General features: G+C 43.0%; 1 protein-coding gene and 3 long non-coding RNA genes across 4 annotated transcripts; 1 reads left to right on the top strand and 3 right to left on the bottom strand.

Annotated features, from left to right (window-relative positions):
- Window positions 1-11,881: 11,881 nt before the first annotated feature.
- On the bottom strand, window positions 11,882-13,884 carry LOC142959802 (uncharacterized). The gene is made up of 5 exons (XM_076101269.1): window positions 13,763-13,884; window positions 13,380-13,670; window positions 12,737-13,066; window positions 12,133-12,215; window positions 11,882-12,033 (listed from the first exon to the last, which is right to left on the bottom strand). The coding sequence occupies exons 1-5, from the start codon at window positions 13,878-13,880 to the stop codon at window positions 11,911-11,913; spliced, it is 945 nt and encodes a 314-aa protein (XP_075957384.1). The 5' UTR covers window positions 13,881-13,884; the 3' UTR covers window positions 11,882-11,910.
- A 113-nt stretch (window positions 13,885-13,997) lies between these two features.
- LOC142960134 (uncharacterized) lies at window positions 13,998-15,117 on the bottom strand. Its single transcript, XR_012956285.1, has 3 exons — window positions 15,014-15,117; window positions 14,637-14,921; window positions 13,998-14,086 (listed from the first exon to the last, which is right to left on the bottom strand). It is a non-coding gene; the product is annotated as an uncharacterized LOC142960134 (long non-coding RNA).
- A 57-nt stretch (window positions 15,118-15,174) lies between these two features.
- Window positions 15,175-18,508, bottom strand: LOC142960025 (uncharacterized). The gene is made up of 3 exons (XR_012956274.1): window positions 18,388-18,508; window positions 18,014-18,295; window positions 15,175-15,328 (listed from the first exon to the last, which is right to left on the bottom strand). It is a non-coding gene; the product is annotated as an uncharacterized LOC142960025 (long non-coding RNA).
- Window positions 18,509-20,056: 1,548 nt separating this feature from the next.
- LOC142959842 (uncharacterized) lies at window positions 20,057-22,029 on the top strand. Its single transcript, XR_012956256.1, has 3 exons — window positions 20,057-20,163; window positions 21,123-21,197; window positions 21,903-22,029. It is a non-coding gene; the product is annotated as an uncharacterized LOC142959842 (long non-coding RNA).
- The last annotated feature ends 40,138 nt before the right edge of the window (window positions 22,030-62,167 follow it).

Below are 62,167 nucleotides of genomic sequence, written 5' to 3'. Positions count from 1 at the left end.
TGACGATACGTTGTGCGGACTCATTTGAAACTTATTTGTCAAAAACAAAATACTTTTCCCTAAAAGCATGATTCTCAATGCTTCATTGGATGGGATCCTATTTTAGGCGTCTGCAGAAGTCCGTGCAATAGCTGCTGTTACGGCCGATGTGAGAATACTTTCTGGTTGGTGATTCATCTTGTGAACCACTTTCACAACTCTGTTCCTGATGGTCATCTGAGATAAACAAGACCTGCGCAGAGAGACAAGTGAGCAGTGGGGATTCATGGACGTACAGGAAACAAGTAGGAGAGACGGATCCAGGGGAGCGAGGGAGGCCTTCGCACAGCTGCAGGGATGGGGGAGGGTGGGAATGTTATCTTCACAGGGTCAAAAGATCGGGAGAGAGGTTTTAACTCACTTCCTGTTTCTGCTGCTGGGATGACAAAACTGCTCTCCCTGCCCTCTGGAATTCACATCCATCCCTCCCACTCTCATTCCTTCGTCCCCTGTCCTGTCTTCAGCTCTTTTTTTTCTGCGTCCCCATTCAGATACTTTCATGTAAATCATAATATGTGGAGTCAGAAGAGGAAATGGCATCAACGTTTTTGTGTTTTTGTTCAAAACCAGCATGAGCTGACACTCAAGTGTTTCTGTCTATTTGTTTTTTTGTTGACCCAGAAGGTTGGCGTCTGGTCAGAGACGCAGCTGTGTTCAACGGCTAAAATAAACCATTTGGTTCAAAAATGTTCCCACTCACTTTATAAAAGGGCGTATTTGAGACTCCTTTCTTTGGTCAAGTGAGAGAAATACTAAGATGTGGTGTGGTTTGTTCAGAAACAGATCCCAAACAAAACAACTCCCAAAAATACAAATGTTTCTGTGTAGGAGGAGACAGATGTTGACATGAAACGTCATACCTGAAAAGCAAACTGTTGATGTACTACATTAAACTTAAAGCTACTGCAAGGAGCTTTCATTGGTGTTGATTCTGTCGTCCCCTGTGGACTAAAGTGGTAGTGTCTCTGAGCACCAGAGTCCCTTTAGAAAACCTCTCATTCTACTGCAGCACGGTCTGACAGTCTGCCCCTCTCAGTCCTGGTTCTGGTTCTCCCGTGAAGCTTTGACTTCACTCGTCAGAACCGATCTTGAAAAGACTGTATGCATGTCACTAGCGGAATTTGACCCTTGTTGCAGGAGATTTCATTCATTTCACTGCACGAAAAATGTGGCGTAACTTTTTCCTAAGTTTCGGATACATTGCGTGATTGTATAATTCACAGTCTCAAGCGCATTGTGCAGAGACGAACCGAAAACCCAAGGCTGCATGGAAGAAATGCTGCGACAAAATGATAGGAGACATGATTCTTTAAAACAGGATTTTCTATTATTTTCTAACTTGGTTTGGTTTTTTGAAGACCAGAAGTGAACTCAAATCAAGGTTTCTCTTAACGTCATGAGACTGTTAGAGTATACGAGCAGACAACCTGATGTAGGTCATGACCAGGAGTTTTACATCACACACACACACACACACACACACACACACACACACACACACACGAACCCTTCATCACGTCATCGATACACACACACACACACACACACACCCTTTCTGTGATTTTTCAATGGACTCTGTGCATCCTGGAGAGAATGCAGAGAGGAAGTGATTGAATAATTCAGCATATTTCCTGAACAGTAATGGCCTGCTGCTGCTGCTGATGGTGGAGGTGGTGGTGGTGGTGGTGTGGTATTCAGCGATGGGGTTAAGTGCTGTGTGTACTCAGCCAGCCATGCAACAAACCAACCAGCCATTCATCCATCCGGGCCTCAGTTTATTTACAGCCACAAAGCATTAAAACTGGGAAATTAGATATCGCAGAAATATCACTAAATGTGCCGGAGACTTTAAGAACGCTGCACTAAAATATGAAAATAATATGTTGACAATGTTTACTGAGGTCATAAATCAAGAGAGAAGTAGAGTCATTTCCTCATAGACTTCTATACAACCAGAGGAGTCGCCCCCTGGTGGACACTAGAGAGAATGCAGCTTTAACACTTGAAGCTTCGACTTCACTTCAGACGGGTTTCTCCTCAGACTGTTAGCCCTGCCATGTTGAGAGCAGATGGAAGCAATAAATATACTCAGGATTTCCCGTTTAGCACCTTTAAGGAGAGCAACGCGCTGCAACGCTAGCTGGCTAAAGTGGACAAAAAAACAGAAGGATCAGATTTTGTTTAATTTTCCTTATTTTAGCCGATAGGGATTCATTCAAATGGAGAATCTTTATTGCTGGTCAGACTCTTTGAGAGCTCCCCGCAGTGAACAGAGCCATTTCTGTCACAAGAAGTGTAAAACCATTTTGCTATAAATAGGCAAATCTTTGATTTAAGTATCTTTGACTAAAATGCAATCAATGTTGAAAGAACTGATCCGAGAACAAGCGACTTGGAGGTAAAATCCCAGAAAGAACATCCTTCATTTTGCCTCCATATTGTGTCACAGGGCACGGCTCTGGGTGTATTATATTTAGCTGTTTGGTCCAGGAAGCAGGATGAGAAAGGGGGGTCAGTTGTTGGATATTAGCGAGCCTTGTGGGACAAACCGGGGTTCAAACTTTCCCACAGTCTGAGCTGGAAAACGCTGGACGGAGGCCCTGACAGCTGGGTGACGGACTGCCCACTGCCTCCACAGGAAGGAAAGGTCACAGTGCAAACGCACACACAAACACACCGCTTGTCTGAATAAAAACCTGAGAGATCATTTCATCGCCCACATTTATTCTAAAACACATGTTTCAGCTCGTCGGCCGCACCAAAGTCATGTTTCTCTGTTAGATCCGTTTTAAATAGAAAAACAATGAGAACTCTACCTGCTGAGCAACAACACAGAAGACACACTCAGTTAGAGGCTAGCTGGGGAACAAAGTGGAACATTTATCAGCCAAAGAGACAGATATGTCCCTCGGGAGGTGGTGGAGACCAAAAACAGAGCAAAAAGTGAGATTATTGGACTTACGTTCATCAAAGTGGCCATGAACACATTTCTAGAGTAATGATGTGGGCTGCAAATAGATTGTTTGTTAAGATACCAGCGTATCCTCATACAACGGTTCGTATGATGTCTTACAAAACGTTACCCCTCCAGTAACACAAGTCAATGTCTGCTTTTCACACACGTTCTCCATCAAAATAAACTTACGTCTTCCCAAGAAAATCTGTTTGTTTTAGGCAACAAAACTACTTAGTTGGGTTTATTGTGAAATTCTTGGTTATGTTTGGAAAAAGATCGTCGTTTGGGTTCAAATAACTATTTCACTTTGGAGAACGAACTTTAGTCAACTGGCTGAAAGACCTCTGTTTGTTTGACCCATCCACCTCCTCTTGTTTTGTCTCGTTCTTCCTCGTTCATGATTACGATGAATAACATATGAATTGATTTTCTGGGGGGATATCTACGAATCACAGCACATTATTTAAGGTATCGCTACATCTGAACATTCACCACCACATAACCCAAGTAACCAAAAAGAGTTTTATTATATCGACTGTTGGTTCGTACATCGTATAATAACTTGAATAAAATAGCTGAACTATAACTTTCAGATTAATATCAATCAAATGTAATATTCATGACTGAATAAGCGTGTTATTCGGGGGGAATAAACATTCTTAGCGCCTGTGTCTATAAAGCGTTCACCGTATTCTTTCAATCGTTCCTGATGAGGAGAGTGAATTTTCTGAGCGCTCCGCTTTTATTCAATGCAAAACGACCACAAAACAAATAGAAATAGATGCAAAATAGCAACAAAAAGAAACAATATTTCTATAAAGAGACACAGAATGACTAAAGTAGATACAAAACAATCACAGGGAGGCAAAGTGACTACAAAGAGAAACATGATCACAAGGAGTTTCTAAAAAACTACATAGAAATGTAAAAGGACTACAAATAGATGCTAAAGGACGACAGAGAGACCAGATCGTCACGACGGACACGGATTTCTGAAATCCTTTTTTTTTTAAATATAGGCCTAGTTTGTTTTTAATAAGAGAAAAACCTTCACAATCATTGCCTCTCATGTGTTTTGGGTTCTTTTTCAGGACTGATTTGGAGGTAAAATCAATAAATTCTTCACAGTTCTTCAGTCCACGAGGAAGCCTGCGAGTTGTCTCAGTATCTAAAGATGGAGACTGGAAACACACAAACGTCCTCCTCTTCCCACAGTGTTGTGTTCAGGGAGCAGAGAGAGTGTGGGAGATATTTTCACGGCAACACACACACACACTCACACACACACACACACACACACACACACACACACACACACACACACACACACGGTTTAAAATAGTTATAGTGAAGACATGAGTGGAGTCTTTTAGTCTCATATTATGAGCTCATTGCTTCATGTTTCAGTCAGTGGAGGAGATAAATGACCTGCTGACGTGTACGTTCATCTTTCAGGTGAACCCTGAGCGCCTCATCTCCAGGTGAGCGTCCATGTGGAGGTTAAGATCAGTTTGGTGCTGCTCCACATTCCTGCTGAATTCATCAGCTCCAGTGGCTGAAAGAAGAGTTTTCTGTGGGGTTGTAGCTCCATCTGGTGGTCGCATTGAGACATGACGGGTAAATGTTTGACATGCTCTAAATGAGATTCACACTTCACTTCTGTTCAACGTAATGAAGTCAGCAGAACAAAACTCGCAAAGACATTTATTTTTGTGAGAAACACTTTCTCAGATATGTTTAACTCAACGAACTGTCACTGAAAAAGGACTTATTTTTTCAGCACCATAAGAAGACTGATGGCTTTCCTCTTATAACATCCTGCTGATGTTTAATATCTCTCCCACAGGAGACACGACTGGACTCAAACACACAACAAAGCTGACACACCAACTACTGCACCAGATTCATCTGCATGTGTGTTATTCAAACACAGGTCCTGTGTTGGTCTCTTCTTACCATTGAGGAGTCATGATTGTGTGATTGTCCTAACGAGTGTGTCTGTAGTCATGATTGTGTGTTTGTCTTAACGAGTGTGTCTGTAGTCATGATTGTGTGTTTGTCCTAACGAGTGTGTCTGTAGTCATGATTGTGTGTTTGTCTTAACGAGTGTGTCTGTAGTCATGATTGTGTGTTCGTCCTAACGAGTGTGTCTGTAGTCATGATTGTGTGTTGGTCTTAACGAGTGTGTCTGTAGTGTCTGTAGTCATGATTGTGTGTTTGTCTTAACGAGTGTGTCTGCAGTCATGATTGTGTGTTTGTCCTAACGAGTGTGTCTGTAGTCATAATTGTGTGTTTGTCCTAACGAATGTGTCTGTAGTCATGATTGTGTGTTTGTCTTAACGAGTGTGTCTGTAGTCATGATTGTGTGTTTGTCCAAACGAGTTTGTCTGTAGTCATGATTGTGTGTTTGTCCTAACGAGTGTGTCTGTAGTCATGATTGTGTGTTGGTCTTAACGAGTGTGTCTGTAGTGTCTGTAGTCATGATTGTGTGTTTGTCTTAATGAGTGTGTCTGCAGTCATGATTGTGTGTTTGTCCTAACGAGTGTGTCTGTAGTCATAATTGTGTGTTGGTCTTAACGAGTGTGTCTGTAGTGTCTGTAGTCATGATTGTGTGTTTGTCTTAACGGGTGTGTCTGTAGTCATGATTGTGTGTTTGTCCTAACGAGTGTGTCTGTAGTCTAGAGTCAGGTGAGTAGAGAGGCAGTGAGATGGAGAGCGAAGCAGCACAATCTAACATTACACACTACAAGCTGCATCAGACGAACAGACAAACATACGAGTGTTGACGTGTGTGTGTATGTGTGTATGTGTGTGTGTGTATGTGTATGTGTGTATATGTGTGTATGTGTGTATGGTTGTTTGAGTCTCTCTGTAGTTGCATTATGTCTCTTTGTAGTCATTTTGTTATAATGAGTCCTTCATGAAGCTGCAGGATGTGTTCAGCTCTGAACCCATTGGTCCGTCTGACTGTCAATCAACAGATCAATATCTCTGTGAGCACATCCAGCACCTTCCTGTGTGTTGCTCTGGTGATCTTACATCATGTGTCGTCAGTTTGTTTCTCCTTCACTGAATAGTTTCTGGTGATTTATTACTTCTGGTGATTTAGTGAACTCCTGATTCAAACCGACTCTGTTGTTGCTCTTTATCAAGTTTCTCCTGAGAGAGATGGAAGAAGTACTCACATCTTTTACTGCAGTAAAAGTACTAATACCACAGTGTAGAAGTACTCTGTTACAGTTAAAGTACTAATACTGTGAGTACTACCAGCAGTGTTTGCAGAGGATTTCTCAGGATATCATGGTTCAGCATCTCTCACCTCCTGCTGTATTCTCAGTCTTTGAACCGGTCCTGGTCTCCACTCCTCAATGTCTCTTCCTTTAGAAACCTGAGCTGTCTGAGTTTAGCTGTGAACCAGTTTGTTGTTGATGTTACTCACCCTGGTGCATGATGGGACACTGCTGTCTTCACAGAAGCTGATGTATGATGTCACAGCTGCTACTTTACACAGTTCTTTGTGATGTTGCTCAAAGGTCAGTTTCACCCCAAAAAGAGGAGAAAATGGTGGTGAACAAGAGATGAGTGAAAGACGTGGAGAAGCTGAGTCACCTCCACCAGACATCATCTCTGGAGGACTTCCACATCTTCATCCTGTGCTCTGAACACAGGAACGTGGTTTTCACATTCATGGAACGTTGATCAGGTAATAAATACTTTATAATAGATTCTGTAACCTCTTATAACAAAGTGACTGAATTAGAGAAGTGTTACCATGATTCTGTTAATGTAGGCTGAGCCTTACAGTCGAGCATTGTAATGAAAATGAGGACCGTGAACAAGTAACATCTGCAGGAACATCTGTCTACACGGTCGTGTTCCCCAAGTCAAAGAACATTAAATGCATATAAAGCCAGTTAAAACAGAGCCTACATACAGGAAGTGTAAAACTATTTTATAATAAACATAATACAATGAAGGTGGGATTTTAACAAGTACAAATGACAAAGTTTCAACATAAATAAGGAAGGAAGCGTATTTAATTTAGAACAAGAAAACTATCATTTAAATAATGTCTTCATATTCAGAGTACGTGGATGAAGTGATGAGGCTCGTACTTGAGGAGGCGTTTGAGGACCCGACTCCATCTGTTGAGGAGTTGAAGACGAGGACCTGTGGTCCCAGTGAGAGACCCTCAGAGGAGGAAGTGTTGGCGCCACGTGTCCCGCTTCAGTCCAGGAGCAGCCTGAAGACCACAACAGGACGGGATGACGACCCTCATGTCCTCAAGAGAAGCAGCTGAGGAAGGATCTCCTGCATGGAGAGGAGCTCACACCATTACCATCGCAGACCAAATATGTTCTATGTACAGTGTGACAGCACTTACTCATGTTTATGTTTTATGATATTATTATTGACATAATTGAACATTTACATGAAATATTGTTTGTTAATAAAGTAAATAATGAGTCAGGAGGCAACATCACTGCAGAGGACAAATATGAATCCAGGAAGCAACAATTCTACTTCAAATAAGATGATGAGATCATGTTGTTGATGATAAACATAATAATGGTAAAATGCAGCTCCATTTTAGCAGAAAGGTCACAGTTAGGAAGACATTTGATGTACTAGTGTTGTTACTGTTTACAACACAAAGCTGTACTCTCTAAATCTGTGTACTGTACATAACATGACCAAAGTCACTAACAACAGTCTTTAGGTTGAACAGGGAACATGTGTTCGTACATCACTTTGGTAGTATTTCTCTGCTGAGGCAGCGTGAGTGTAACTCTGAGCTGCTGTTACTCAGATGAAGAGGAGGACTCGTGTTCTTCACCACAGCTTCTGAACTGCGGTTGTGTGAAACTGATTCTATCTGATTTCACAAGAAGCTGCTGACTGATTGCAGATTATACTGTTTCCATGACAGGCTGAGCTGTTCCTGTCAGATGAATGCTGTCAGTGTCGTCTTCTTATTTCTGATAGATGTGTTTTACTTCAGCTACTGTCGTTAAACAATGTCTGTAAGTGAATGAAATGAGAAGTAGACAGAAGAGGAGTTCAACAACATAACCTCATACAAGTTAACACCACCAACAAAACAGGAGGATTAAATGTGGACTCTTAAAGCCAGTTCTATTAGTTACAGTGTACCGGGCCCCAGGTCAGAGTTCTTATCAAGTCTGGTCCTTAAACAGATGAAGTCATGATTGTAGGGGACTTTAATATTCATGTGGATGTTGATACTGATGCCTTAGTGCTGCGTTTATCTCATTAGTAGATTGGCTTCTGTCAGAGTGTACATGAATTAAAATAGAACATTTAATAGTCCTTCCACAGAACCCTCTTTAATCGGACCATTATCTAATAACTTTTACATTTCTACTACCGGAGTGTACAACATTAGGCAACAGTTTCTACACTAGATGTCTATCTGATGGTGCTGTAGCTAAATTTAAAGAAGCAATTCCATCTGTATTTAATTCAATATCATGTCTCAATATGACAAAGTAGCTGTAATTAAACCTCAAATTTGTGATTTTGGTCTATATAAAATAAATGTAATTAAAAATGTAATAGAATGAACCAGTTGGTGAAGTATGCGGTCATGAACGTCTCACGGTTTCAGCAGCAGAGCTTAACTCTCTAAACGTTCTCCATTCATTCTCTATGGTAGTTCTCAGCACTACGGGTGTAATACATATTGTGGCCACAAACAGGATTTTGGCGGCGCTGTTACTCACTAAAAGAGACCTCGTTTTTACCTCTTTGTTTTACTCTCTTCAAAAATAGGAAATTACATTAAAAATAGTGAAAAATACAACAAAAATGAAATACATATTACTCTGTTACAGTTACAGTCGTCCGTTCCACGTCCAGAAATGATCCGACTGGACCCGAGTTCAACAACCCTTCAAGTACTTTGTTAAAGTAGTACTAGTACTACATGTATCTGTGCAGTACAAGTATGTGCGTTTAGTTCTACGTGTGTATTCTTATTTTATTCACATTGTTTGATTAGTTCGGATATTTAGCACAAAAGTAATCAAAATACTTAAAAACAGGAATAAGCAAAGTTCTTATGAAATAAGCAAAACACAATTATTAATTAGAATAATCTTTAGTTGTAAAAATAAGCAAAATCTTTAATTACATAATATTGTAAATTCATGAAGTACAAAATAAGTAAAATCTGAATGAAAAAGTAAATTTCGTTAATTACAAAATCAAGTGAAAGGCTCATGATTTAAGCAAAATACTTTGTTACATTTCTTTTTTTAATTCCTTAAAATTAAGTAAATTTACGAACAAAAAATTGTTAAATTCTTATGAAATGAGCAAAATCCTGAACTATGAAAACATGTAAATACCTTGATTGCAACATTAATGAAGTACAACAACAATAATAATAAAATCCTTAATTATAGCATTCTTATGAAATATCAAAAATCCTTCATTACACAATGAACTACAATGATTAAGAACAACAATGAGCAAAATAGTAAAAACTTCTGAATCTGAAATAAATGAGTTTTTAGGGGCTGATCCCAGTGGGACGTTGTTCATATTTGTGTTATGTCCTGGTGGACTTACTGCCCCAACTACTGCTACCTCTACTTCTACCCCGATTGTCTAAAACCGGGAGTATTTATACTCTAGAAACACCGGGGGAAGGTTTCAACCCCCCTGGTGCCTTCCTCCTGAGGCATGACATGCGCATGGTAACCCCCCTTAAATGTAGACATTCATTGATGGATCGTTATCTAACACAACGACCTCTACTGGTCCTCAGGACGTAGGTCACACCGTGCTCACTGGTTTAAGAATACTCAGACATGTGTTCCTCATCGCATGGGTTCAACAGGTTACAGGGATACATGATAATACATCAACAACGAAAGATACACAACATAATACAGCGTTTTGGCCCAGCATAAGATTAATAACAGAGTATTCTCATATATACGTACTCTTTTGCATAACTTGCGCCCAGGTCCTTAAGGAACCCTTGTCCGTAAGGGGCAAGGAATGCGGACGCGGTCCACTACCTTTTACGAGGTGAACGTCAAAAGGCCAAAGGTGACCTTAACAGAAGCCTAAAAGGTAGAAAATAAAAAGTTCAAAATGAAACGTGTGTGTGTATGAATGCGCCACCGCGCTCGGCCAGGGTTACTGCAGACGTCAGCCGGCGCCTATGAGAAAGTCAAACATAATCCATGAAGCACACCATCCTGATCAGTCACTCGGAAAGTACCTACGTACCGAACCACTTGATAACCTGGAAAGCCCTACAAGTGTGTGTGTGTGTGTGTGTGTGTGTGTGTGTCGTAACCGCACGTCCGTGCAGCCGCTCCATCTTACGAGAGGTACAGAGCCCTATGCCTCTCTAAGTTACATTTTTGTGTTTCTGTATTTTTGATTCATTGTTCTGCTGAGCAGCAATACGGTGCCTCCAGCACCTAATAACCAGCCAGGCCGTCTAGAAGGAATCCACAATTTCCCAAACACTCCAACCCATCTAACAAGCTGAATCCTTAATTACAAAACTAAGCAAAATGCAAATGATTGAAGTAAAACCCTCTAATTATGAAAAACAAGCTAAATCCTTAATTATAGCATTCTTATGAAATATCAAAAATCCTTCATTACACAATGAACTACAATGATTAAGAACAACAACGAGCAAAATAGGAAAAACTTCTGAATCTGAAATAAATGAGTTTTTAGGGGCTGATCCCAGCGGGACGTTGTTCATATTTGTATTGTTCTGATTATCTTTTAGATAAATGTTGCTCACGACAATAAAGAGTCACGTGAACCACAAGGAGGCTAAAGTGAAGTCATGAAGCTCATTCTATGTTTTAAAGGACAAACAGCAACAGATTGTGAACATTGAGTATCGTTGTGCAGAATGTAGAAGATAGAAGTCAATGGTTCATGTTTATTCTAATATCTCACACTAACATTGTTCCTGATAGTCTGGTGTCTGCTTGGACTCTGGTAAACCTGCTCTCAAGTCTACTTTAAATGAAACGTTATATCTGTGAGGTGTTTTTAAAGATTCACGTCTTCAGCAGGAACCAATGGGCTTGGAGCTGAGAGCCACAGACAGGAAGTCAGAAGGTGTGGAGAGACCAACACATTGTTGAGAGTAAGACAGACAGGCTACAATAATGTGAGATCATATTCAGCCTTCTGGTTTAAGGGAACATGCGTCTTGTAGGAAATTTGGGGTTTAGAAGTGTGTTTTAAGAAATTATAATAGAAGTGTTTAATGATTCATAATTAAGAAATCATAATTAGAAGTATGTTGGAATACATAATTAGAAGATTCATAATTAGAAGTGTTTTAGAATTTGTAGTTAGAAGTGTATCTTAGTAGAATTTGTAGCACCTTTATATTTGTTTGTGAAACTTGTGAAGGTTTTTGCCAAAAGTTGCAAATCCTAATCGTTATATAGAATGTTTACCAAAGAAGTGTTAAGCCATAAAATACAGTCATTGAATGTATTAAACTGTGAAGAATAGCCAAGGGAAAGTCAGACTTCTAGACAGACATTTGCAGGTTGTGCCCGCGCGAGGGTTTTCGGAAGCCTGACGCCAGGAGGAGGCAACCGAAATTAGCCAATAGGAATTAAGATGGCCAAAAGGGGGGGGATTTCAAACTGTAAGAGGAAGTGCTGGAAAGGTATTCACTCTCTTCTTACTCGGCTCTCAGCGTGGAAGCATCTGTGTTTTCAGGCTGAGTCGCGAGTGAATAGCTTTTCACACATTGTTGAGAGTAAGACAGACAGGCTACAATAATGTGAGATCATATTCAGCCTTCTGGTTTAAGGGAACATGCGTCTCAAAGGGAGCTGGTGGTGGTTGTGTGGTAGAAACCATCTGGATGTGAGATGAGCTGCTTGGAGGAGCTACTCTGCTCCCTGAGCTCCTTCTTCTTCTTCTTCTTCTTCTTCTTCAGCTGCAGGAACACCCAGCTTATACTGATCCAGCTCAGTGTTCTTCTGTCTCCACGGCATCTGCCCCCTGTTGGCCTGCAGAGACATGACAGCACAGTCCTGTCTTCAGTTCACTAAACACAGAGCGAGAGCTTCATCTCATGGCTGGTCTAAACAGCAGACGTGTGTCCGTACCTTACAGTAGAAGTAAAGGGCAACGTTCAGCAACAGCAGAGCCAGCGGCAGGACGATGGCTTTGATGATCAGAGGAGTTGGATCTGAACAAACACATGGACAGTCATCACATCACACGACATCATGAGTCCAACAGCTCCCACTGACCCTGAAATCTACAATCACTGACACACATCAACACGTTAACGACTGTCTCAGTGTTTGGTGTCCAGGATGACCCTGGTTCTCTGAGTGAGGTATCGGAGCACACCGCCCTTCTTGCTTCTGATTGGTGGAGGAACTACACTTGAAAATGGAGAGTTGGGGGCTAAGAGGTGTTATGACTGATGTGGTGACAGTGGAGCTTTGTGATTGGTCACGTCAGAAGCTGCTTCAGTTCTCAGAGAACCAGAGTCATCCTGGTACCCAAACCTGCTCTGTCCTCCAGTAGGTTGTTAGCTGTTTATAGACTGTGTTGAGGTTTGGTTGCTATATGACATGTGTCACACAATGACAGGAGTCAGAGTCATTCCAGAAACAACAACATGGACTCTGTGGTCAGCTGATCATCTTCAGTCAGTTTGGACCAATCATCTTCAAACCTGCATGTGAACAGTCAGCTTACCTAAGACAGTGATGGAGAGCAGACGGCTCTCAGAGGAGAAGTTATGATTAAAAACATGGAGGTGATAAACACAGCTGTAGCTTCCTTGGTGGGCGGGCTCTGCAGCAGGAAACAGGAAGTGGGCAGAGTGATTGACAGCCGGCTGGGTGTAGTTGTGTGCTGAGTTGGAGGAGGTGAAGGTGAGCTGGAAGGAGCCTCCTGGGTACTGTGGCTGGATGGAGCAGCTGATGGTGAAGGTGGAGCGCCTGAGCACCGGAGCCCCCTGCTGCTGGGCCTCGGAGACCCCGTACATTGAGGAGGACACAGTGATGATTGGCTGAAGCAGCAGGTCTGTAACCACAGAGAGATGATGAAAGTTCATGTTTACCCTCCGTTGAACAAGATGGACCCTGAATAAGGACGTGATGTCACAGGTCAGACAGACAGACAGGTGTGTCCTCCAGGTGGAGCTCAGCAGTCTCTGGAGGTTTGAAGCTTCCAGAAACCAGCCCACCTCTCTACACTTCAGGATGTCGTTGTCCTGGTTAACTTTACAGTTCAGTCCAATAGAAACCCACTGACTGTCACTGTGACAGAGGAAGGAACATGCTGTAGACATTACTGTCAGAGATGATGTCATAGATGATGTCACTGATGGGCTTACCTGAGCAGATGAGATCCATGATGGAGGAAGAGGAAGCTGATGTTAAACACTCTCTCAGAGCAGATCCAGAGTGAACACAGTCAGAGTCGATCCACCACATAGATCTCCCTGAGGAATCCTCTCTCTGTCTGTTAGAAACAGCAGAGCCACAGTCCAGCTCTCTACAGGCAACAGCTGCAGCTGCTGTCTTCAGGGTCCAGTCATAGTAAACTGCTGGTCTCCAGTCTCCTTCATGTTTCACCTCCAGTGTTCCTGCACAGCGACTGGGTCCTCCCACCAACCTGACAGGTTCTGAACACAAACAAGAGAGTCGTCAGTAAAGAACAAAGTGAGTTTCAGTAGAACAGAGATGAACCAGATCAAAGCTGCAGCTCCTCTTCTACCTGAGCAGGTGAGTCCAACAGCTTTGCCAGGTGAGCAGGTGTTTCTATCTGAGCCTGAGCTTCTACAGTCCAGGAGAGCAGACTCACGGCCTCCACACTGGAACTCTTTGGTCCACATTGGAGCCTCCACTTCTCCATAGAGCGCCCCCTGGAGGACCGAAGGAGCCCCACAGCCAAGCTCCCTACAGACCACCTCTGCATCCTGCTGGTCAAAGTCATCTTCACACACTGAGGACCCCCACTGGTTAGACTGGTCAGACTGGTTAGACTTCACCTCCAGTCTGCCTGAGCACAGACTCGTCCCATTCACCAGCCTGACAGAGTCTGGAGAGATGATAGAAGAGAGAGAGACAGAGAGAGAGAGAGAGAGAGAAAAGACATCAGACACTAAATAACATTCTTTGAAGATCTGTGACCCAGAATATAAATGTGTTGATAAAATGATCCCTAACATCTCAAAGAGATGGGGCTGGACTCTCTCCTTCAGGAGGGTCCAGGGTGAAGGACGGTGTGGAGGTACTGACGAGCCCCCGGCTGAGCTGAGCTGCTCTAAGTTGTGTCCAGTAAGTCATTGGTGCCTGTTATGGTGGAAACCAAAGAAGCTGCAGGTGGAAACCAGTGAATAAGAAAGCTGTGGAGCTGAAGGAGGAGTCCTTTCAGGCTGGTTGGTGGTCGGCCCAGAGGAGTCCTGGAGCAGCAGACATGGAGGTTCCATATATAAAGATATCTTGGTGCATTCAGCACCTGGTTTACTGAGGCAGCAGCTCATCAGACAAGTCTGCTGCCATTCTAGCTGCTGCATGTGTGTGTGTGTGTCCACCTGATACACTACTGTCAGAGATGATGTCACTGATGATGTCACTGATGGGCTTACCTGAGCAGGTGAGATCCACGATGGAGGAAGAGGAACCTGATGTTAAACACTCTCTCAGAGCAGATCCAGAGTGAACACAGTGAGGGTAGATCCTCCACATAGATCTCCCTGAGGAATCCTCTCTCTCTCTGTTAGAAACAGCAGAGCCACAGTCCAGATCTCTACAGACAACAGCTGCTGTCTTCAGGGTCCAGCCAAAGTAATCTACTGGTCTCCAGTCTGCTTCATGTTTCACCTCCAGTGTTCCTGCACAGCGACTGGCTCCTCCCACCAACCTGACAGGTTCTGAACAGAAACAAGAGAGTCGTCAGTAAAGAACAAAGTGAGTTTCAGTAGAACAGAGATGAACCAGATCAAAGCTGCAGCTCCTCTTCTACCTGAGCAGGTGAGTCCAACAGCTTTGCCAGGTGAGCAGGTGTTTCTATCTGAGCCTGAGCTTCTACAGTCCAGGAGAGCAGACTCACGGCCTCCACACTGGAACTCTTTTGTCCACATTGGAGCCTCCACTTCTCCATAGAGCGCCCCCTGGAGGACTGAAGGAGCCCCACAGCCAAGCTCCCTACAGACCACCTCTGCATCCTGCTGGTCAAAGTCATCTTCACACACTGAGGACCCCCACTGGTTAGACTGGTCAGACTTCACCTCCAGTCTGCCTGAGCACAGACTCGTCCCATTCACCAGCCTGACAGAGTCTGGAGAGATGATAGAAGAAGAGAGAGAGAGAGAGAGAGAGAGAGAGAGAGAGAGAGAGAGAGAGAGAGAAAGACATCAGACACTAAATAACATTCTTTGAAGATCTGTGACCCAGAATATAAATGTGTTGATAAAATGATCCCTAACATCTCAAAGAGATGGGGCTGGACTCTCTCCTTCAGGAGGGTCCAGGCTGAAGGACGGTGTGGAGGTACTGACGAGCCCCCGGCTGAGCTGAGCTGCTCTAAGTTGTGTCCAGTAGGTCATTGGTGCCTGTTATGGTGGAAACCAAAGAAGCTGCAGGTGGAAACCAGTGAATAAGAAAGCTGTGGAGCTGAAGGAGGAGTCCTTTCAGGCTGGTTGGTGGTCGGCCCAGAGGAGTCCTGGAGCAGCAGACATGGAGGTTCCATATATAAAGATATCTTGGTGCATTCAGCACCTGGTTTACTGAGGCAGCAGCTCATCAGACAAGTCTGCTGCCATTCTAGCTGCTGCATGTGTGTGTGTGTGTCCACCTGATACACTGCTGTCAGAGATGATGTCACTGATGATGTCACTGATGGGCTTACCTGAGCAGGTGAGATCCACGATGGAGGAAGAGGAAACTGATGATACACAATCCTTCAGAGCAGATCCAGAGTGAACACAGTGAGAGTTGATCATCCACACAGATCTCATTGAGGACTCCTCTCTCCGTCTGATAGAAACAGCAGAGCCACAGTCCAGATCTCTACAGGCAACAGCTGCTGTCTTCAGGGTCCAGCCATAGTAAACTACTGGTCTCCAGTCTGCTTCATGTTTCACCTCCAGTGTTCCTGCACAGCGACTGACTCCTCCCACCAACCTGACAGCTTCTGAACAGAAACAAGAGAGTCGTCAGTAAAGACATTAATTTAATTAATAAATATAAACTAACACTTGACTGCTGGTTCTGCTTCACTGGTTCTTTGTTTCTCTTTTCTTTCTCTATTCACCTGTTGATGTGTGATTTCCTTCAGCCTGGAGTCCTGGAGAAATAGACACATATTTGTTGTTTTAAGTGAATATAATATAAATGTATTTGCAGTTTTCACCAAAACCTTATTGTGATGTTGTTACATTTACATTCAGACAGTTGAACCTGCATTAAAAAACAAGACTGTGTTTAGACGTCTCCATCTGTTTCAGCCAATCACAGAAGAGGAGATTAAAGGGTCATATTTCTTTGTGACAGTACGACAAACAAGACATTTATTATTTCTTAAATTGAAATGCTTATTAACAAGAGCTTCCCTCAGAAGGCAGAGCATCCTGAGGGGAGGGGCTAAAAACAGAAAAGTCCAAAGTTAAGAAGACATAATAACAACATGTTATATTGATTATTATCAGGCAGCAAAAAGGGTTTAAATGGTTCAGCCAATCAGAGGCAGCGAGTCATGACGGTCTCTCAGTACTCAGTGATGAATACATTGTGTTTCCTGTGAGTCCTTCACAATAAAAGCCCCATAGTGATTGTCTTGTTGAGGTGTGTTATTGTGGAGCAGCAGTAAATGCTGAGTCAGCATTAGCAGTAGCTTAATGCTGCTCTGGTCCGTCTGTAGGAGAGTGAACAGGAAACAGTGAGGCTGGTATCAGACTACAAACTGCCTCACTGATCACATGCTGCATCGTTTCCTGTCTGTTAGTCATGAGTCTGAATCTATGGAGGACTCCACCTCCACCACTATCAACACTGCACACAGAGATCATTATGGATATACATTGACTGCATGAATATTAATGTACAACAAATATAATCAATGACTTATGATTTGATTAAATGTTGGATTTTAACTTGAATGTGTTCGTTGAGGAAACATCATCACGTTTAATAAACTAAGAGGAAACTGTTGATGTGTTGTTATTGTAACATGGAGGCTGGTACAGTTCATGCAGTCAATAATGAATCACTTTAATTATTATTATTCACGAAGAATCATTTATTTATTCTGAAACTTTTCTATTAGATCGCAACAATACGACCTCACTCCATTGTCTTCATGTTCTGTGTGTGTGTGTGTGTGTGTGTGTGTGTGTGTGCGTGTGTATGTATGTGTGTGTGTGTGTGTGTATGTATATGTGTGTGTGTGTGTGTGTGTGTGTGTGTGTGTGTGTGTGTGTGTATATGTATATGTGTGTGTGTGTGTGTGTGTGTATATGTATATGTGTGTGTGTGTGTGTGTGTGTGTGTGTGTGTATATGTATATGTGTGTGTGTGTGTGTGTGTGTGTGTGTGTGTGTGTGTATGTATATGTGTGTGTGTGTGTGTGTGTGTGTGTGTGTGTATATGTATATGTGTGTGTGTGTGTGTGTGTGTGTGTGTGTGCGTGTGTATGTATGTGTGTGTGTGTGTGTGTATATGTATATGTGTGTGTGTGTGTGTGTGTGTGTGTGTGTGTGTGTGTGTGTGTGTATGTGTATGTGTATGTGTGTGTGTGTGTGTGTGTGTGTGTGTGTGTCCTCCAGGTGGAGCTCAGCAGTCTCTGGAGGTTTGAAGCTTCCAGAAACCAGCCCACCTCTCTACACTTCAGGATGTCGTTGTCCTGGATAACTTCACAGTTCAGTCCAATAGAAACCCACTGACTGTCACTGTGACAGAGGAAGGAACATGCTGGAAACACTGCTGTCAGAGATGATGTCATAGATGATGTCACTGATGGGCTTACCTGAGCAGGTGAGATCCACGATGGAGGAAGAGGAACCTGATGTTAAACACTCTCTCAGAGCAGATCCAGAGTGAACACAGTCAGAGTCGATCCACCACATAGATCTCCCTGAGGAATCCTCTCTCCATCTGTTAGAAACAACAGAGCCACAGTCCAGATCTCTACAGACAACAGCTGCTGTCTTCAGGGTCCAGCCAGAGTAATATACTGGTCTCCAGTCTCCTCGTTTCACCTCCAGTGTTCCTGCACAGCGACTGGCTCCTCCCACCAACCTGACAGGTTCTGAACAGAAACAAGAGAGTCGTCAGTAAAGAACAAAGTGAGTTTCAGTAGAACAGAGATGAACCAGATCAAAGCTGCAGCTCCTCTTCTACCTGAGCAGGTGAGTCCAACAGCTTTGCTAGGTGAGCAGGTGTTTCTATCTGAGCCTGAGCTTCTACAGTCCAGGAGAGCAGACTCACGGCCTCCACACTGGAACTCTTTGGTCCACATTGGAGCCTCCACTTCTCCATAGAGCGCCCCCTGGAGGACTGAAGGAGCCCCACAGCCAAGCTCCCTACAGACCACCTCTGCATCCTGCTGGTCAAAGTCATCTTCACACACTGAGGACCCCCACTGGTTAGACTGGTTAGACTGGTCAGACTTCACCTCCAGTCTGCCTGAGCACAGACTCGTCCCATTCACCAGCCTGACAGAGTCTGGAGAGATGATAGAAGAGAGAGAGACAGAGAGAGAGAGAGAGAGAGAGAGAGAGACAGAGAGATAAAACACAGTGTCAAGTCAAACAGGATCTTTCTTTTATGTAAAGAGAAGCAATATAAAGGACTGAGAAATACTATTAGTAAATAAAATAACATGTAAAGCAGTTAGTAAAGTGATTGATATACTGACAATCTGAGTATTCAGAAAAGAAACAGGGCGGAACCAATCTGCCTGGACCTGTAGATGAGCAGAGGCCCGATCCCAACCTCCACCCTCACGGACTCACAGACTTTGAGGCTCCCGTAGAGTCCCTGAGGGTTTAGGACTCCCGCTGTTAGACCATCCAGGGTTTGAGTCTCTCAGACACTTTGAGTCCTTCATGAACCCGTTCTGTAAGTCAGCATTAGATGCAGACTTTGCCTCAGGGAATTACCCACAAGTCATTGCAATGTGACGTTAAACACGAGGTAACCAGTGGACGCATGGAGACGTAAAAACCGTTAAAGAAAGAGGACGGCTCAGTGTGTTCAGCCTGGAGTATTACATGTACTCAGAAACATTAAGGGTTAAAGATGGAACATGAAAACATGAAATCAGAGGATATTTAGTTATATTCAACATGTTAAATATTTAATATATGTCAAATATTTGACTTTGTCATTGAAGCTGTTTTGACAAACACGAGTAAATAGATGATATGAAATGACCTCATCCTGTGAGGAAAGAGCCTGAAGACGTTCAAATCAGGGAGTACAAAGTATACAATAAATACACAGTTATACAGCTTATCTTTAGTCGCTGTCATGGTAACGTGATATGTCCCATTCATATTCACACCATTTCAAACCCTCGAGTCTCTCACACGCAACCACTTACCAGGCGACCTCAGTGAGTCCTTAAGGGTTCAGGGTTTGAGGCTTTAGGGGGGACGTTGGTACTGGGCCAGACACGCAGTCCGGAATCAGACAAACACCGCACCGACACAGATCACATGGGGTTGAGATCTGAGATAAGACTGTGCATGACTGACGAGTCTAACAGTCAGATACGGAGTAAAAACGGAGTAGTGTGGACAGGGCCTAAGGCCTAAGGTATCTGCTACGTTTACACTGAGCGGCCACACTACGCCGGAGTTTTGGAGCACCCTAAACGGAGGAGTCTGAAAACTCCGCCGAGGTTGGAGGTGTTTGAGAACTCCGGGGTTGCGTTTGCGTGTGGACGGTCGGATTCGGATGTGCTTAGAAAAAATTACGCCCACACCCGTGTTCGCTACTGGATTGGTTCTTGGCAACCATGACGTCTCCGCCCCTGATTCGTCACACTCACTAGCGTGACCAGCGGCGTCATCAGCCCTATGGAGCAGCTCATTGTTTTTAGATTCTAATGAGAAGACACGCTGCACTAACGTTTTACTTCTTCCGTTTGGTAGCCTTGAGAGACCTTAGTCTGTAAGTATGTATTTATGAAGCACGAAAATATGTACGTAGATATATTCTATTCGCGTTTTTAGCATAACATTTGTGTTGTATTAAATGCTAATCGCGGTTAGCATTTCTCCATTGGCGGTAATGTTAAAATTAGCTTAGAAGCTAGCTAGGCGGACATGATGTTCAGAGCTACTAGTGAGAACAGACAACAACAACACGGAGGAAACGAGTGAGAGACGTGTGTTGACCATATTTATGGACCATAATCTAGTAAACGTTTATGTGTAAGTGTTGATGTCAAAGTAAAGTTGATATGAGAGAGAGAGAGAGACCGCGACCGACCGACCCGCAGCGCTGCAAGCAATCCACTTCCTGTTTACACCGTCACGCGCATGCCCAGTGTACGTTAATGGTCACGTGCTGTCCGCCTTCGAAGGCTGCCGTGTGGACGCAGATCAACTCGAGAATGATGCTGAAACTCCCGTGTGGACGGAGATCGGTTCTATTTGACAAATCTGCATCCAAGGAGAAACGGAGTAGTGTGGACAGGGCCTAACAGTCCGCAGAGGCAGCCGGGGGGGGAGTGAGAGAGAGAATTAATAATCAATCATCAATCTAGATATTATAATAATATATAATAAGAGAGAGAGGCAGCCGGTGTGAGTGAGAGAGAGAGAGAGAGAGAGAGAGAGAGAACAAACACAGGAAGCTCCGATGGACCCTCAGGACAGTGAAAGACTTGCTTGAGTTCAACCAACTGACCAACAGCATGTGGCGGATCTCGTAGCGTGACCGTCTTTACATTTATTACTGTTTTGCTCGACAGAGTTTGAATCCCGGTCGTTGCGATCTTTCCATAAACATATTTTCTTCAATGTATTTCTTCATACGTGGCGGTGATGTTGTCTCACTGATACAATCAATGGATATGAGATGTGGCTTTTAGATCTCCAGCAATATGTTTGTGAATGTGTCGACAGAGGCAGAAAACAGCTGCTGCTGTTCAGTGAACACAACACACGCACGGAAGGGAAACCAGTCGGGCTGTAACACCGGTAAGAGAGCTGAACTTTGCACCAACTGAGTGAAGACCCAGCGTTAGCATTACACCACGGGGATCTGTAGCCCACATACATACGGGGACAGTTTAACCCTGTGTTGTATGATATCGTTGTTTGTCTTTCATCAATTGTCCGCAAATGTTTTCTATCTGTTTGTGAATCCTATGAAGGTGGAAGCAGGTGAATGGTGATAGTTAAAGAGGTTTCATTGTTTGTTGATGGTATAATAACATCCTGGTTCACTTCTGGTCGCTAAAAGTGCTGAAGTGAAGTATAATATATATTACATGTGTCAGAACATGTTTAGATTATAGGATGTGACACTGGTGCTTAATACTCAAACCACCATGAATGCTTGGTGGTCGGCCCAGAGGAGTCCTGGAGCAGCAGACATGGAGGTTCCATATATAAAGATATCTTGGTGCATTCAGCACCTGGTTTACTGAGGCAGCAGCTCATCAGACAAGTCTGCTGCCATTCTAGCTGCTGTGTGTGTGTGTGTGTGTCCACCTGATACACTGCTGTCAGAGATGATGTCACTGATGATGTCACTGATGGGCTTACCTGAGCAGGTGAGATCCACGATGGAGGAAGAGGAACCTGATGATACACAATCCTTCAGAGCAGATCCAGACTGAACACAGTCAGAGTTGATCCACCACATAGATCTCATTGAGGACTCCTCTCTCCATCTGGTAGAAACAGCAGAGCCACAGTCCAGATCTCTACAGACAACAGCTGCTGTCTTCAGGTCCCAGTTAGGGTCATATACTGGTCTCCAGTCTCCTTCATGTTTCACCTCCAGTGTTCCTGCACAGCGACTGGCTCCTCCCACCAACCTGACAGCTTCTGAACAGAAACAAGAGAGTCGTCAGTAAAGACATTAATTTAATTAATAAATATAAACTAACACTTGACTGCTGGTTCTGCTTCACTGGTTCTTTGTTTCTCTTTTCTTTCTCTATTCACCTGTTGATGTGTGATTCCCTTCAGCCTGGAGTCCTGGAGAAATAGACACATATTTGTTGTTTTAAGTGAATATAATATAAATGTATTTGCAGTTTTCACCAAAACCTTATTGTGATGTTGTTACATTTACATTCAGACAGTTGAACCTGCATTAAAAAACAAGACTGTGTTTAGACGTCTCCATCTGTTTCAGCCAATCACAGAAGAGGAGATTAAAGGGTCATATTTCTTTGTGACAGTACGACAAACAAGACATTTATTATTTCTTAAATGTAAATGCTTATTAACAAGAGCTTCCCTCAGAAGGCAGAGCATCCTGAGGGGAGGGGCTAAAAACAGAGAAAAGTCCAAAGTTAAGAAGACATAATAACAACATGTTATATTGATTATTATCAGGCAGCAAAAAGGGTTTAAATGGTTCAGCCAATCAGAGGCAGCGAGTCATGACGGTCTCTCAGTACTCAGTGATGAATACATTGTTTCCTGTGAGTCCTTCACAATAAAAGCCCCCATAGTGATTGTCTTGTTGAGGTGTTTTAATGTGAAGCATGAGTCAGTTTGTGCGTATGTGTGTGTGTTCTCTGATTTAAAGATACAACAGTAATATTGTGATAAAACACATCTTCTCTAAATCAGAGTCCTACCTGAGCTCCACAGCAACATCAGCAGCATCAACAGGTGATCCATGACGTCCAGGTAGACCGTCTCTCTAACGTCTCTCAGCCCGTCTCTCTGTCCGTCTCTCAGCCCGTCTGAGTGTCTGTGTGCTGTCCTCGGTGTATATCTGCGTACAGGAAGAGGTGGAGCTTTACTGATGGTTTATCTGTCTTTAGTTTTACAGAGAAGAGTCTCTGTCACATGATCAGCTTCTTCTGTCCACCATGTTTCCAGTGTGACCAGTGGATCAGACACTTCTTCACTCTGGTGTCTTGTTCTCACTTTGGTCTGACACCAACCTGTTGAGTTATTGTCCTGTACAGCATGTGGGCCCATAGAACTATAGATCTATAGAGCTAGACAGATAGAGATATAGGAAAGAGTTACATTCTCTTTATAGTTTTAAATCTTCTGTTTGTTTGAGTCTTATTATAGTAGTTTCTTATTTTCTTGTAGTCGTTTCACATGTTTGTGGTTTTCTTTAACTTTCATGGTTGTTTGAGTCTCTCTGTAGTTGCATTATGTCTCTTTGTAGTCATTTTGTTATAATGAGTCCTTCATGAAGCTGCAGGATGTGTTCAGCTCTGAACCCATTGGTCCGTCTGACTGTCAATGAACAGATCAATATCTCTGTGAGCACATCCAGCACCTTCCTGTGTGTTGCTCTGGTGATCTTACATCATGTGTCGTCAGTTTGTTTCTCCTTCACTGAATAGTTTCTGGTGATTTATTACTTCTGGTGATTTAGTGAACTCCTGATTCAAACCGACTCTGTTGTTGCTCTTTATCAAGTTTCTCCTGAGAGAGATGGAAGAAGTACTCACATCTTTTACTGCAGTAAAAGTACTAATACCACAGTGTAGAAGTACTCTGTTACAGTTAAAGTACTAATACTGTGAGTACTACCAGCAGTGTTTGCAGAGGATTTCTCAGGATATCATGGTTCAGCATCTCTCACCTCCTGCTGTATTCTCAGTCTTTGAACCGGTCCTGGTCTCCACTCCTCAATGTCTCTTCCTTTAGAAACCTGAGCTGTCTGAGTTTAGCTGTGAACCAGTTTGTTGTTGATGTTACTCACCCTGGTGCATGATGGGACACTGCTGTCTTCACAGAAGCTGATGTATGATGTCACAGCTGCTACTTTACACAGTTCTTTGTGATGTTGCTCAAAGGTCAGTTTCACCCCAAAAAGAGGAGAAAATGGTGGTGAACAAGAGATGAGTGAAAGACGTGGAGAAGCTGAGTCACCTCCACCAGACATCATCTCTGGAGGACTTCCACATCTTCATCCTGTGCTCTGAACACAGGAACGTGGTTTTCACCTTCATGGAACGTTGATCAGGTAATAAATACTTTATAATAGATTCTGTAACCTCTTATAACAAAGTGACTGAATTAGAGAAGTGTTACCATGATTCTGTTAATGTAGGCTGAGCCTTACAGTCGAGCATTGAGGACCCGACTCCATCTGTTGAGGAGTTGAAGACGAGGACCTGTGGTCCCAGTGAGAGACCCTCAGAGGAGGAAGTGTTGGCGCCACGTGTCCCGCTTCAGTCCAGGAGCAGCCTGAAGACCACAACAGGACGGGATGACGACCCTCATGTCCTCAAGAGAAGCAGCTGAGGAAGGATCTCCTGCATGGAGAGGAGCACACACCATTACCATCGCAGACCAAATATGTTCTATGTACAGTGTGACAGCACTTACTCATGTTTATGTTTTATGATATTATTATTGACATAATTGAACATTTACATGAAATATTGTTTGTTAATAAAGTAAATAATGAGTCAGGAGGCAACATCACTGCAGAGGACAAATATGAATCCAGGAAGCAACAATTCTACTTCAAATAAGATGATGAGATCATGTTGTTGATGATAAACATAATAATGGTAAAATGCAGCTCCATTTTAGCAGAAAGGTCACAGTTAGGAAGACATTTGATGTACTAGTGTTGTTACTGTTTACAACACAAAGCTGTACTCTCTAAATCTGTGTACTGTACATAACATGACCAAAGTCACTAACAACAGTCTTTAGGTTGAACAGGGAACATGTGTTCGTACATCACTTTGGTAGTATTTCTCTGCTGAGGCAGCGTGAGTGTAACTCTGAGCTGCTGTTACTCAGATGAAGAGGAGGACTCGTGTTCTTCACCACAGCTTCTGAACTGCGGTTGTGTGAAACTGATTCTATCTGATTTCACAAGAAGCTGCTGACTGATTGCAGATTATACTGTTTCCATGACAGGCTGAGCTGTTCCTGTCAGATGAATGCTGTCAGTGTCTTCTTCTTATTTCTGATAGATGTGTTCACATCATCAGGTACAGCTACTGAGTACTACTACTAGAACTACTGCAGTCTGTGTGGAACTGTGACTGTGACAGTGTAGAAGTACTCTGTTACAGTAACAGCACTAATACGACAGTGTAGAAGTACTCTGTTACAGTTAAAGCACTAATACGACAGTGTAGAAGTACTCTGTTACAGTAACAGTACTAATACGACAGTGTAGAAGTACTCTGTTACAGTAACAGTACTAATACGACAGTGTAGAAGTACTCTGTTACAGTAACAGCACTAATACGACAGTGTAGAAGTACTCTGTTACAGTTAAAGCACTAATACGACAGTGTAGAAGTACTCTGTTACAGTTAAAGCACTAATACGACAGTGTAGAAGTACTCTGTTACAGTAACAGTACTAATACGACAGTGTAGAAGTACTCTGTTACAGTTAAAGCACTAATACGACAGTGTAGAAGTACTCTGTTACAGTAACAGTACTAATACGACAGTGTAGAAGTACTCTGTTACATTAACAGCACTAATGCGACAGTGTAGAAGTACTCTGTTACATTAACAGCACTAATGCGACAGTGTAGAAGTACTCTGTTACAGTAACAGTACTAATACGACAGTGTAGAAGTACTCTGTTACAGTAACAGTACTCATCATGCAGAGTGGAACACTTCAGAATAATATTATTTTATAGCATTCTAATGATTGAAGCATTAAAGAGGACCTATGATCTGTTCTGCTTCCTCCCTGTCCTTTAGAACAGGGGTCTTCAATGTTTTTCAGGCCAAGGACCCACAAACTGATAGAGAGATGGAGCAGGGACCCCCGACTATATATATTGTATAAAATTGTGTTTTATATTAAACTGGGCCTAGTGCCATGTATAAACATACCTCTTTATTGTGTATTCAATACTAAGCTATTCAAATAATACACAGGTTCATATATTCATGTTTTTATTTTAAACATGTGAAGGTACAGTGAGTAGGGGGGCCGTGCCACTGCCATTTATAAACACACCTTGTCAGCTGATACCAATGCCAATATCAACATTGTCTGTCAATTGCATGACAATCATCATACAAGATATGCAAACTGATGTTTTCATTTTAAACATAATGTGGAAACGAAAAATGAGTGATGGCCTATTAGTGCCACTGCCATGCATAAACACATCTGTTATCTTTCATACAATACTGAACTATTAAAATAATGGACAGATTCATGTTTAGAGAAAATTACAAAATTACTTTTTTTTTTTTTTTTTAATTGTCTTATCAACCAAAACTTTCGCGGACCCCCTTTTGAAGACCTCTGCTTTAGAGTGTATATTATATATATATTTATATCTTTGTACATCAAAAGGTTGTAAAGTGAATATTTAGTAGGTGTGAAGTGTGTTTTGGGTTTAAAAAAAAGAGTTTGTAAAATTCTCCATTGTGGTGAAACAAAAAGTCCAGTTGTGAAATAAATAAATCTTGTTTACCTTTAAAAGAAAAACAGGAAAAACAGGAAGTGTTTGCATATTGAGATCTATTGATTATATGAGACTCTTAGTTTTATTTGCACAATTTAAAAAAAGCGGAACACTCCTCTCTCGAGTGTAGCAGCGATTATAACCGCTCAACTATCTAGATTCTGATTAACTGGAGAAAAAACTTTATTATACTTCAATAAAATGAATGAGAATCATAAAGTACAGCGTGGTTACTCTTCTTAGGATGTACAGAGAACGGGTGGATCAGTAATCACACTCACTGTCTCTCACATCATGGAAACACATGGTGCGTTCAGGGACCCCGGGGAAAACTCGTCATCCAACTGTTTAAACAGCGAAACCTGCAAGAGTCCTCTTCAGGATCACACAGTAAACTCTTCTTGTATCAACATGGGCCGCACTACATCCTCATTGAAACAATGAGGATTTAATGCAGCAAATAACTGATGAAAGAATAAAAACAAGGGTTTAAATGTGAACATCATGAACTCAGAGAGGACGTTGATGATCCACATCCACCACAGTCCAACAACCAAGATGCATCACACTACAGAGAGACATGGGGAAAGTCCAAAAATGACTCCTAACGTCCTTTCTTAACCACTTGTCCTTGAGCTCCATGGTAAACGTCACGGGTTGCGGGTCGCTGTCTCTGGAGCTTCAGCCTCCACCAAATATTTCATCCATCTGCTGTAAAAGAGACAAAATCAGACGAACAAAGAGATTATTAGTTCACAACGAGGCACTGATGATGAATCAGCTCAACACTGAACAGTGAAAATGGAGGATTGATACTCAGAGAGTCTCACTAACATGGAAGATGTGTACAAACACTCACCAAGTAGCAGTTATTTATTCTTTTGTGAATTTGTATCTTTTGCATTTAAAGGCTTGTTCGGATATTTTGTAGAATGATGTTTTGTTGACGTGTTTGTATGTCACGGTCACCTCCAGTATTAATAATGTTGTCCTGTGTTGGAATTCTATAAAAACATTATTAATATTATTTTATTCTAATAAATCTAATCTGCTGCATTTGTGAGTTTACTGCAGAGAAAGAGTCTAAACATTTAATTATTCACGTTTGTCATAATAACATAAATTACCTTGATCGTGTCCTAAAGCTCTGATTCTCTCCAGCATGTTGATGTAAACGTCTCATCTGGAAACAGATCCAATGCATCGATCTCCATCCAACTGAACAAAGTTATGAATGTATCACACTTAGTGACTCACCAGTTGTCACTCTACTGTTAAATTGATGGATCCTTTATCATCTCTGAAGGTAATTATGACTTTATCTGTTGTTGTGGGTCACGACCACAAAACGAATAGAAATAGATGCAAAATAGCAACAAAAAGAAACAATATTACTATAAAGAGACACAGAATGACTAAAGTAGATACAAAACAATCACAGGGAGGCAAAGTGACTACAAAGAGAAACATGATCACAAGGAGTCTCTAAAAAACTACATAGAAATGTAAAAGGACTACAAATAGATGCTAAAGGACGACAGAGAGACCAGATCGTCACGACGGACACGGATTTCTGAAATCCTTTTTTTTTTAAATATAGGCCTAGTTTGTTTTTAATAAGAGAAAAACCTTCACAATCATTGCCTCTCATGTGTTTTGGGTTCTTTTTCAGGACTGATTTGGAGGTAAAATCAATAAATTCTTCACAGTTCTTCAGTCCACGAGGAAGCCTGCGAGTTGTCTCAGTATCTAAAGATGGAGACTGGAAACACACAAACGTCCTCCTCTTCCCACAGTGTTGTGTTCAGGGAGCAGAGAGAGTGTGGGAGATATTTTCACGGCAACACACACACACACTCACACACACACACACACACACACACACACACACACACACACACACACACACACACACACACACACACACACACACACACACGGTTTAAAATAGTTATAGTGAAGACATGAGTGGAGTCTTTTAGTCTCATATTATGAGCTCATTGCTTCATGTTTCAGTCAGTGGAGGAGATAAATTACCTGCTGACGTGTACGTTCATCTTTCAGGTGAACCCTGAGCGCCTCATCTCCAGGTGAGCGTCCATGTGGAGGTTAAGATCAGTTTGGTGCTGCTCCACATTCCCGCTGAATTCATCAGCTCCAGTGGCTGAAAGAAGAGTTTTCTGTGGGGTTGTAGCTCCATCTGGTGGTCGCATTGAGACATGACGGGTAAATGTTTGACATGCTCTAAATGAGATTCACACTTCACTTCTGTTCAACGCAATGAAGTCAGCAGAACAAAACTCTCAAAGACATTTATTTTTGTGAGAAACACTTTCTCAGATATGTTTAACTCAACGAACTGTCACTGAAAAAGGACTTATTTGTTCAGCACCATAAGAAGACTGATGGCTTTCCTCTTATAACATCCTTTAATATCTCTCCCACAGGAGACACGACTGGACTCAAACACACAACAAAGCTGACACACCAACTTCTGCACCAGATTAATCTGCATGTGTGTTATTCAAACACAGGTCCTGTGTTGGTCTCTTCTTACCATTGAGGAGTCATGATTGTGTGTTTGTCCTAACGAGTGTGTCTGTAGTCATGATTGTGTGATTGTCCTAACGAGTGTGTCTGACGTCATGATTGTGTGTTTGTCTTAACGAGTGTGTCTGTAGTCATGATTGTGTGTTTGTCCTAACGAGTGTGTCTGTAGTCATGATTGTATGATTGTCCTAACGAGTGTGTCTGTAGTCATAATTGTGTGTTTGTCCTAACGAGTGTGTCTGTAGTCATGATTGTGTGTTTGTCTTAACGAGTGTGTCTGTAGTCATGATTGTGTGTTTGTCCTAACGAGTGTGTCTGTAGTCATAATTGTGTGTTTGTCCTAACGAGTGTGTCTGTAGTCATGATTGTGTGTTTGTCCAAACGAGTGTGTCTGTAGTCATGATTGTGTGTTTGTCCTAACGAGTGTGTCTGTAGTCACGATTGTGTGTTTGTCCTAACGAGTGTGTCTGTAGTCATAATTGTGTGTTTGTCCTAACGAGTGTGTCTGTAGTCATGATTGTGTGTTTGTCTTAACGAGTGTCTGTAGTCATGATTGTGTGTTTGTCCAAACGAGTGTGTCTGTAGTCATAATTGTGTGTTTGTCCTAACGAGTGTGTCTGTAGTCATGATTGTGTGTTTGTCCTAACGAGTGTGTCTGTAGTCATGATTGTGTGTTTGTCCTAACGAGTGTGTCTGTAGTCATGATTGTGTGTTTGTCCTAACGAGTGTGTCTGTAGTCATAATTGTGTGTTTGTCCTAACGAGTGTGTCTGTAGTCATGATTGTGTGTTTGTCCTAACGAGTGTGTCTGCAGTCATGATTGTGTGTTTATCCTAACGAGTGTGTCTGACGTCATGATTGTGTGTTTGTCTTAACGAGTGTGTCTGTAGTCATGATTGTGTGTTTGTCTTAACGAGTGTGTCTGTAGTCATGATTGTGTGTTTGTCCTAACGAGTGTGTCTGTAGTCATGATTGTGTGTTTGTCTTAACGAGTGTGTCTGTAGTCATGATTGTGTGTTTGTCCTAACGAGTGTGTCTGTAGTCATGATTGTGTGTTTGTCCTAACGAGTGTGTCTGTAGTCATGATTGTGTGTTTGTCTTAACGAGTGTGTCTGTAGTCATGATTGTGTGTTTGTCCTAACGAGTGTGTCTGACGTCATGATTGTGTGTTTATCCTAACGAGTGTGTCTGTAGTCATGATTGTGTGTTTGTCCTAACGAGTGTGTCTGTAGTCATGATCGTGTGTTTGTCCTAACGAGTGTGTCTGTAGTCGTGATCGTGTGTTTGTCCTAACGTGTGTGTCTGTAGTCATGATTGTGTGTTTGTCCTAACGAGTGTGTCTGTAGTCATGATCGTGTGTTTGTCCTAACGAGTGTGTCTGTAGTCATGATTGTGTGTTTGTCCGAACGAGTGTGTCTGTAGTCATGATCGTGTGTTTGTCCTAACGAGTGTGTCTGTAGTCATGATTGTGTGTTTGTCCTAACGAGTGTGTCTGTAGTCATGATTGTGTGTTTGTCCTAACGAGTGTGTCTGTAGTCATGATTGTGTGTTTGTCCTAACGAGTGTGTCTGACGTCATGATTGTGTGTTTGTCTTAACGAGTGTGTCTGTAGTCATGATTGTGTGTTTGTCCTAACGAGTGTGTCTGTAGTCATGATTGTGTGATTGTCCTAACGAGTGTGTCTGACGTCATGATTGTGTGTTTGTCTTAACGAGTGTGTCTGTAGTCATGATTGTGTGTTTGTCCTAACGAGTGTGTCTGTAGTCATGATTGTGTGTTTGTCCTAACGAGTGTGTCTGTAGTCATAATTGTGTGTTTGTCCTAACGAGTGTGTCTGTAGTCATGATTGTGTGTTTGTCCAAACGAGTGTGTCTGTAGTCATGATTGTGTGTTTGTCCTAACGAGTGTGTCTGTAGTCACGATTGTGTGTTTGTCCTAACGAGTGTGTCTGTAGTCATAATTGTGTGTTTGTCCTAACGAGTGTGTCTGTAGTCATGATTGTGTGTTTGTCTTAACGAGTGTCTGTAGTCATGATTGTGTGTTTGTCCAAACGAGTGTGTCTGTAGTCATAATTGTGTGTTTGTCCTAACGAGTGTGTCTGTAGTCATGATTGTGTGTTTGTCCTAACGAGTGTGTCTGTAGTCATGATTGTGTGTTTGTCCTAACGAGTGTGTCTGTAGTCATGATTGTGTGTTTGTCCTAACGAGTGTGTCTGTAGTCATAATTGTGTGTTTGTCCTAACGAGTGTGTCTGTAGTCATGATTGTGTGTTTGTCCTAACGAGTGTGTCTGCAGTCATGATTGTGTGTTTATCCTAACGAGTGTGTCTGACGTCATGATTGTGTGTTTGTCTTAACGAGTGTGTCTGTAGTCATGATTGTGTGTTTGTCTTAACGAGTGTGTCTGTAGTCATGATTGTGTGTTTGTCCTAACGAGTGTGTCTGTAGTCATGATTGTGTGTTTGTCCTAACGAGTGTGTCTGTAGTCATGATTGTGTGTTTGTCTTAACGAGTGTGTCTGTAGTCATGATTGTGTGTTTGTCCTAACGAGTGTGTCTGTAGTCATGATTGTGTGTTTGTCTTAACGAGTGTGTCTGTAGTCATGATTGTGTGTTTGTCCTAACGAGTGTGTCTGACGTCATGATTGTGTGTTTATCCTAACGAGTGTGTCTGTAGTCATGATTGTGTGTTTGTCCTAACGAGTGTGTCTGTAGTCATGATCGTGTGTTTGTCTTAACGAGTGTGTCTGTAGTCATGATCGTGTGTTTGTCCTAACGAGTGTGTCTGTAGTCGTGATCGTGTGTTTGTCCTAACGTGTGTGTCTGTAGTCATGATTGTGTGTTTGTCCTAACGAGTGTGTCTGTAGTCATGATCGTGTGTTTGTCCTAACGAGTGTGTCTGTAGTCATGATTGTGTGTTTGTCCGAACGAGTGTGTCTGTAGTCATGATCGTGTGTTTGTCCTAACGAGTGTGTCTGTAGTCATGATTGTGTGTTTGTCCTAACGAGTGTGTCTGTAGTCATGATTGTGTGTTTGTCCTAACGAGTGTGTCTGTAGTCATGATTGTGTGTTTGTCCTAACGAGTGTGTCTGACGTCATGATTGTGTGTTTGTCTTAACGAGTGTGTCTGTAGTCATGATTGTGTGTTTGTCCTAACGAGTGTGTCTGTAGTCATGATTGTGTTTGTCCTAACGAGTGTGTCTGTAGTCATGATTGTGTGTTTGTCTTAACGAGTGTGTCTGTAGTCATGATTGTGTGTTTGTCCGAACGAGTGTGTCTGTAGTCATAATTGTGTGTTTGTCCTAACGAGTGTGTCTGTAGTCATGATTGTGTGTTTGTCCTAACGAGTGTGTCTGTAGTCATGATTGTGTGTTTGTCTTAACGAGTGTCTGTAGTCATGATTGTGTGTTTGTCCTAACGAGTGTGTCTGTAGTCATAATTGTGTGTTTGTCCTAACGGGTGTGTCTGTAGTCATGATTGTGTGTTTGTCCTAACGAGTGTGTCTGTAGTCATGATTGTGTGTTTGTCCTAACGAGTGTGTCTGACGTCATGATTGTGTGTTTGTCCTAACGAGTGTGTCTGTAGTCATAATTGTGTGTTTGTCCTAACGAGTGTGTCTGTAGTCATGATTGTGTGTTTGTCCTAACGTGTGTGTCTGTAGTCATGATTGTGTGTTTGTCCTAACGAGTGTGTCTGTAGCCATAATTGTGTGTTTGTCCTAACGAGTGTGTCTGTAGTCATGATTGTGTGTTTGTCCTAACGAGTGTGTCTGCAGTCATGATTGTGTGTTTATCCTAACGAGTGTGTCTGACGTCATGATTGTGTGTTTGTCTTAACGAGTGTGTCTGTAGTCATGATTGTGTGTTTGTCTTAACGAGTGTGTCTGTAGTCATGATTGTGTGTTTGTCCTAACGAGTGTGTCTGTAGTCATGATTGTGTGTTTGTCCTAACGAGTGTGTCTGTAGTCATGATTGTGTGTTTGTCTTAACGAGTGTGTCTGTAGTCATGATTGTGTGTTTGTCCTAACGAGTGTGTCTGTAGTCATGATTGTGTGTTTGTCCTAACGAGTGTGTCTGTAGTCATGATTGTGTTTGTCTTAACGAGTGTGTCTGTAGTCATGATTGTGTGTTTGTCCTAACGAGTGTGTCTGACGTCATGATTGTGTGTTTATCCTAATGAGTGTGTCTGTAGTCATGATTGTGTGTTTGTCCTAACGAGTGTGTCTGTAGTCATGATCGTGTGTTTGTCTTAACGAGTGTGTCTGTAGTCATGATCGTGTGTTTGTCCTAACGAGTGTGTCTGTAGTCGTGATCGTGTGTTTGTCCTAACGTGTGTGTCTGTAGTCATGATTGTGTGTTTGTCCTAACGAGTGTGTCTGTAGTCATGATCGTGTGTTTGTCCTAACGAGTGTGTCTGTAGTCATGATTGTGTGTTTGTCCTAACGAGTGTGTCTGTAGTCATGATCGTGTGTTTGTCCTAACGAGTGTGTCTGTAGTCATGATTGTGTGTTTGTCCTAACGAGTGTGTCTGTAGTCATGATTGTGTGTTTGTCCTAACGAGTGTGTCTGTAGTCATGATTGTGTGTTTGTCCTAACGAGTGTGTCTGACGTCATGATTGTGTGTTTGTCTTAACGAGTGTGTCTGTAGTCATGATTGTGTGTTTGTCCTAACGAGTGTGTCTGTAGTCATGATTGTGTTTGTCCTAACGAGTGTGTCTGTAGTCATGATTGTGTGTTTGTCTTAACGAGTGTGTCTGTAGTCATGATTGTGTGTTTGTCCGAACGAGTGTGTCTGTAGTCATAATTGTGTGTTTGTCCTAACGAGTGTGTCTGTAGTCATGATTGTGTGTTTGTCCTAACGAGTGTGTCTGTAGTCATGATTGTGTGTTTGTCTTAACGAGTGTCTGTAGTCATGATTGTGTGTTTGTCCTAACGAGTGTGTCTGTAGTCATAATTGTGTGTTTGTCCTAACGAGTGTGTCTGTAGTCATGATTGTGTGTTTGTCCTGACGAGTGTGTCTGTAGTCATGATTGTGTGTTTGTCCTAACGAGTGTGTCTGACGTCATGATTGTGTGTTTGTCCTAACGAGTGTGTCTGTAGTCATAATTGTGTGTTTGTCCTAACGAGTGTGTCTGCAGTCATGATTGTGTGTTTATCCTAACGAGTGTTTCTGACGTCATGATTGTGTGTTTGTCTTAACGAGTGTGTCTGTAGTCATGATTGTGTGTTTGTCTTAACGAGTGTGTCTGTAGTCATGATTGTGTGTTTGTCCTAACGAGTGTGTCTGTAGTCATGATTGTGTGTTTGTCCTAACGAGTGTGTCTGTAGTCATGATTGTGTGTTTGTCTTAACGAGTGTGTCTGTAGTCATGATTGTGTGTTTGTCCTAACGAGTGTGTCTGACGTCATGATTGTGTGTTTATCCTAACGAGTGTGTCTGTAGTCATGATTGTGTGTTTGTCCTAACGAGTGTGTCTGTAGTCATGATTGTGTGTTTGTCTTAACGAGTGTGTCTGTAGTCATGATCGTATGTTTGTCCTAACGAGTGTGTCTGTAGTCATGATTGTGTGTTTGTCCTAACGAGTGTGTCTGTAGTCATGATTGTGTTTGTCCTAACGAGTGTGTCTGTAGTCATGATTGTGTGTTTGTCCTAACGAGTGTGTCTGTAGTCATGATTGTGTTTGTCCTAACGAGTGTGTCTGACGTCATGATTGTGTGTTTGTCTTAACGAGTGTGTCTGTAGTCATGATTGTGTGTTTGTCCTAACGAGTGTGTCTGTAGTCATGATTGTGTGTTTGTCCTAACGAGTGTGTCTGTAGTCATGATTGTGTGTTTGTCCTAACGAGTGTGTCTGTAGTCATGATTGTGTGTTTGTCCTAACGAGTGTGTCTGTAGTCATGATTGTGTGTTTGTCCTAACAAGTGTGTCTGTAGTCATGATTGTGTGTTTGTCCTAACGAGTGTGTCTGACGTCATGATTGTGTGTTTGTCCTAACGAGTGTGTCTGTAGTCATGATTGTGTGTTTGTCCTAACGAGTGTGTCTGTAGTCATGATTGTGTGTTTGTCCTAACGAGTGTGTCTGTAGTCATGATTGTGTGTTTGTCCTAACAAGTGTGTCTGTAGTCATGATTGTGTGTTTGTCCTAACGAGTGTGTCTGACGTCATGATTGTGTGTTTGTCCTAACGAGTGTGTCTGTAGTCATGATTGTGTGTTTGTCCTAACGAGTGTGTCTGTAGTCATGATTGTGTGTTTGTCCTAACGTGTGTGTGTGCAGCAGTGAGGTGGAATAAAGCGTCCTACCTGCTCAGGTGTTCAGGAGAGAAGCAGCAGGTGAAGCTCGTTAACTTTAAAACTCCTCAAATTAGTGTCTGAAAACAATATTTTCTGCCACTTTTGCATGAAAAATGAAATGTTTGACTTATCGAGTAATCGTTGCAGCTTCATCTAAAGGAGGAAAAGAGGAGGTACGGCATGAAAAGGAGGAAAGGAATATGTGAGGAAGGGAAAGAGGAGAGGAGAAACTGGAGACAAGGAGACAAGGAAGCTAGGAGACAGAGGAGTCACTGTTTCTGTCCACACGGTGTCAGTGTTGCATCACTAAAGGATCCTTCAGGGAGCTGCAGCTCCAACAAGCTGCTTCCTGCAGCAGTTCAGTGTTGATCCACCTGAGCAGACTGAGACTCGTCTCCAGGTCCTACGGGGGAGCTGCTGACTCAGCACATACTGCTTTTTTTGCTTTTGTTCCCCCCCCCCCAGCAACACGGCATGCTACACTCTGTTAAACACATTCACACCTGGGAGGAGCTCAGTGGCCTCCGAGCAGCTCCAGCGAAGAAGAAGAAGTTTTTTTTCCCAGGAGATATAATCATCAATTTATGATGTTTGACACGATCCAGGAGTTATTCAGAGACCAAGTGTTGTGATTCACTTTGTCTGTCTCGGCCCCTCAACCCGCCTCTTTTTCTAATTTAGTGATTTCATACAAATCCCAGAATGCCCCTCACAAAAAACACGTGTTGCGTTCAGGTGTGAGGTTTTTAAAATATTTTTTGTAGAGCCTCAATTCTTTTTTCCAACATTGGTAACACTTGTGGACACATGTTGGATGTATAGATTCCATTGTTTGGCAAGTGAAGTAGAGTCATTTTCTCATAGACTTCTATACAACCGGAGGAGTCGCCCCCTGGTGGACACTAGAGAGAATGCAGGTTTAACACATGAAGCATCGGCTGCTCATCTTCACTCTCACAGCTCTGTGTCAGAGACCTGTTGAGCACAACACGGAGTTCATGTCAGGGTCACTGAAAACTATATTTATGACACACACACACACACACACACACACACACACACACACACACACAGATCATGTGTGTGTTGCAGCAGCAGAGTCCCGGGCTGATCAATAAGTAGCGCTGAGGGAGGTTCGCTGTCACTCATCCAGTGTCTGACATCTGCAGAGCAGCAGGTTTGAGTGTGTGATACTCTCACCGACTGACTGAGTGATCCGTGTTGTATATAAACTACATATGACTAAAATACATTTAGTGCATTCATTCATTACATTACATTTCATTTCATGTTTATTTGGGAGGGATAATTACAAAACAATTATCCAATGCAGTGTATCACAGCATGTTTAATGTCCAACTCAGCCCACCGGCTCCATCACTTCCTCTGACTGTTGCTCAGTCACATGGTGAGTTACGATGGATGTAGAAAGAAATAAGTCACAAACAGCGGTCTCCTGGGTGAAAGTCCTGCTCTTGTGTGACCCGTCCATCCACCAGCATGGCCACATATACCTGTATATGTACTATATCTATATGTGTGTATATACACAGTACCATCTGACCTGAAGGGGACGTAGGCAGGAAATAATAAATGCTCCATCTGTACACTGAAGAAAGAAAGTGGGTCAGAGTGCAGGCATGGAGAGCATTTAGAGGCAGCTTGAACACGCTGTGCAACCATGCTTACAGTGAGAGACGCACAGCTCCTGGTGCTCCTGGTGCTCCTGGTGATCCTCGTGCTCCTGCTACAGTTAGCAAACATACGAGTGTTGACGTGTGTGTGTGTGTGTGTGTGTTGGGGGGTTAAAGTGGGCCGCCCCGAACACCCGGGGAGGCGGGCTCCCCCTCTGATGTAGCGGCGTGGAGGTGAGGTGTCTCGCCGCAGGGTGCCTCTGATCCACCGTCGAGGTGGAGCGTCAACACTCACTTCAATGCAGCCAGATTCTGGGCTCCCTGGCGCAGCTCCGCCAGGAGGCTTCAAAGGCAGCCAGACTTCCCGATGGCGTGATATTCAGATATACGTTTGATTCTACGCTTTAGAGCTCTGACAGAAAACAAATCCAGTTGATCCACATCACATTTTAGACACTTTGAGTGGATCATGTTGAGGAAAACATGTGTGATATTGTTTAGATCATTCTTTGGCCATCATTCACTACATATATACTGTATATATACATATATATATACATATACACACATGTATATATATATATATATATATATATACATGTATACAGCTCACTCACTATCAGAGTCTCTCTCTGTGCGTTGAACACAAACCAACCAGCCAGAAGTTAGTAGAGCTGCAGTAGAGATGATGTCCAGAAGAGCAGAAGGAGAAACATCATGAAGGACTTGGAGATCAACAGGTTTATATGAACAAATATGTTTTAGAGAAGCTGTCTGAAGGACTGAAGGAGGTCCAACAAGTCCTCCACCTCTGGAGCCCGCTGAGAGAACATCTGTGAGCTCCTGATGTTCACTTTGACATGTTCTGACGTGATGAACGACGTGTGAGGACGTCGACTCGTCAAACACGGAAGAGAACGGCGTCACTGTGGGATTCACTGGTGATGAGGAGGATGATGCAGCATTTCAGTTAATCAGAGTATGAATCATGTAAACAGGAATATTCATTTCTTCAGCCATGTAAACAGATTATTAGGAATATTTTCTTCATGGTGATTGTAAATGTAGTCACTGACTGTGTTACTATAATGAGCCAACAAACAGGTTTGTATTTAAAAAAGACATTTGAGATTTCATCAGTGTTTAATTTCAATATTAGGAATTAATACAAATCGATACAAAAAAAATAATAATTACCCCAAAAAACCAGAAGAAAATTGTGTTATTGAAGTGTTAAACTCTTCTCTTTCTCTTACAGGAACTCCTTTAATAATCTGTCAGCGAGTTTTACTTGCAGCAGCAGATACAACAGCTGTTTCCTGTTTGGACCTAAAATCCAGAAATATGTTCAAACCGAACAAGAAATCCAGGTACGTAAAAGCAAAAAGTAAGAGGATGAGTTTTGACGGTGTCGGACCTCGACTGGCTGTGTAACCGTTACATCAGTGCTGCAAGGCCTTTGATTACCCTCACAGCTGCTTAGCGATGTAGATCTCTTAGAAGTTTCTCATCACCTGGGACAGTCTGACTCAACGAACTTTGCCTCAGGGTCCAACGTGCCCAACAGCTCACGCTTCCTGGCAGAGGAAAGAGGATGAAATTGGAGAATTGTGGAGTGAGAAAAGCAGAAAATGACCTCTCGTCTGCCCTAGAAACTCATGCAAACTCATGGAGCATCAATGAGATTCCATAGAAAGACATGCACACGTCAGACTAATGGTGAGTTTGTGTTGCATGTGGTCTGCAACAAAGTAGATGAACCCACAGTGCAGCAGCTGGCCAGACAGACGGACAGAGTTAGTAGCTGGTAAAGTGTATAAAGGCATTTGTTTGATCGTACGTTCACCATAACTTTCATCTAAATTCGTCAAATACTGCAGCTCAGTCAGTGGCCCGATGCGTGGAACTATACGCTCTCCATGGGTGTAGTTATGTTAGGAGTGAAGGAGGAAGAGCAGCATGGTTGGGCTTCAAAATAAGTGCGCAAACGAACTCGCAAATATCACTAACGTATCTCTGGGACACGAACACCGGTCTCCTGGTTGAAAGTCCTGTGTTTGTACTAAATCATCTTACTCCCCGGAGCATCTGGGTTTATATTGTAGCTACTCGAAAGCTTGGTGCGTCTCTCCAGACGCTAAAATGTGACAAAACGTCGGTAGTTGATGCTGGAAATGAGAACGAGAGACGGATGATTTAAAATACTTTCAGAGAGTCACCTTTGTTGAATGGTTAAGGTCACATCTTGCAGTGAGGACTCTTTCTGCTTGAGCCCCTCAGACACGATCGAGTTCTTATTTCCAGATCTGCAGCTTCTTTAAGGCTGTGTGTTTATTGTCTCCAACCGATATTTAGAGCCAAGTAAAGTGGGAAAAGATGGAGCTGCCGCTCTGAGAGGAAACGTAACGTAACACGCGGAGGACAGAAGGGAAGATGGGGAGACAGAGTTTGTGTGATAAAGAGGTGTCTGAAATCTAATATCACAAAGATTTATTTATTTTTTAGCGTCGAGGGGAAGGAGAGAAGAGGGCGATAGGAATGGTTGGGGGGGTTTTAAGCATCGAGGTGCTGCGCTGAGAGATTTTCAAGAATACAAAAGTAGAAGAAAAAAAAAGAGCTCTTTATATATTTCTTTCATTATCAATCCTCAAAACAAATTATTTTTTTCACAGAGTGAGACGGGGATGGATCGGGGGAGGGAGGGAGGGGTTAGTTGATTTTCCTTTTCTCTCTGTTTTTCCTCTTCTCTCTTCTCCTTATTTTTCAACAGATGTAAAAATGATTGAAATCCCAGCAGGCCTCATTACCGCCGCCCCTCCAGAGAGCCGGGGCACGGCTTAAGGTCTTCAAGTAACGATTGAAACATGATTTGTATTAAAGCCAACGATCTTCCTCGCCAGAGCATCAAATTAGCGAGAACCTCTGCTGAAGAAAGGAAGAGACATCGCCAACACGTAATTGTGTCCGACGCCCCGAGACACGTGGAGAGCTCTCAAGGAAAAGTTTGCTTCCTGACTTACTGACCGCTGTAATATTCCATAAAAGTCCTCTCACAAGGACACAACGTCACACAGTCAAATGAAAGGGAGCAGAATCATTCAGCCTCATACTTCACTATGAGGTGGGACTGTTTGCTCAACATCTCTGCACTTGTCAGAGTCCATTTAAGCTGTTAAGAGGAAGGTTGTTGTCGGTGTTTGATGCCGGGGATCACAGTCCCAGAGGAGGCCGCACACGGCCGTCTGTGTTTGAATAATCAAGGCTTTGCTTCTGCTGTTTGTTAATGGAAATGGTTTAACCTTACAAATCCCAACCCTTTGCTTCACAGAACACCGTTTCCCGGAGCGTCTCGTCTTCCAGTCGTCGGAAAACGCTGGAGGTCGTTGTTTAATATCTCTGATATTTACTGAGGTTTTGTCATCCGAACCAAACCTTTCCTGCCTTACAAATTAAATATGTATAACACTGTTTCACACTGGCGTTTGTTATCCAGCGCTCGTAGCTGTAACTACGAAAAAGAATGCGCTGTAATTTGTAGATATTTTACGAAATCAAACCGTATATAATCCATGTAATCATGGACCACAGAGTGGACAGGAGGGGCGATGTATGGGTCTCTCAGGAGATGGTCCGACATTGATTGATTTGTCACGTAACTTGCCTACTTCAGTAACGGCACTTACGTATTCTTCCTAAAGTTGTTTCGTTGCCTAACTCAGAAGTTTCCTGTGAAGACCGTAGACGTGTAAGGAGACGAAATAGACACGTGTTGCTGAACTTTTAAAGGGAAACGGAGTAACATTTCGTAAGGTATAAGAAGCATTGCATGAGGATACGTTGTTCCACAACAGAACACGTGTGTTGGGTTTTGCTCCAGTGATGTCATGGTGTACTGACGTCCTCTGGAGTACATCACTACATCACTGCAGCGAGCTGGGAAGTTAAACCCCTGGAGGTCGGCAATAACAAGATTTTAAACGGGTAAAGTGTCTTTGCAGAGTAAGACGTAATGATGTTGTCTAAGACGGGACGGATCAAACAAACACAGGACTTTCACAAAGGAGACCGCTGTTTGTGTTTGCATGTTCTTCACCCAGTGCCAGCTGGGTATCAGCTCCAGCCCCCCCGCGACCCTGAACAGGATAAGTCAAAGACAATGGATGAAATCATCCTCTGATTTATACTCCTACTGTAAACCATCGGCCATTTTCAATCTGCATCAACAATATATCCTTTGACTCCCATCCCTCATCTCAAGGCCTCCTGCTGTGATCAGTAGAATCCCATCAGAAGTGAACGAGAGGGAGAAATCTGTAACATCAGAACTTAGTGAAAATGTTTCATGATTTGACTTCTGCACATCTACGAATACTTTTTGCATGTTTTGTCTTCTGTCGTTCCCTTTTCTTTCTTCCCTCCCACGTGTCTTTTCCTGTCGTTCACCCCCCCCCCCCCCCCCCCCCCCGCTCTTCTTTTTCTCCCTCTCTCCCCAGTTTGACCCTGAGGCCAGGCAGTGAGTCCAGAGAGGATAGAAGAAGTAGAAGAAGAGTGCGATGGGAAGCGAAAAAAGGGAGAGAAAAGAAGAATAACTCTCTTGTCACTCACTCTCCTCCTCCTCCTTCCTCCTGCTCCCCACGTCTCCTTTCTCTCCCGGTTTGTCTGTGTGAATGAGAAGCTTTGAAGGGGAGAGAAAGGAGTCGGTATCGATTGGCCCTCTGAAAGATGCAGCCCGAGCAGCCAGACCCCCGCCGCATTGTGAACGCACCTCCCACCTCTATCACACCGGCGGATCGATACGAGGGGCCGCGAGTGAATTCAGTGCGGAGGGCTGGAGGAGAAAGACGAGGAGGAGGAGGAGGAGGAGGAGGAGGAGGAGAGGGGGAGGAAGGAGGAGTGATGAGCAGAATCACTGAGAGGCTGATTGACAGGCTGACATAAAACAGTATCCGACATGATGAAGGAAAGTTCCTGTTTGGCCAGTTTGGGGAATGTTGGAACACTAAAATAACTGTCAGAGAATCTGCTTTTCTCTCACAAATGAATGAATATAAACATTTCATAGAAAATGATTTCTTGCATTGAAAAGCAGCTCACAACCCATGCTAAATATATATATATATATATAAATATATATATATATATATATATATATATATAGATATATAGATATATATATATCTATATATATATATATATCTATATATATATATCTATATATATATATATATATATATATTTATATATATATATATATATAGATATATATATCTATATATATATATCTATAGATATATATATATATATATATATATATATATATTTATATATATATATATATATATATATATATCTATATATATATATCTATATATATATATATATATATATATTTATATATATATATATATATAGATATATATATCTATATATAGATATATATATCTATATATAGATATATATATATATATATATATATATATTTATATATATATATATATATAGATATATATATCTATATATAGATATATATATCTATATATAGATATATATATCTATATATATATATATATATATATATATATATATATATCTATATATATATCTATATATATATATATATATATATATATATATATATATATATCTATATATATATATATATATATATATATAGATATATATATATATATAGAGCAGCAAGAGCTGCAAGAGCAGCATGTTTAAGACTCCTCCGCTATGAGGAGATCTCTTTACCTTCAGAGGTTAAAACAAGAGAAAATTACACGACAAAGCAAAATACTTTCATAGATTTGGCGACAAGTACTGAATATCTTATCATAAGGATGATATCTCACGAATAAGTTGCTCCTCGTTTCCTTTGAAAGTCTTTTCAATTAACTTCCTGTCTTCACAGGAAACTTAGTTAGGTTCAGAAAAAGATGGTGAAATACTTAGTCAGTTAATACTTAGTTCAAACTGCAATTTTTAAACACAATTATTTGTTGCTGCAGTCAGAATGTCTCAAATAAAACTCTTTGCTTCATCATTGTTCTCGTTATCATTGAACCAGGAGGATGGAGGATCTTGGAATGAACTCGTTAAGTGAGCATTAGAGGCGCAGAGTGTGAAGGCAGCCGAGGCAGAAAGAGCACAGAGAGCGTCTGACCTGCCGGTTGGTGGATTATGACTTGATCCAGTGCTAATGAGGGGGCTCAGCTCTGAATGCCTTCTCCAAATCAATAAAGAGAGCTAATAAGAGCCGGGGCTGTTACGGGCTTACCCAGAGATCACAGCGGGCAGGAGGGAGGACAGCACGCCCAAGCTGGTGGACATTACCGGGGATAAGAGAGAGAGGAGCCCCCCGGGAGGAGAGGGGGTCTGTCTGCGTGGGAGTGGTGCGATTCATCCCATACAAATGAATGTATACGTACATTTAAACATGCACCGTTTGCATACACAGTAGAAATGCTATATATTTGTTTTGACTAGTTTTGCATTGTGCTAGTAATAAATATTATTGTGTTTTCTGTGGTTTTTTGAAACTAAAATACACATTTGTTAAAGGTGGTTCAATGATTAGCACAGCAGTCCCGGGTTGGATCCCCGGTGCAGGCAGAGCCTCTCTTTCCTCCCCATGCAGCCCCCGCTTCATGCTGGGAATGAGGCGGTCGCATTGGAAGGTGCATCTGGAGGAAAACCAAATCAAATCTGCAGATCATGAAAGAAATCTCATTTCCATTCCCTGGTTACCAACTTGATAAAAGAAACAGCTGATCCGCTACGGAGACCCCTCACAAGGATTGTTTACACAGAGAGCATGTGTCCTCATGCAACCTGTAGGTTCCTGCAGTTTGCTGCAATGCAAATAAGCTGTTGATTGTGTGTTTACATTTTAGATATACAGAACAATAAATGGTTAAACTACACCGTGTTCCTGCTGCAGATGGCTTTTTTAAAACCTTGAAAGAAGAGAAGAGTCTGTGGTGACGATTTAATTGGGAAAATATGCTTTAGTACTAACGCAGGATTGATGCATCGAGACATCGAGGTTGGCCAATACTGCAATCAGGCAGCTATGTGGGCATACCAACACACACACACACACACACACACACACACACACACACACATTAATAAACACACAATGCAACGCAGGAGACACACAGCAGACTCTGTGGTTGACAGTTTTTTGGATGTAAAATGTTCGGATCAGAAGTGACAGTGAGAGAGAGGGAGAGGCTGGAAGAGAGACTCTTGTTTTTTTTACCAGCAAACATCTCCTCTTTCTTTGTGTCCATTGCAGATTGAAGTGTCAACCTCCCCCCCACCCTCCCCAAACCCCAGGCCCTCATGGGGGAGGTGGAAGTGAGTGTGAGTGTGTTGATCAAGCCTTGATCCAGAGAGCTACACCCCCTCCATCCAACACACACACACACGCACGTCCCACTTTGGCCTGATCTATGCAAACACCATCTCTGCATGGTAAACAGCCTCCTCCCCTCTCATGACGGAGAGGGATGAGAAGACGGGGAGGGGTGACAGACACAAGAAGACAGAGAGGAATATGGGGAGAGAACAAAACAAGTGTGAGAGCGTCCTCAGTGCCGGATCCTGTTTGAGTCCATCAGCTTAAATCTGATCACGGTTTGGTTCATGGTCTGTTTGTTTGTCTGCTTGTCAGCAGGATTATGAAGAGAATTCTGCTCCGATTTGCATGAAACTTTGTCGAACAGTATGGAGTGGGTTGGCTATGCCCAAGGTCTAATGGCAAGAATCCAATATTCTATCAAATACAGTAAAAATATGCATTGAGGAGAATATTTATTGAGGCATCGAGGCATGAGAGTCCCTGAAGCTCACTTATTACTGTGATGAAGGTACAATGATAAAGAAATGGAAAACTCTACCTCTCTCATACCAGATGCTAAATATCGCACAAGCCTCACAGCTCTTTCTGTAACAGTCCCGACATGTTTGCAAAAAGCCATTTTACTGTATTGGAGACCTCTGCTGGAATGCTAAAAGTCCTTTACTTTAAGAGAAAGGCAGGAAGCAGACATGTGGCTGAAAACGGCTTGAAAAAAAGGTGGAAAAACAAGTTAGAGACAGAAGGAAAAGAACATCGAAAAATGAAGACATGGATGGAGAAAGACAGGACGAGAGAGAGGAAGATGGATCAAATTACAGGGGGAGTGAGAGAAAATGGTAGAGAGAAAAACAAAGGAGCGAGGGGAGAAAATGGAGAAGTGGGTGACAGCAAGAAAAAGAGAGGGAGACAGAGAGAGAGAGATGGATGGATGTAGAGAAATTGGGAGGGAGAGAGAGCCAGCGAGGCAGCCAGGCGCGGGGTTAAAATTCTTTCAGATCAGGTACACATAATAGGCCTCGTTAATATTCATAGTTTCCTCAGGTACAGCGAAGGTTAAATTTTACTTACTTTTCAACTCTCATTACCGAAGGTTAAATTTTACTTACTTTTCAACTCTCATTACTAATACATGACGGCAATAAGAATATTCAAAGCGGACGGGTGACCAAAGGTTGATGAGAACCGTACCTTTCCTCTGACATTTAAACACATTACCATTTCAGGGCCCCTTCCTCTCAATCGCGTCCGCCAGAATAAATTGCCGGCTAATCACGACTCGCCCTGCGCGCCCGGCCTGAATGATGATATGAGTCCACCCCTCCTCCATTAGGACCCGCTCTCATTATGTGAGCAAAGAGAGAGTCAAGGAGTGTGTGTGAGAGGACTTGATAGATCTATCTGTCTGTCTGTCTGTCTGTCTGTCTGTCTGTCTGTCTGTCTGTCTGTCTGTCTGTCTGTCTGTCTGTCTGTCTGTCTGTCTGTCTGTCTGTCTGTCTGTCTGTCTGTCTGTCTGTCTGTCTGTCTGTCTATCTATCTATCTATCTATCTATCTATCTATCTATCTATCTATCTATCTATCTATCTATCTATCTATCTATCTATCTATCTATCTATCTATCTATCTATCTATCTATCTATCTATCTATCTATCCATCCATCCATCCATCCATCCATCCATCCATCCATCCATCCATCCATCCATCCATCCATCCATCCATCCATCCATCCATCCATCCATCCATCCATCCATCCATCCATCCATCCATCCATCTATCTATCTATCTATCTATCTATCTATCTATCTATCTATCTATCTATCCATCCATCCATCCATCCATCCATCCATCCATCCATCCATCCATCCATCCATCCATCCATCCATCCATCCATCCATCCATCCATCCATCTATCTATCTATCTATCTATCTATCTATCTATCTATCCATCCATCCATCCATCCATCCATCCATCCATCCATCCATCCATCCATCCATCCATCCATCCATCCATCTATCTATCTATCTATCTATCTATCTATCTATCTGTCCGTCTGTCTGTCTGTCTGTCCATCATCCATATATCCCTCCATCCCTCCATCTGAGCAGAAGTGTGTTATTTGCAGAGCTTTTATGGGATGAAATCCATGAATCATGCAAACATTTTTTAACTTGTAGCTGAATTATGTTTCACTTTTGTTTACATGCACGTACAGTAACAAGCGTAGTTGTCGTCAAATCAGTCGCAGTTAGCAACAAACCACTTAGTTAGGTTTAGGAAAAACATCATTATTAGGCTCATAAATAAGCACATTTTCAAAATAATATTAAAATAATAATTTCAAAATAAATTTTAAACACTTTTGGACACAATAATTCAGTTTGACAATGGTCCCATTTTCTTACTTCTTATTCTTCTGCCTGCTATTCTGAAGCATCCCAACTTAATATGATTTATTGATGCTGAAATGCGACACATTCAGGGAACATGTGTACAAACGAGAGCTGCCAAAACCCTCAAAAGGTCCGATCAGAAGTATTCAGATTGAACGTGTCAGCGCGTGTCCGTGTGAGACCGTGTCCTTCACCAGGTGCTGCTGTGACACGACGGTGAACAAACAGGGACAAAGCTCTCTCCATCAGGGCCGATCAGCGTCAGAGCCGCCCGACATGACATGGAAGCGTCTGTCGCCCCGAGGCAGTCACCACGTCAACAGGAGGGATGACAGGAGAGTAGAGCGAGAGAGGACGAGAGGAAGAGAGGATGAGAGGAAGAGAGGACGAGAGGACGAGAGGATGAGAGGAAGAGAGGATGAGAGGAAGAGAGGACGAGAGGATGAGAGGATGAGAGGAAGAGAGGAAGAGAGGACGAGAGGAAGAGAGGACGAGAGGACGAGAGGAAGAGAGGACGAGAGGATGAGAGGAAGAGAGGAAGAGAGGACGAGAGGACGAGAGGACGAGAGGAAGAGAGGAAGAGAGGACGAGAGGACGAGAGGAAGAGAGGACGAGAGGAAGAGAGGAAGAGAGGACGAGAGGATGAGAGGAAGAGAGGAAGAGAGGACGAGAGGAAGAGAGGAAGAGAGGACGAGAGGAAGAGAGGAAGAGGGCAGGTGACAGAGGCAGGGAACACACACACCTGCACAGACTGCCACAGTTTTTATTGATGTACGTTATAGATGAGCATGCATTCCCTAAATCTCTTACCTAGACCTTGTGATCTTCACTATGTTGCCCGAGAGCATCAACGTGTTTTCACTTTTACTGATTGTTTTGCATCAAATTGCACCAATTTGGTCCAAAAAAGTATGAAAATATAAACACAATCAAAACCAGCTGCAAAACGAGTGGAAATAAGAGGATTTCAGGCTGTAAATGAAGATAACGGGAGCATTCAGGGTCATCAGGTGTGTAAACATTCAGCATCGTCCTTCATACACAAACTGAAGTGAGTTCAACCGGTTAAAGCACCGACTCAGACCAAACAGCCGACAGTCTTGGAGATCTGCGAGTTTTCTTCTGTCTCCCCAAACTCGTAAACCCTGAAGTTTCTAACTTTATCTTCGGTTCTTGTTGGTTTTTTTCGCGCAGGGTTCGAGGCTCTCGCGGTTCGTTTGGACTTGAGTGACAGCCGATGGGTATTTGAAGATGTGCGACAGCGGCCGTTTTTAACTGCGATGGGGCTTGTCGTGTGATTTCTCCAGCGTCGAACTTCAAGGCTGTCTTTGAAGTGATCAAAGTGAAACAGTGATGATGTCAAATCGTCCTTCCGGACAGAGTTTGAGGCGGCCATCATCCGTCCGTCAACCCGCACCTCCGCCTCCGCTCCACTTGTTAGAAGCTTGTGGACGACAACAGGTTCTGAAACCACATTCTATAATATGCTCCTCTGCACAGAAGGAGCTGTTGTCTTTACTCTCTGCAAACATTCGCTAAGTGTGTTTTCATGCAAGTATTCCTTTGAGTCTGATCCTGGTGTTCATCGGTTTTGGGATGTGATGGATGGAGCAGAGAGAAACCAGGCTTTTTGGCTCTTTGTATACATGATTCTACCATTATCCAGATTTATGTTCGTCTGCATCGCTGCTTGTTGGACTTTCTTCTCATCCAGCAGTTCAGGATTAACCCAGTTTATTAACTTTTACACAACTTCAGTGGAGAACAAACCTGTCAACACTCTCTCACTCCCAACTCGTCAAATACCGACGCTCATGCGTGGTGTCTTTTCAAAATAAAGTCCCGCGTTCACAAGGAAACATACAGTTTCCACTCGTTACATGGTGTATTTTCAAAATAAATGTATGTTGTCACAAGAATAGTACAGTTAAATGCACAGTGTCACTTCACAACTACCTCCAACGTAGTACTTTATTCAGGTATTTCTAAACCAGGAGAAAGATTTATCAAAAGTCACATGATGCAAAGCAGCATTGTGTGTTGCACCTGAAACTATGAGAGTGACAGGTGATATCTGGGAAGTGAGACTAAAATAGAATGAAAAAAGTATCTTAACAGATGAAGATGTTGCAGCTTCCCGTGCCCACAAAGTGTGCATCTACCCGTCCGTCCACCTCCTCGTCTCCTCCTCCTCTCGCCTGAATCCCTGCACGCCTGTTTGTCACTTAAACGAAAGCTCGCAGACTGACAGGCCGATATCCGAGTCTTTAAAAACGAAACTACCAGCAAATTAATTTTTCATCCTTTCTTATCAGTGACTGATGGGCCGCCGGGTCCCTCCCGAAAACCCTTCTGTGTCCCCCCGGGCAACTCCTGCAGCCCGGGAACCAAGGTTTTTCATCCTAAACGGTGGTAAATGGCTCGCCGCACAAATAATGCATAAACAGCTGTTTTGCCCAAGTAAGTTATCCTCTTAAAAGATTCAGAACCCTCTCTCTCTCTCTCTGCCTATCTCCCTCACTCAGTTAATTCATCAATTTCTTATGATAGCAACAGTTCTGCTCGGCGCGGGTGTTTAAGTACCAATTAGGGGGGCGGGTTCTGCCACACCTCTCCTCCTCCTCTTACAACGCTGCTCTTCCTCTCTTGCCTCTATTCCACTCCTCCTCTGTCCATTTTACTTGTAATTTATTTATTTGTTGTTGGTAACTCCCCAGCTGCAACCCGTCCCCTCTCCTTGTCCGCACCACGAGTCCTCCGTCCTTCATGTCCATCAAATCTCTCCTCTGGTCTCAGAAGTCCACATCGGAGAGATTTTCTCGAGTCTTTATTAACTTTTTAGTACTTTGAATTATTCATCCCAGATAATCACTGATCAAAAGGCAGAAAAGCACACATCAATCAGGAGGACCTTCCAGTGGGTGGCCTCCTCGAGCCTGCACAACCCAGGGACAACTTTTACTTTTGTTTTTTTTAAAGTTGCCTGCTTTGCTTGACGCTCGGAAAGCGGCGCATCCCTTTGACTTTCAGGAGGGTTAAAGTCGGACACGAGCTTGTGTTTGCAGTTGGTTTTACACCGATGCAAGAAGACACTGATAGAAACAGATGGCGGCTTCCTGAAACATGTCAGAGGATCTTTTTTCTCTCTTTCTTCAGAAGGAAATGTGTATAAATGTGTGTTTTGATCATGGGGGCGGATGAAGGGAACCTTGTTTCTCTCTCTAGCAGTCCTGGCATATACGATTAGGAAGCACAGGAGGTTTGCAGGCCACCATCTTTGATTTGTGAAGTGCTGCCACTTGGCCTCGCCGTCGTCTTCAAGCTTAGAGACGGAGGGAGCTGAGACCGTTGTGTCTGGAGTCTCTGGAGCCTCTCAGATGTCGCTGCCAAACGTCACGAGAAAACGCTGCTGCCAACCAGAACACAAGCCGACATATAACAGACGTGTGTGAGGCGTCTGTAGAGAACCGAAGAGAAATCAGAAACCTAATTACAAATATTGTTTACATAAAAAAAAACAAGTTAAGTAAAACCGTAGCAATGACAGCATCGGCTACATGCTGATAGGTCGTAGTTGGTAACTCTAAAGCAAAACCTGCCATTTATAAGCACTATATAAATATTTAAATGGTTTATAATGATGCAAATTATGATGCAAATTTATTTGTCATTTCTCCTGCAGTTATTTTAACTTGAACCATCTTTTCCTAAACTAAGTACTTTTGTTGCCTCAACATAACTAAGTTGTTTCCATTGAAGAGGGAAGTTTATTTTGAAAAGACTGAAGGTAACGAGCGGACATTGACTCGAGCTGCTGGACATGGAAACACACAGACTATCATAGGAACCGCTCCATGAGGATACGTTGCTCATTATCATGATTAGAATATTAATATCTTGGATTGTGTTACTGAATAATACTTTATTCCTCTTCATCAGTCCGTCAAGAAGACCTTCAATTTCTTGAACAATCTTTCTTTTTTTTCATAATTCAAATTCATAAGTCAAATATTTGCAATGTTAAGACCTCCGCTCCTCACTGAAGGGTGCCGTTTGTTTTTTAATTTTTCCCCTCAAAGCCTTCCACACAAACCCCGTCCCTGTTTTCCTCCTGCCATCTCTCCTCCTCCTCCTCCTCCTCCTCCTCTAGCTGAGTTAACAGAGACCTCCTCTCCAATTGATTCAAGCCTGTTTTCTTCGCAGCTGCCTGTGAGTCGGAGTCCAGGGAAAACAAACCCCCAGAATATAAAAAAAAAACATCTTTGAAACCGTCCCCAGATCCGTGCGAGCCTTTCAAGTGCTCCATCTAGATTCATTTACTTCCCCTTTCATGTGAGAAATTTGGATTCATCATTGCAATTAGCTCCGGCGTGTCCCGACCAATTATTCCATTAAATTAACGAGTCTTCCCAGATAATAAGCGCTGTAATTGATTTTCTTCTGGGTAGCCAGGCGGCTTCCTCTGCAGCTCTACACCTCATTTAAAGGCCTTTCCTACCATCTTGCCCTCATTAGCGCTTCAGCGTAGAGAGTGTGTCTGACAAGTGCTTCGTCTTCTTACCGCCACACACACACACACACACACACACACACACACGGCAAATCAACATCCAAGCTGTGTAAAGTAATTTGTCAAACATTGCCTTTAATGGGATACACGGAGGGATCTGTGACACAAATGGGCGTTTGTTGCCCCCTTTGTTGCTTCCTGCTCCCTCCATGCCCACCACCACTGCGCTGCCACCCAGAGACGCTCGTCTTTCTCTCGTACTGCTATGAAATAGGAGAGCAGCAAGAAAAAGATTTAGAGAAAAGAACGTGTTAAGGAAGCGTAGGACGGGGTAGACGGGTGGTTGGTGCTGGTGGTGGTGTTGAAGGTGGTGGAGGGGTTAAATGAATGATTCATTAGGGCCCACAGAGAGAGGGAGAAAGAGAGAGAGAGCGTGGAGGAGAGACAGGAGGAGGAGGAGGAGGAGGAGGAGGAGGAGGAGGTTGTTCAAAGGCTAACGCCGTTGATTTTTCTGGCCCATCCACAGAAGCAGGAGGTCGGTCGCGGGGAGCCCAGGGGAGCCCGTCTCCAGTGGAGAGACGGGCGCTCGGTCTGCTATAGACCCCCCCCCCCCCCACCACCACCTCCTGCCTGCCCCCAGGCTGATAGGGTCGGCCTCCAGATCTCTCTAATGAAGCCCCTGGCCTCTTCACCGCAGGCTGGGCTGCAAAAAATGTCAAGTTATGAAAACGTTTTTAAAATCAGGTTTATCTCACTGAAGGTGTGTCTTCATGTCTTTCTACTGTTTCTCTGAAACACTTCTTCTCCGACCTCTGTTTGGTTATTGATTTGGGCGGATTATTAGACATTGGGCTCCAACACATCTATATAGGAGCAGGACACTCAGACTTCATCCTTTTTTAGATTATTTTTGTTGCTGTTTTGTGAGTCTTTGTAGTCATTTGGCCTCTTACTGTGGTTGTTTCCCCCTGTTTAATAGTCACCGTCAGTGACAGTTGTTTTATATCTCTTTGCAATCTTTTTGTCTCTTTGTAGTTGTTTGTTTTGTCTTTTTGTAGTTGTTTTGTATTTCTTTGTAGTCATTTAGTCTCTTTGTGTTGTTGTTTTCCCTCTTCATAGTTGCTGTTAGTCTCTCTGTAGTTGTTTTGTGTTTCTGTGTTCATTTTGAGTCTCTTCCTGGTTGGTACGTGTCCCTTTGAGTGACATTTCGTAGGTGAAGGTCAGGGGGTCCCCTGACACTTTAGGCCCCTGAGTCTGCACGGTAATCGATTCATGGTTAATGATCCCTAAAGATGGAGTCAGCGATTCTAAATCTAATACCGTATCTCCTCACTGTCCGTTCTGTGCTTTGTGCTGAAAACAAACCAGTTAAGACCTCTCATCTCAGATCAGACGTCTGTGAGGTCGATGTGTTTCACTTAAAAACAAAAAGAACAAAAACAAAGATCAGAAGAAACAAAATGTGAGTTTGTCTTCTTTCCTATCTCGTTAACTCTTGCGATGCTTTTTAACAGCCACATGTGTCATCTGACATTTATTCATGAAGCCCAACGTCACAAGTTTCTCCATTCACTCACATGTGCACCTGATTAAACTAGTCTGACACAGCTTTGCATTGTGCACCTTTATTTTAGAAACGTGTTGACTCAACTTGATGGTCAATGTGAATGCTGTAATTTGTGGTGCCGTTGACTTTTCTTGTTTAATTATGATTCGTTTATATAATATTTAGCCTTCCCTCACTTATTTAAATGGTTTGAACCAAACATGAGGATGCAAGTAAAGTTCATACAATTCATGCAAACCAACTGTAACTTCCTGTTCTAGTGTTTGAAGAAAACAACAATGTCCTTCTTAACTCTGTCTCCGTATGTCCCATCAGTGTTTGAGTTTCGTGCCACTGCTGCTGGTGGATTGTGGGTAAATGCTGACGAGCTTGAACTCAAAGAGGTAAACGACTTCACGATCAAATCGCTGTTTTTTATTCTACCCTCACTTTTTGCAGCATTTGAATCTTCATCCTCACCTTCATCTCTTCATCCCTCCCTCCATCGTCTCTGCAGCAATGCTCCGCTCTCCTTCCCGCTGAGTCCCTCTGAGGAGCTGAACACACACACACACACACACACACACACACACACACACACACACACACACACACACACACACACACACACACCCCTGTTCACCCACAGTCTTTGATTTCTGCATTCCGAAGCAACCAGCCACCAGGAGCCCTGAATCACCAACACACCACCCGGTTTATGCTAATTGCATTTCCTCATTAATCCCATTAAGCCTCCTATTAATCAGAACAGCGTGAGATCACAGTTCTCTTTAAAGGTGCAATTTGTAACGTGTTCCACAGCGAAACACAGGATTGTTTCACACATTGTGTTTGTCTGCGAGGCCTAAAAGCTACAACATGAACTAAAAGACGTTTTGAACGAATCTAGGAAAGCTTTTCATTTGAAATCGACTGAGATTAGTTTTTTACACACACAGTTATTTAAGAGTGTGTAGTATGAATGTAAAAACACATCAACTAAAGGTGTGCATTCATTGGCCTTGTGGCTCGTATTTGAACCGACTTCAGGTTTGTAAAGTCTCAGTTATCTAAAAATGTTTCACGCTTAGAACTTCAGCGTTAAAGTCTAAAGTCAGAATCATAGCGTAATACTTGCGTAACATCCGTACAGACTGAGGTATGTTTGTATTGACATGTTAGGTCTGCAGTGTCTTAACGTAAGATAACGTAAATACGGAGCATCACAAATGATGTGAGAATTCAGCTAGTTTGTGATGTGAAAGGGAATAAATCCTCAATGATAAGTTCTGCACACAGGAATCAAAAACATTTATTTTTTCTTTCTCCTCTTTCTGGAAATGATAAAAACACAAGAAAATTACACCAAATCTACGCGTGAAGCCTCACAGCTCACAGCTCTGTGCTGCCGGCTGTTGTCCATTAATGGATGCTGGCATTGATGAAGTCTATTGACCGACTTAATGTGCTATTGCATCAACTTTGCTGTAGTTAACGAGGGAGCGAGACGCACTTCTGCAGGCAAAACATCTTCAAATCTTCCCTCTGATCCGTCTTCTTCTTTTTTGATTTCTCTCCTTATTGTAATTCCACAAATGTTCAGATATCCTCGGGACAGAAAGTCTAAGAAAACCTCTGATAATGATTTCTCAAGCACTTTCCTTGTAGGGTGTTCAGCTCTCTTTCTCTCTTCTTTCCCTCCCAATGACTTCAGGGAGGCAGCCGAGCACCGCGGCGACTATAGATTAGCAGCTAAATTAAAAGTTGATTATTCCCTGGATATCCGCTGGCTGGAAATATATTTACACAGTGGCATTTAACTTTTAAAACAGCTTTCTGCGAGCGCAATAGCTTGAGGCCGGGTCTACAAGGACCGAGTGTGCACGTGCATGCTTGTTACTGTGTGTGTGTGTGTGTGTGTGTGCGTACCACAGCTAATTAAGCTAATCTAAACACTTTGAAAGGCCTTCTAATGAGGCTAATTATGGCTGCGGCTCATCATTAGCGCTGCAGAGGCCTCGTTAAAGGGGGACACTGTGAGTCACATGACACAACATAATTGTGGCCAATGAGGCGCCGTCTTATTGAGTTCTTCATGTCCATCTATCGGGTCGATCTTGGTCCGTCTGGCTGACTTAAAGTTAAGTTCTGGTTTTTAAACCCTTTTACATTCTACGCCATCGTAAATATGAAACCAGACGAGTTAACGAACGGTAAAACTAACAAGTATAAACTGTTACCGTTCGGTTGGAGTCGATAGCGGACTGAAGTTCAACACAACTGGTGACTTTCAGCGTCCGTTGTTGCTCGTGGTAACTGACGTAAACAGTTGAAAACACAGATGAGTGTGTATTTAAAATGGATTTTTTCCTGCTTCCATTCTAATGAAAGGCAGCAGATCAACTTGAACCGAAGGGTTCAATTAGGGCCACAAGCACACGTGAAGACAGAGTCGCTTCGTGCAGCCTGTTGTGGTTCTGGCTGGATGTCATCTATGGAGGAAAATTGTCTTTCGAACTCACTATTCATATTTGTGAATCAATGTTTTGCAGTTCAAATAAGGGAAACTGGGCCTTAGTACGCTTAAGACATTTTAGTGACAATTGCAAGTGACAAGTAATTTTCTTCTGCTTTTAAAGACCCACCGAAATGTTCTAATCGTGGCTTTCAGGAGGTCTGAAGTATCAATCAAGGTGTTTGTTATCACTCCCCTTGATTGTGATGGGGCCTCTGGTGCTGAGGCTGCATATCTCTAAGGTCTTGTTCAGACTTCCAGCACAAATATCTTTTTTTCTGGTGAATCCAGATTGGATTTAGAAAGTCCGGGCAGGAATCAAAGCACGTTTGGAGAAGGTTTGAGATGATCTTTACAGATCCTGTTTTTCTGGAGGACGGAATGATGCTTCCACGTTGCAAAGCTTCAGCCTGCGTCACCATCGTAGCTACGTTGTTACTGACATCTATACTGTTGTGACAGCGACCCACGCAGATAGCTTAGTGATGTCTGGACACACAACAGTCCGTCTGAAAGATCTGATTTGAGAAACAAATGTGATCAGCCTGCAGTGTGAATGGAGCTAACCACACAAACAAACTGTACAAAGTCCTGACTTCTGTCCTCTTTGGACGTCCCGGATACGTGACTGCAATCATCTCAGAAGTCGTACAGTTGTGTCAAACTTTAGCTCCATCGATCCGATCCGATACCTCACTCCGTCCCACTTTGCCGTGTGTTTAAATGTGATGTGTGCATGTACAGTAGAGTGCACTGAGTGGACACCGGGCCGGCCAGAGGCAGAAAAACAAGGGGCCCCTCCATTCATAATTCACTAGGTGGAAGAGTACTGTAAGAGTGTTGGGGGGGGGGGGGGGGGGGGGGGGGGGGGAGAGGCAGGCAGGTCCATTAATGGAGTAATCTGGTCCTGAGTGGTGGGGGAGTAAAAACATCTTACCTCCAGGTTTGATGGGGTTTTCTTCATGTTGTTCTTTCTTCTTTTCACTGCGGCTGAAAGTTAACGTGGTCGTTCGGGGGTTTGGAGTCAACTTAACGACCCCTTAGCCCCGAAAACACGTTCAAAACATGTTTACTGCCAAAATACATGAATGTCTGGGAAACTTAAGTCACTTAGTCATGCAGGTAGTTTCGGTTTTACCGGCTCAGGTTTTGAGATATTGGTCCAATATTTCTTCTCAGTACAAAAACATTAAAAGGTTTGTGGTGTTTTTCAAAATAAAACAGCAAATCCTGTTCCTCTGTAAAATACACAACATTTGTGTTTGTGTGTTTGTGCATGTTCAACACATCGTATTGAGAACCGTCATGTAAACTGAAAAGCATTCACGTGTTGCTGTCCCGGACTGGATGTTCTTGAAAGATGGTCTGAAGTGAGTCTCAGAGAGAGAGCGGCCGTCATCTGCAGTGTCCACTGAAGCGTGTCTGTGACTGCTTTGTTGCTTTTTCACTACATATGTGGCCGTTCTGTCCACGAATGAGACGAGTCTGTGGGGACGTTAAGCACAGCGTGTGTGTGTGTGTGTGTGTGTGTGTGTGTGTGTGTGTGTGTGTGTGTGTGTGTGTGTTTTCAGCTTGAACCTCTTTAGAGAATCTGTATTTCACTTCACTCTCGTTTCCTCCACGAACCAAAACTCAATCAGTGCTGAAAGTTCAACTTGACCGTCGTGAGCTGAAGTCAAAATGCCAACACGGGGAAAAGGAAACACCTTAAACATATGGATGTGATGATAGGTGCATTCATATTTAATATTTACAACAAAACACAGACTAAACTAGACATCACAGAGGCTGCACAGTCCTCCACCTTCATTATTATTTTAATAACATCAAATGTTTACAATCCTTTGGAAGGATTCGGATCAGTGGAGGAAACAGAGACACAGTCTGGGCACACGTGCACTATTTATTATAATTATTAGTCACATTTTCTATTACCGATAGCGTCACTGCTTTTATTATCATTGTTATTCTATCATATCCACTGCTGCTGTTATTATTCACAGTCGTAATTCTTCCATCATGTTCTGCTTACTACTCTCATTATATGAATTATTTATGTCATATGCATTGAATGTGTTGTGACTCTGTTATGTTTTTCATTCCGTACACATAAAACATGGATCACACTTCTGTCCGTCCTGGTAGAGCATCGCTGTCTTCTTTCTTCCTCCCCGTTAAAGGCTTCTTGAGTTCTTCCTGTTCCGATGTGAGGGTCCCGGGACAGAGGATGTCGTACGTATACAGATTCTAAAGCTCTCTGAGGCAAATGTGTGATTTTGGGCTGTACAAAATAAATAGAATTATATTGAATTAAAGACGGTAAAGTTAGCGACAAGCTGTCAAAGAAACGGAACATCTAAAAATGCTAAGAAGTTGGTGGAGACCAAAAGAGAGCTAAACGAGGTTAAATATTGGATTTAAATGTGTCAGGTGTCCAGAAGCACCCATCATAGGCAACTAGAGCAACAGTTAGGTTTAGGCAACTAAACTAAGTCATTCGGTTCAGGAAAACTATCACGAGCAACAAAACCACTACCATGAAACCACAACGAGGTGTCGAACACCTTCTGGTCTTCTGGTTGAAAGTCGTGTTTCAAAACCAACAGTTTGGTTACGGGTGATTGTTGTGTGACTGTTTCTCACAGTGCCATGATACCGGGCGAACAAACAGATAAACAAACAGGAACAAGAACGTAACCTCGCTGGAAGAAACACTGAACCCCCAAAAAATCACCTAGAATTCATAACGTTGTAGTTTGAGGAAATATAGAAAATCCACCTCATCCATTATTTGTTTGGGAACGGTTCTGCCTTCACAAGGGGGCGCTAGTCTGCTCCTGCCCTTCATTCATCTTCTATTTCAAGACGTTTCTAACAGTCTCTGTTGGTCCAAAAGTGTGTTTTCTTGTGTGATACACAACAACACACGCACACACACACACACACACACACACACACACACACACACACAGTGCATGTAGCGCTCAGTCTCAGACACACAGGGAGTCCCAGCCTCCTCATTGATTCTCGCTCACTGACTGTCCCACCGGCCTTGTCCTTTAAAACACGGCCGTTAGGAAATTCACTGACGTGTGTGTGTGTGTGTGTGTGTGTGTGTGTGTGTGTGTGTGTGTGTGTGTGTGTGTTCCCGAGCTCCTTCCTTACATCATCTGCATGGCTGGACTCAGAGCACTAACACTAACAGAGAGTCATGATTTCTGTTACCCAGGCAGCTCTGCAGGGAGTGTGTGTGTGTGTGTGTGTGTCTGTGTGTGTGTGTGTGTGTGTGTGTGTGTGTGTGTGTGTGTGTGTGTGTGTGTGTGTGGACTGCAGCAAAGATCAGACCAGCCTGGTGCTTTGCTCAGAGGTTAAGGTCAACAGTGTGTGTGTGTTTTCTTTCTTCTCCTTCGCCTTCATCTTCGTCCCTCAACTCTGTTTCTTGTCTCTGTCATCATCCACACTTCCTCGTCTCCTTCTCTGGAGAACTCCCGAGGATCCCACACGATGCTAAAGGTGAGGGTCACGTGACCCGAGCGTCCAGGAAGAGCTACCGCGCTTTTTGAAGGCCGACTTTTCATAGTGGCCGAACCAGAATTGCAGTTTCCTGGACCGTCATGTGACGCCCCCCCAAAAATACGTTTCCCCATCGACTCACATGGGGAGAGAGACGTCTACCGACTGCCCATCATGTGACCTTTTCCTGTCTTTATACTTCCTCCTTCATGATCACGTAGATAATAATACAAAATCATTTCTTTGGGATATCTAGTAATTACGTTGCATTCTTTTTTCGTAGGTATAGCTACGAGCTGGATGAGACCAGCCTGAATCACACATTGGAGTTAGTTGAAAGCCACACAGATGCTGAAGGTTGCCGCTGTGCATCGGTGTCAGACGCAGACGGCCGGCTGACCAAACGTCGAGTTGGGAGAAAGAAGGGATTGTCTAGTGTCGGCTTGACTTCCTCCATCGACCATGTGTTTTTTCTTCTCCGCTTCTTCGCCTCTATAACTCTCACAGTTCTGCCTCCTCCTCCTCCTCAGCCCCTCCTCTGTCAGCTCTCACCTGCCCTTCTCCTCCACCTCCAACCCCAGGAGGATGTTTCATGCTGGCCATGCTAGTTTTGTTACGTGCCATTGGCTTTGCCATGTTACAGTTCTGTCTGCCGCCTCCTGCATCATTTAACAGAAACCTCCCACAGCGGGCGGCAGACAGGTAGAAGAAGAAGAAGAAGAAGAAGAAGAGAAGGAGGTGGAGATGATGGGGGGGGGGAGGGTGAAGTGGGGCTGACGGAGGCTACGGGGATGAAGGCGAGATGGAGAAAATAACAAGAGTAGACAAAAGGAAAGTGGAGAGGAGAGGAACAGGAGGAGGACTCAGGAGGTTTAGAGACGAGAAACAAAAGGGGAGATGAGGAGACGACACAAGTCTCATCCAAAGAAAAACTTCATCAAACTGTGCATGCAGTTCAAAAGCTCGTCTCTTTCTGTGATCATAAACCTTTATCCTAAAGTAGACGTCGTGAGCTACACCTTTCTCCTCCACCAACAGCAGCGATGCTTCACCTCTCTTCAGAGGCCGAGAGCTAAACAATGACTCATCAGCGGAGCTGCACACTCAGCTGATCATTTCCCTGTAAGTTCATCTCTGTCAGCGACCGTGGGTCACAATGTTTTCACATTTTCATGTTGATTATAGTCAATTTAACAATTTAACAAGGCCCTCCTTTGAACCCAAGCCTGAACCTAACAATCACATGTCGGTGAACGAGCCAATCGCCTCATGTGGGCCAACTGTTATCAAAGAAAACCTCAGAGCAACCAACGTCTCCTGGCTCACCAGGTCACGCATTCTGAGGAATAATGTGTCAATCACACCGACCACCGTCTGCATCTGGATACTGTTGATGCTGCTGGAACACCAGCGGTGCTCCCTGGTTTTGTGTGGTTCATTGGTGTTCGTGTGTTGTTTGTGAGTTATTGCACCGACGCACAAGTCAACCGTCACCATGTGGACGAGACGCACTCAACCTCCTACAACTACAATGTGAACCCATCCACGTTGTTCTTAGACGCTCAGAGGAAACGTGATTATGAATGTCTTCATAATGTAGTATAGAGACTGAAAGGGACAAACAGACTGAGGACAGACAACCATGAGAAGCTCAAAGTGTTGGAGAGTTATTGTTAAGTCACGTAGGTGATGTTTGTGACGTGTTTTCTGTACTTACTTTAACGATGTTTTACATTCTTTACACACTTATTTTAAACCCAACCACGATATTTTTTTAATAATTAAGTGATTTTGTTGCCAAAACTTAAGCAACACTTTAAACTGAAAGGAAGGCGAAGCACAGCTACTTCTAAACATTCTGAAGGACTTGGATATCAACAGATTACATAAAGTCTGTATGTATGTTAGAGAAGGTGTTTGAAGGAATGAAAGAGGTCCAACAAGTCCTCCACCTCTGGAACACGCTGATAAAAACATCTTGTAGCTCCATTTAAACGTGATCAACGACGTGTTCGGACATCGACCCGTCAAACACAGACGGGAACAACCTCAACGTGGGATTCACTGGTGATGAGGATGAGGCATTGCGATCTTTTTATGATTATCGGAATATGAACGGCTGCATGTAAACGGGAATATTCATTTTCATTAGCCATGGAAACAACTTATTAGGAATATTGTCTCTTTTAGGGCGAAGAACTGAATATTTGGTTCATGTAAAGTGGAGGAAAGTTATAAACATTGTCCTCAATTTGCGTGATCATGAAGCCACGTTGTAGAAACGGTGTTGCTTTAAGTGGAGAAGTCACATTTCACACAGCTGCTCTCTGATTCATCCTCTTTGCTGCTGATCACCTAAATGTTTTAGGAAACGACAGAAGTGCAAGTGTTATTAATTCATCCAGCTTTCAGGCTTTTTTTGGGGTTGGTTTCTTCTTCCTCGCTGCCCACCGGGGGGGTGTGATGAAGTCCAGGCGGAGTGGATCTTTTTAGACATCCCTCACACCTCCACTGCCCAGAGGAGGGTAAGTTATCCTGGCAGCCGGTCTTTAAGCATTTACCAGCCTCCCTCGGTCTGCAGCATCTCCTCATGAAGCTGCTAGATTACAGGACGGACGAGGTCAGGCGGAGGGGAAGAGAGCTGGAGGGGCATGCATGTGTCAATATGAAATGTGCATGAGCACATACATGCTGTGCATACTCTTATACATGTTAAAGCCGTGGACTCATCCCCCTCCTCTCTCTCTCTCCCTATAACTGCCGTTTAAAGACGGGTGATGCCGTGTCTGGAGAACACCAGCAGCAGCAAAAAATCATCTCCCATAAAAGCCAAAGAGCCGTCCAATGTGGAAGCGGTGGCAGAGATGGTTGCTGTCGCTAAATTATTTACAGCAGAATTAAATTTTCTCAGCTGCAAATTTCCGTCACATTAATATTTCCCCCTCGTGGAGATATTTGTAAATATGTGATATTAAAAGAATTCGACACAGGGATGTTTTTTTTGTTTCTCTGTTCTCCTTCAAAAGCAACCAGAAGACTTCAGCCTCACTCCATCGCTGTGCCGAATAGCCGAGCAGGAAAAAGCTTGAATTAACCTAAAAAATGACAAGAGAAGAGAGCGGAAACCGAAATAACACAGAGGAGACGGACCGGGAGGGAAAGTGAGACAGAAAAAGAAACAGAAGAACGAGTCACAGCGACACACGGAAGAGATAAACCTGAAGAGGCGCAGAAATGTGCCACAC

The sequence above is a fragment of the Anarhichas minor genome, unplaced genomic scaffold (assembly GCF_050575085.1).
Source record: "Anarhichas minor isolate MPS153535 unplaced genomic scaffold, ASM5057508v1 ptg000027l, whole genome shotgun sequence".
Classification (NCBI taxonomy): Eukaryota; Metazoa; Chordata; class Actinopteri; order Perciformes; family Anarhichadidae; genus Anarhichas; species Anarhichas minor.
The sequence above is the reverse complement of the archived record's forward strand: the minus strand, read 5'-3'. Positions and strand labels throughout refer to the sequence as shown.

Coding starts and splice junctions, on each gene's coding strand:
- LOC142959802 (XM_076101269.1), bottom strand. CDS start 13,880: ATGTGGACCAAAGAGTTCCAGTGTGGAGGCCGTGAGTCTGCTCTCCTG. Junction 13,671..13,762: donor TGTTGGACTCACCTGCTCAG/GTAGAAGAGGAG, acceptor GTTTGTGTTCAG/AACCTGTCAGGTTGGTGGGA. Junction 12,216..12,736: donor GCTCTCCATCACTGTCTTAG/GTAAGCTGACTG, acceptor GTGTTTGTTCAG/ATCCAACTCCTCTGATCATC.